Source organism: Diabrotica undecimpunctata, chromosome 9, assembly GCF_040954645.1.
Source record: "Diabrotica undecimpunctata isolate CICGRU chromosome 9, icDiaUnde3, whole genome shotgun sequence".
NCBI lineage: Eukaryota > Metazoa > Arthropoda > Insecta > Coleoptera > Chrysomelidae > Diabrotica > Diabrotica undecimpunctata.
Window position 1 is genome coordinate 44,363,733 of NC_092811.1, and position 72,089 is coordinate 44,435,821.

The window sequence follows — 72,089 nt, forward strand, 5'->3', positions numbered from 1 at the left end:
CCCAAATTAATTTTTTTTGCAACAATATTAGTTAGAAAATTATATAGTTTTGATGATAGTTTCTTGAAGAAGAAGACTTATTCTACTATTAACATTAAAAAAAAATTAAGAAAATTAATTTTAAATATTGCAAAATAATTTTGCAAAAACATGTCGCTTTTTTGCTTATAAACAATTAGAATAACTTTTTTACCATTGCCTGCAAGAATATTATTTTCTTATATTTAAGAAACCTGAACTTTTTCACAAATTTAAAAAAAAAATTGTCCTAAAATAATTTGGTACAAAGTTAGCCTCTTTTTTTATTTTATTTATAGCAGCTTTGTTTATAATAATTAATTAATCTAATTAGCGTTATTTAAAAGAAAATACTTTATAGTTTTAACGTACCAAATTCTAAAAAGATTGCCCTTCAACTAAATCGTCCACAAAGCTTCAAAATGTGGTCTTTAAAATCGACTGGCTTCGAAACTCACGGAAGCCGTAGGGAGGGGGAAGGAGCTGTTAGCTGTATCGCTGGTTCTTATTTATGGGTTTCAACGTTCCTTTTTTAATTTGTATGTGCTGTTTGCGTACATTATGAATATGCATTATTTCAATAAATTGTTAAATAAACTATCTAATTTGCTTCATTTTTTTTTTTCAATTTTTATTATAATATTTGAGATAATTTTTATTTAAAAACATAAATATTTATAATTAATTTATACCTCTTCAATAAAATTGTAAATAATTTATTTATAATAGATTTTATGAAAACAACAAATTTTCCTAATCAATTGTTTCTAAAAATAGTATTGCTTTGGAAATATTAATTAAAATAATTTTTCTAATGTCTATTCTTCATTATTTTATTATTATTCTTTTTAAGTTAGAATTAATTTCATGTTATCGAATGAACTATCCTACAATAAAGTCGTCCCAAGAATGCAACTCAGTAATATTGGCAATATAATTTTAAAGTCATCTACTTTAAAATATATTATATATATATATATATATATATATATATATATATATATATATATATATATATATATACCAAAAATAATGTTAATAACGTTAAAATATCTACCAAATTAATACTTTGATAAAAAAATAAAAATATCTAGAAAACTGATAACTTTAGGTATAGGGAGTACTTTATAAAATTTGAAGTACGATATTAGTACTTTTTGATAGTGATATAAAATACAGGGTGTTCCATTTAAAATTACCAAGAAAATAATGTACTTGCATTTTGACTTACCCTGTATTTGATATAACGAATATTATAAAAACGAATATGTTTTATATGTTTTAACAATTATTAAAAAAGTATGGTTGCAATAGATCAATGTTCCTATACTTCTTTGTAATTATACAGGGAGTTAAACTTGATACGGTCACGTGGCTCGAATGACAGATAATAGATGGACAAAGCGGATACTGGAATGGAGATCAAGAGATGATGCCTACCGAAGCAGAGGTCGTCCACCAACACGTTGGACTGACGATCTAAGACGTTGTCATAGGAATTGGATGCAAGAGGCACAAGATCGAAATAGATGGAAAATTATGAGGGAGATCTATGTCCAGCAGTGGATAATCGAAGATTGAATGATGAAACTTGATACGATTTTCAGATAATATTGGTTATAACTTTTTAAATACCTGGTATAACATAATAAAACTTTACATTGTTGTGATGTGGAAGTAAAGCAGATTTCAAATTTAAAATAAAATACAGAACACCCTGTAAGATTGTAAGTAATTTTAAAATGTGGAGTTTAAAGCTGCCTACAATTTTTGTCAACAACTTTTTATTTGTAATTCTTACTATAACAGATCTACTGTGATTTCTTAATTGTTATAAACAAAGCTGCTATAAATTAAATAAAAAAAGAGGCTAACTTTGTCCCAAATTATTTTAGGACAAATTTTTTTTCTTTTAAATTTGTAAAAAAAATTAGGCTTTTTAAATATAAAAAAATAATGTTCTTACAGGCAATGGCTAAAAAGTTATTCTAATTGTTTATAAGCAAAAAATCGACATGTTTTTGCAAAATTATTTTGCAATATTTAAAATTAATTTTTCTAATTGTTTTTAATGTTAATAATAGAACAAGTCTTCTTCTTCAAGAAACTATCATTACAATTACTAAAACTATATAATTTTCTGACTTATATTGTTGCAAAAAAAATTAATTTGTGATAAACAAATAAAATAACTCTTAAACTATTTGACCGATCACTTTGAAATTTTAACAATATTTTAAGCACTCATAGACACAGCATCCTATGAAATATAAATGGTATAAGTTTATTTTCAAAAAAGTTATTAACATTTATAAAAAACCAACATTTTTGACCTATTTTGCAATTTCCCAAGCAACAAATAAGGATAGAAACATTTAGTAAACGCCATTTTGAAGGTTTTTATATGACTTAAAAGTTTCTTTTCTTGTAAAATTTGTTTAAAATGCTTCACTTTTTGCCGATAGACGAAAAAAGCAAAATTTTTCCGTTTTTTGACCTTAATTTGTTAATAACTAATTAAGTCCAAAAAATCGACTGCAGGAAACATATAGGTTTTTGTTACAGAGGTCCATACTACTCATAACAACTGTCGTTTGCCTGGCCGGACGAGTGTCAAAAACAGGGTACTTTTTTTGCTTATTTCCCTGGCCTATATTAATTCTAACAAAAAATTATCAGGGTCTACGTCTACTTTTAATATCTTGTCAAGGCATTGCTTTAGACAATTACTTTAATTCTTCATAAAATTCATCTTCCAGTTATTCTTCTTCTTCTAGTTCATTCTAGTTGCACACATTCTGTCCGATTTTGCTACAAATCGTTTTATGTATGCCTCTACTTATATAAAACCTGTATAAACTAATCTTTTCAATTTTGTTTTCACTCAAATGTGTTTCTTGTATTGCTGTGTTGTGTATTTTATATTTTTTAAGTTCTTTTATTAGGTTAATTAATGCTCCCTCCTTGTATACTCCTCCTATATATTCTATTTCGCAATAATTAGGTACGTTTTCCTAATTTTTTTTTTTTACTTTTTATGTTTAAACTTATTTTCCTGTTCATCGCTGGCGTATGTCGGCATAATTGGTCATCTTTTTTTCATTCTTTTTCCACTACTATATGCCTATATGCCGTTTGTTGGTCCATACTTCTAGAATTTTATCGTTTGAAAGTACCATTTCCGGTCAATTCCCATTTTATGCCATCCGCAATTAGTTTTTTGTATCCTATCTTCACGATTTTACCTTGAGCTCTTAATTTCTCTTCTTCATTTAAAATTTCCTGCCTCATGTATCTTTCCTTTTCGGTTAGGTAAGCGTTGATTAAGATCTTTTCTCCAGTAAAAAATCTAATTTTGCTTTTTTCTTTCATTACCTTGCTTTTTTCGCCATAATCCTTTATTTTTATCAGACATATATTGTTTTTTAGTAGCTTCATTGCAGATTCTATTTTGACATTTTCTCCTTTTCCAAGTGCTTTTGTATAAAATCTTTTACGTTTTATTTTTTTTGAGTGTTTCATCTATTACTGCTATTGGTTGACCCGTAATTACTATGTTATTTCTTTTCATCTCTTGTACAATTCTTTCTACTTAGTTTTCAACCTGGGTAAATTTGTTTTTTTTTTGTTTCTTTTAATTCTTGCTCTATCTTGATATGTTCTTTTTTCAGCGCTGCCATCTCTCCTCTATATTTCTTATTTTATTTCATGATTTATTTCAGTTCTTCCATCCTCTTCTTGAATATATTTCAAATAATAAGTTCACAGAACAGTTGAAAATGTAATTTTAGTTAAAACCATTTATGGTTTAACCCCATATAAACACAATATTTAAATCAATTTTGGCATAAAATTAAACTAAGGTATATAAAATTATAATATTCTTTTATTTATAATAGACAATACAAAACTATTTTATGATAGTACCGTTTGTCCTACTGCGTTTATTTTCTCCCCATTTTTTGGATTTCAGACGAAAACAAAGTTCTGAAATAAAAAAATAATGTTAGTCATAAAATTAAATTTTTTTAAAATTTCTTTTACGTTATACTCGCGCGCTTACATTATGCTCTTATATCATTATCCTTTTCGTATTTAAGTCCCAATTCTTTTAACAGAATGCTAACAAATGTTTTACCAATAAGTACAACTTCTTTATTTCTTAATTCATTACTTATACTTTCAGTGATATTTTCAATGCTGCAGCTTCTCTCTTAAATAAAGAATTATTGAATGATTTTCATAAACGAACAAACATTTCAATATGTTGAACATATGAAAATGAATCGTTGTGCTTGAGAAGTCAATTGTTTACCAGACGTACTTTAAAAATAAAAACCCTTAAAAATATTTCATATTAGTCCGTTGACGTGATTTTAGCCATATTTAAATAACATAATATCAATTTAGAGGTTAAAAAATATATTATTCGTTATTATCTAATAACTGAATTCTTACCATATTAAATCAAACACGAAGGTAATGATTAGTTGTTATAACAATTGTTTGTTAAAAAATATGTATACTTAAAGTACGAAAAAGGATTAAATATTTAAATCAAACGAGAATGATTTATAAACACATTGTAAAATCTGCTAAAATAAAATTTACAATTGTTATGCCAATTATTGCCAGTTGATAAATTAATCGGATATCATCGTTCATTTTCTGTCTTTGTTCAATGCACGGTGTTGTGTATGGACAGGAAGGTAAGTTTCTTGTTTAGTTTATTTTATATCGGTAATTCCGAGTAGGAAAAAGACGTAATATAAAATAATTCGTGAATAATGTCATACTTGTACAAAGATCCAGTGGATCGACTGTACTTATACAGTGTGGAAACCACTTATGGAATAAAATTGTTTGTGTCCCTATTATAGGAAATAATAAAAAACTCTGGGACACGTTAACTTTTGAATTTAAATGTGCGGTTTCTAAACATAAATTTAAATGTACAGGGTGATCCACGCAAGTCTGGCATAGTCCGTAATCTTTATTTTTAATGAAACACCCTGTATATTTTTATCTTTTTAAAAGATTCTTAACAACCTGATTTCAAAGAACTATTTTATGTAGGGTCTATAATGAACAATACAAGGTGAAATTTTGAAATTAATAATTTATCACGTGTTATGGTATTATTTTAAATAAGATAAATACGGACCATACACTTCTACTCTAACTGTCAGTATATTGGGAAAAATTTCTGTTTAGTAACCGTGTTAATATTTTTTGCCATGAATACGTAAGAACTGTCTAGATAGTCTGCTAATTAAACTAAATCGGTAAATAATGCGGATTGTTCTCAATCAGTTGTTGGTGTGTTGATATTTTACATTAAAATAATAAATTCCTAATTAAAAACCAATTTCTTGCAGAAATAAAAATGAAATATTTAACTGAGACCCACCGACTTGAGATTTTAATGATGATCGGTTACAAAGAGAATTGTAGAAGTCAAGTGGAAGTAGCAAACTTATTTAATCAAAGATATCCTCAGTTGCCTAATATTGCACCAGATACTGTGTCTAAAATTTATGCACAATTCAGAGAACTTGGACATGTCAAACCATTAAAAAGAATACCGAACTTTATTGAAGAGGAGGTGAAAGTGGATATTTTGTTAAGTGTCGCAGAGAATCCAACGTCAAGTTTACGTCAAATTGCACGTCAAAATAATGTGGGTCACACAACTGTCCTAAGGTGTCTCCATGAAGAAAAACTTCATCCATATAAATTGACTTTTATGCAGGAGCTAATAGAAGACGATCCAGATCCTACAATGGATTTCTGCGAAAGAATGATGGATAAAATTAACACAAATGAAATAGCTCTTAACACAATCCTTTTTTCTGATGAATCAACATTTACATTGAACGGAGAGGTAAACCGACAAAACTGTAGATATTGGTCAGCGGAGAATCCTCATTGGATGCGTGAGACACACACTCAGTATCCTCAAAAGTTGAATGTTTGGGCAGGTATTATAGGAGATCATATTATAGATCATGGCCCTATATTTGTAGATGGTAATTTGACAGCGTAAAAATATTTAAGCATGCTAAGAGACGATGTTCTTCCTCAGTTGGCTAACTTATATCCCAATCCACTAGATACGACCCTACCGCATGAAACTATCTGGTTCCAGCAGGACAGTGCAACACCCCATTATGCTTTAATGGTAAGAAATTACTTGAATGAACTCTTCTTCAATAAATGGATTGGACGAAGGGGTACTATTGAGTAGCCAGCTCAGTGGGGTTATCTCAATAACAAAGTATATGCAACACAACCAACTAGCATTAAAGACCTCAAAGAAAGCATAACTACAGAAATACCGAATATTTCACCTAAAACTTCAAAAAAAGTTCGGGACGAGTTTTATAGAAGACTGTATTACTGTCAGTAAGAAGGTGGAGAACATTTTAAGCACTTATTTTAATGTAATCCAATCAATTACCTCGGGTATCCTATGAATTAATTATCTTAAAGAAAATTATACTTAATGTCAAAATTTCACATGGCATTATTCATAATAGACCCCATATCATATATTTCGTTGAGATCAGGTTGTTAAAGAGCTTTTAAAAACATAAAAACATACAGGGTGTTTCATTTAAAATATACATTATGGACTATGCTAGACTTGCGTGGATCACCTTGTACATCCAAATTTATGTTTTAAAAGTGCACATTTACATTTAAAAGTTAAGGTATCTCAACGTTTTTTTATTATTTCCTAAAATAAGGACACAAAAAAATTTGTTCCATAAGTGGTTTTCACACTGTATATTCATATAATACAGTGATGAGTGTCTTACCACCCGGCAAAATAGCGGAAAGGATAGAAGACAGATTAAGTTGTGAGATAGTACGAGATAAGGCTAGTATTAGACGTGTCTGTTTGACTTCAGTCATAATTATACGGATGACCTCGAAAATCTATTTTAATATTTTATTTTATTTTTTTAATAATTTCTGATGTTAGAATAAATGATTAAATATATTAAGATATATTATAGTAAAAACCATTATTTAGTAGCGATTTTAAATTATAAATCTTTAAGTTTATTTAATAATAAAAATAACTCAACTGAAATATTTAACTAAACTAAAGGTAGGTATGTTTTTGTCCGAAAACAATTATTGTATGTAAAATTGGAGTAATAGTTAGAGACGTTGTCTATTGACAAGAAGACTGGAGTTCAATTCACACCAAGAGTAAAATTTTTGTTTTACTCAATCAAAAATAATAGAAAATATGATACATATTAGGTAACAAGTTTTCGAAAAACTCATTATTTACAATTTATTCTTATTCCAATGTTATAAAATAGAAATACAAAATATTTCAAATTCAATTCCAGTTTTATAGTCTTCAGTTGTGAATGGAAAATAATCCATTGAAGACTGTTTAATGTCAAGTCCATCACTAAATTCTCAGTGTTAATATCAATTCCTCTGTACAGGTAATGATTTTCAAAACAATTGACGACATTGGAATGGATGCGCGCAAACAGCTACCTGCTTTATAGCTAACCAAATCATCAAGCCTTCAAGTTATCAAATAATAACACACCGAGAAGTGTTATTTACGGTAAACAGAAACTTTTTATTAAAAAAACAATTCGTGAAAAGGATTTTAACGGTCGAGGAAAAAGTGCAAATTGTTGTCTGGCATGTGAATGGATTATCAGACAACATGATTAGACAACAATTTGTAAATATGTTTCCAAATAGGCCGGCTCCATCACGATCAACAATTCAGTGTATTATACGTAATTTTTTTACTTATGGATCCGTGTTCGCTCCAAGAGGGATTCGCAGACGAAGGGAGGTAAATCCAGATTTGGAACTAAGGGACACTTTGATCTGTGCAAGTATTGAGCAAAAATCAACATCTCGTCTCGGAGAACAATATGGAATTCCAAGATTTAGAGTAGGTGAAATTTTTTAAAGATATCGATACCGTCCCTATAAACTTCATAAATCCAACGAACAATTCCCTGGGGATCAATATAGACGTTTAGAATTTTGTCAAACTGCAATGGAAATGTCACATCAAGATGAACATTTTTTAGAGAACGTTTTGTTCACCGATGAATGTACGTTTTCATTGCATGGCCGTCACAATTCAATAAATGCTAGGTATTGGTCTCGAGGAAATCCTCGACAGATTTATGTCGCTCGTACCCAGTGTCTTCGAAAAGTAAATGTTTGGGGAGGCATAATAGGAAATCATGTCATTGGTCCATTTTTTATAGACGGTATGTTGACTGGGCGGAAATACTTGGAACTTCTGCAAAATGAAATTGTCCCAGCCCTTCGTAATTTACCAATAACTGTCGATTCCATATGTTTTCAACACGATGGTTGTCCTGCACATAATTCTCGCATCGTCAGTGAATATTTCAGTGCGACTTTTCCTAATCGATTGATTAGTGGCCACGGAGATATTTTTTGGCCTGCGATCTTGCACCTTGTGATTTTTTTATTTGGGGATATATCAAGTCCAAACTATATGAGAGATATAACGATGAGAACATCGTGCCTTGAACTCTGATCCATCAGACTTTTATAATTCTTTAGTGACAGTTTGGGTTATTGTTCTGCTGCTAATTAAGGCTTATTTAAACATATTGTAAATACGTTTATTTACAATATTTTTTTATTTTTGTAGAATTTTTACTTATTTAAACATTCTTTAAAAAAGTTCTTTTAATTTTGAAGAATTTTTACTTTATTTTCGAAAGTACAACGATACTGTTTTGTCAATAAGATTTTTTGTTTTAACTTTAAACACTTCTAATCCTAGTAACGACTGACATAAATGTTTAATGATTTAAAGCAAAGCGATCTTTGCATAATTTTAAATTATTAAAAAAAAATCACATGTGGGTTTTGAACTCTAATCGTCTGCGATGTCTGTGTTGCAATGTCGAATTCTTACCACTAATCCACGAAGGATTTATAATTATTCTGTCACAAGAATGTATGAAACTCCTCAAATCATAGTAGAAATTATTCTTGGTTAATAATTTAAAACTTTAGATTAAATAATCACTATTAATTAAATTATTTTATTCACATTTTTGCTTTATTGTGGTCAATCAGTTTTTACTTTATGCGAAATTAAAAAATGGAAATACGTCACACATTCGACGTTACTCATAATAATTATGACCGAGGTGATTTAGCTCGAAACTAACGTCTAAAGGTGTGAGACTATCGCTAGTGATAATGTAATGTAATATAAATTATAGGTTTCTCCGATTATTTCTCACCTCTACGAGTTTCATCTCTTTTTATTTCACAAGGTAACTGTGTTTTCTATCTCTTACGTTAAAAAGCCGGGTGGTAAGACACTCATCACTGTATATATTATATTATACATTCATATAATGTATATTCATATAATATGTACCTATACATATAACATTTTATTATATAAAATTTTTACTGCAAGTACAATACTTACTGCTGGATCCTGTTGGTAAACACATCGGATCATATTCCAAACTTTTTGTGCGAATACTAATTTAGTGTCTACAACAAAAAATTATTAGGTATAAAAATTAGAGCATACAATTAACTCAATATATATATATATATATATATATATATATATATATATATATATATATATATATATATATATATATATCCAAAAGGTGGTTCATTGGGTTAGCGGTTGCATATTAAAGCCAAAGTGTACTCTTATTAATGATATCGTTAGATTTCTCTAACATCTTCAGACGAAAGCTACTATTATAGTGTTACAAACTGATGAAATTGTATAGTTTACAAAAAAAGATAAAAAACTTACTTGTGTAAGGTTGGAGCAAAAAGATGTGAAAAAAAAGTCTCGAGCTGTTCATTGTAGTGAATAGAAAAAATAGAAAAAAATTCTGTGTCAAACTTTTTTTAAAATCATACACCACTCAGACAATCTAAGTGTAAATATCTAATGTGGCATTTTAAAATTATTTAATTCATTGACCATGTGGCTTTAATAGTGACAACAGCATAATGTGTTTACCCTAATATGTTTATTTTAATAACTTTTTGTACATAAATGTATGTTAATTAAATTATTAATTTTAAAATGCCACATTAGAAATATACATTACACTTAGATTGTCTGGGTGGTGTATGATTTTGACGGTCCGACCTTTCAGTCATAAACGACAACAGGCCCACTAGATTTACTATACAGAACGGTGAATCTTCATGAATTGACCTTAAGATATGTGAACCAGATCTGAATCCACTGCTCACCTGGGATAGGCTTGACTTCTTATACAACAGTGATCATTATCCACTTTTTATTCATAATAATAAAACCAATGTGCACAGACATTTACTATAAAATAGAATTTAAAAAACCCTAACTGGAATCTTTTTTTAAATTTAATCAAAAGTCGTATGACCACATTTAAAAGCACCTCAAGTATAGACGAGACAGTGAAGAACATTGTTACCATTATCACAAAAGCAACAGAAAGAGCAAAAGGAAAGACTACATGCATAAAACAACGCCACCTTGTCCTATGGTGGAATCGTGAATGCAAAATAGCAGTCGAATCTAGCAAAAGAGTTTTTAACAAAAAATACAAGCGCTACAAAATTGTTAAGAATAAAACTGAATACAAAAAACAACGTGCTACAGCCAAGAAGACAACTCGAAATGTCAAATGTCAGTTATGGGCTCAATATATATGAACGTTAAATGCAAGCACTCCCATGACTGAAGTATGGAATAAAGTCTGAATATATATTTGGATTAAATAGGAATTAAAATATTAAAAGTTTTGAGATAAATAAAAAGGCAGTTAATAGTAATACTAAGATTACCAAAATCCTTGCTAACATACAAAAACCGATCCAGTAATATTAATTATAAAAAATCTTTTATTAATAATAAACAGCAAGAAGAAAATAATAAAATTAGCAATATACCGTTAAATAAACACATATAAACCGTTAAATTTACCCATTTTTTAATTAGCTTGTACAGACGCATTATCAAATCTCAAAGAAACTGGCTCTGACACAGACGATATTCCTAGTATTTTTATCAAACGCCTATTTGATCTACACTAATATCTATACAAAAACCTAATAGAATTAAAACAAGTCCCGAGTCACACCGACCGATATCTTTAACATGTGCCATGTGTAAGTTACTAACAAAAAATTTATTAATAATAGACTAAGATAGCACCTTGAAAGACAAGATTTAGTTATTTTGGATCAAAGTGGTTTTAGAGAGCAAATGTAAAACATAGATATAGAAAGTGACATTTCTAAAGCATTGGTACTAAGGAGTAAATGTCTAGCGGTTTTATTTGACATATCAATAGCTTTCGATACAGCCTGGCACAATTATATAATAAAAAAAGATTACATATATGTGAAACATCCAAGGTCACTGCCTCTTCTTTATAAAAAACTTCCTTCAGAATAGAACTTTTAGAGTTAGGACAAACAACACAACATCAGATATAATGTATCCAGAAAATGGCATTCCTCGAGGCTCAGTTATAAGTCCTACCCTCTTGATGGTGGCAATCAATGATAATATTAAAAACCTAGAATTGTCCACAAAGGTACGAGTTTAACTTTTTGTAAAGGTAAAAATATACAAAATATATTTTGTCACACACAGAACTTTATACAACACTTAGAACTCTGGTCACAAAAACAGGTTTCTGTTTTTCCACTGAAAAACCTCGTTTTATCTTGTGTTTTAAGGAAAATGTCACAAACATCCCCAACCTAAGACTACGTGATGAGAGCCTAAAACGTGTAACGTAAATGAAGTTCTTGGAGGTGACACTCGAAGAAACTCCAATCTGGAAACTTCGTATAACAAATTTGATCTTATCTTGTCACAAGCGATTAAATCTTCTAAAAACTCTGGCCAATAAAGAATGGGATGCAGATCGCTGACCACTTTGGATGTTATACAGAACATTAATCAGAATAAAATTAGATTATGGATCTACTGTGTATTATACAGCCTCTAAGACACTGCTAAAAAACTTGTCAGTAATTACAACCTTTCTTTACCTATAATATCTGAAAGCTTTCGCACAACATCAATCGAAAGTATTTATTGCAAAGTTGGTAAACCGTCCCTAAAAAATAGAAATATTTTTTTAAGTGTAGCAGACGCCTCAAAAACCAGATCTAACTTAAAAAAACCTTAATATTCAAAATGATTTTACTAAAAAGATACCAAATCTCTTCATAAATAAGCCAAAAACGGCCAAACTCTTCTACGCAAGGATTATAAGCTGCTTAAATCAATCAAACTGCACGTTCCCAGAATGTTTTTTCTCCCAAATGTCCTCAATTCCTTCATGGAAATAAAGAATCCTCAGCGCCTAACCCTAAACCCACAGTTAATTAAATCCACCTTCAATGATATGCTTTACAGCTACAAGGTTTATAAACATATATACACATATACATCTAAATTAAATGAAGATACTGGTGCTGCAGTCATAACTCCAACATCCACAAATAAATACAAATTCCTTCAGAGTATTCCATTTACTCTGCTAAACTATACGCTCTATACCAAGCCATCCTTGCTGTCATCACATCCAATAATACCAATTATATTATACTCACAGACTCTATAAGTTCCGTACAGTAATTTCAATATGTCTACTTAACTAATCCTTTGATCATTAAGGTAAAACAAGAAGTTCATACTGCTCAACAAAATGGAAAAAATATTCTATTCTTATCTGCAGCGATACTAAAAGCTACTTCAAAAAACTAAAGTTTTTTAACCGACATTTTCTGACATGACTTATATTTTAAAATTCATTAATATTTAATATTTAAAATTAATATTTTAAAAACTGATAAACTTACTTCTCCACTTTTCGTTACACTTGAGATATTCTAGGTATAGATCCTTGTTTGGTGGCATATAATAATCAAACATGATCAAATCGAAATCAAAGTTTTTATTTAGCTGAAAAATACATTATATTAGTACTTGGTTTATGAATAGCAAAAATATAATATGTACACAATCACATAATCAAGCTAAAATAATAACTAAATACATTATTTTCCTTTTGAACCTTCCAAAAAAGAATTTTGTGTAATTCGCTTTATACAGGATGAAGCACAAGTAATTCTAATTTTTTTCATTCAAAGCAAATGACGATTATGTAGATTACGTGCCCCTGATGCGTCTTTCTGTGAGATATTTCTATCTTGATATATATTTTTTTATAATTTAATGTAAGTCACAGGTAAAAAGCTCTGGATTTTTGTGAAAAGTTTTTTTTTAGATCAAATGTGCGTGAAAGACCTTCGTGCATTATGTCGCGAAATATTTTTTTGTACAATTAAAGAACTTATTGCCACATAATAGTTAGCCACAATGTTACAGAATTCTATTTCATTGCATTATGTATACAGGGATGAGTGCCTTAAGAACCGGCAAAATAACGCAAAAGTTAGAAAACATAATACATTGTGAAATAAAAAGAGATGAAAGTAGTAGAGGTGAGAAATTACCTTTAGACGTTAGCTTATGAGCTGGTTGACTTCTGTCATAGTAATACGTATCACGTAATGTAAGTAAAAACAGTTTAAGTAGGAGTATTTTTTTATCCAAAATTAAAGTATTGATAAATAATAATTTATGATTTGAGACGTCGCATACACTCTTCTCAATATAGACTTATCATAGCTTGTTATTCTGTATTCGTCAACACAGAATTAATTATCAAATTACTACAAATTAAACTGTTTACTTCTTCTTCTTCTTCTGGTTCCTATCCGTTTCGGATGTTGGAAATCATATTGGCAATCATGACCTTGCTCGCTGCGGCTCGAAACAGCTCCGTTGAGGTTTTCTTAAACCATGTTCTTAAATTCCGCAGCCATGATATTCTCCTTCTACCGGGTCCTCGCTTACCTTTGACTTTACCTTGCAACGAGTACATATTAAATATCAACGGCGATATAATACATCCCTGTATAACTCCGCGTAGTATTTTTATGTGATCTGTTTCTTCTCCGTTAATTTTCATGTATGCGGTCTGATTCCAGTATAGTTCTGAAATTATTCTGAGGTCTTTGTCATCCAGGTCTGCTTCTTTTAAAATGTTTATCATCTTTTGATGTTGAACTCTGTCAAATGCCTTTTCATAGTCGATCAAGCACGCGTATACGTCGCAGTTAACGTTCCTGCATCTTTGAATCAGTACCTGTACTCCGAAAAGTGCCTCTCTGGTACCCACTGCGTTAATGAAGCCGAACTGTCTGTCTGATATTTGTTCCTCGCACTTCTTATAAATTCTTCCATGGATGACTCTAAGAAACAGTTTCAACATGTGGCTCATTAGGCTGATTGTTCGATATTCTTCGCACTTTTTAGCCCCCTGTTTTTTAGGTATCGCTATGAATTCTGATTCTAGCCATTTATCAGGGATGATTCCTGTATTGTATATTTTATTGAAGACAGCCGTGATCCAATTTATTCCTTCATCCTCCAAGAGTTTTAAAAATTCAGCTTCGATATTATCAGGTCCTACAGCTTTTCTGCTTTTCATCCGTTTTATTGCTTCTTCTACCTCGGATTTAAGTATGTCCGGGCCCGTCATCCTCTCTGAAAATGGATGCCTATAATCCGTTCTTTGATCTTGAAAAAGTGTCTCCAAATATATTCTCCATTTGTCCTTCATCTCTTGGGTGTCAATGATTAATTTTCCATTGGTGTCTATGAGTTTCATTTGTGTTCTCTTTTTAAAAGTACCCGTTATTTCTTTTACCTTTTTGTGTACATTAAAATTGTCATGCTTGGCTTGTAGTCTTTCTATTTCTTTACATTTCTCTACAGCTTCTTTTTCTTTAGCTTCTCTTATTTTTCTTCTGATGTAAGCCTGCATTTTTTTGTATTCATATTTATTTCCTTTAATTAACCTTCTGCGTTCCATTAAGTGAAGGATTTCTGGAGTCATCCAAGATTTCTTCTTTGTTTCTTTGTTTGGTTTTAGCAGATCTTGTTTAGTTTTCTTAATTATTTCTTCGAATTGATTGATTTCTCGTTGGATGTTATTTTCTTCTTTTAGTTGCTTAACTTGATTGTTAATAGTTAATGTTTACTTACATTTGCTTTATTGCCTTCAATCAGTTTTTACTTTATGCGAAATTTAAAAAATGTAAATATTCGACGTCATACTTGTAACATTATGACTGAAGTCAACTAGCTCATAAGCTAACGTCTAAAGGTGGGAAACTATCGATAGTCCTAATGTAATTTAATGTAAATTAGAGGTTTCTATCGATAATTTCCCACCTCTACTACTTTCATCTCTTTTTATTTCACAACGTGTTATGTTTTCTATCTTTTGCGTTATTTTGCCGGTTCTTAAGGCACTCATCACTGTATAAAGAAACCTGTATTAATCTACAGAAAAATTATTGAGTCATTATTGCAGTACTTGGCGGAGTTATTGCTGAATTGGGTTATTTCAATCACCCATTTCTGTTCACTTTTTCGCGTAAAACATGGTAAGCCATATAAAAATGGCGTTCACTTCACGTACACGTGTTGAATTAAGTGCAGATTTAAGCGAAAATAGCAGTTTAAATGTAAGTTTAATTGACGATAGTGATGGCCCAGTAGCGATGATTTTTCGTCTAAATGTAGTGAGGTGGACGTTTTTTCTTATTTTTTTGCCTTGCCATGTTTTTACCCATACCTATGGTTTCCGGAGGTAACCAGGTAAATCCAGAGAAGAAAAAAACCATCCAAATGGATACAAAGAAATGAGGAAAACTAATATTAAAATGCAAGAAAATGAAAGCCGTACTTTGGGACAAGAGTATGCTTCGAAAAAAACTAAGACGATTTTTAGTTCACATGAAATCGGCGAGCCGTGTAGTTGTAAAAATAAATGTAGGGAGAAACTGCAAGCTAATCATGAACATATTGTTACGATAATTATGGCGTTTAAAACTGTAAATATATTATGACTAATTCTGTTTTGTTCTAGTCATTTCGGCGTTTGTTTACCAGAAACCTCTGGACCTGAGTTATGATGAGTCATCCACGACTCGAGGTTTCTAAGCAGTTGAAAAACTAGTTTTAGCCGTCGACCGCCTTCTAGTCTATTCGATGGGGTCCCGTTCTAGTGAAGAAGGTCATCGATCCTTCTAGATAACGGCAGTTTGTGTATATAAATGAAACATTTCATTGTAGAAACAGTCAAAAAGAAGCTCGCGCTCGCGTTTAAATTGTAACGTCCGATTATAAATTATTAGTCAAATAAATTATTGTACAGTGGTTTAATAAATTGATATAAATTATCGTGTTGTAGTAAATTAAAATAAGAACAATAAATTAGAATTAATAAAGACATAACAATATATTTAAGAAATTATGTGAGTTGGGCTCATTCGACTTTCAAAACAGTTATCTCTTTGGGAGTATCAAAGTAAAAAATAAGAATAGATCGTACAAAAAAAAAACAGAAAAGTAACATTTCTAGAAGAAAATATGCTTAGTAAAGCTACTAAGTAAATATTTGGTTAATGTAGAAGATGAGGAGATTAAAGTATGCAAGACTGAATTCCTAAGCGTCCATGGTCTTCAAAAATCTCGTGGAAGAATGGAGAATATTTTTAAAATAAAGTTAAACGGGGCTATGATTCCTATTTCTTATATGAGTGGTAAGCAGAAAAATAGCCCCAATAAACTTTCAGAGGAACAGATTCAGTCAGTAAAAGCTCATACTAAATATATTCCTAAATACCAAAATCACTACAGCAAAGCCAAAAATATGAAGAAGAAATATCTAAACTGCGATATGACAGTTACAGGACTGTATATAGATTTTTATGTGAACTGGTGTAGAGAACTGAATATTACGCCAGTTAAAAGTACATAGAGAAAAATATTTTGTACAGAATGTAACATAGGGTTTAAACTATCTCGATCTAATACTTGCAAGACTTGTGATGAGACGATCATTAAAATAAAGACAGCAAAAGACGCTTATAATACAGATCAAGAAAAAGAGTTAGCTACTTTTGTAGCATTTGAAAATTCTTTGGATATGTATTGAAATCCTCTCGTATTTGCTAAAGCAATCGAAGAATATTTTAGTGTATTTAATTTCCCATTCGTACGTATTAAAACACCGAATTCTTCCAATTCATCTTAGCGCCGCCAAATAAAATAAACCATTTTTAGAGTTGTTTATATTTCCTTGGTATTTTTCTTTGATCGAAACCGCTAAAGCCGTTTTAAATAAATGTTCCAGTTTGTATGTTTTGTTTAAGTTAAGCGAATGAATTTAAAAGATTATGAGATCACTCTCGGTAAAGCCGCCCGCTGTTAAAGGCGTGTTTAGTTTTGTTGGAGTCCGAATTTATTTTCAAACTCGTAATCTTTTCGTTTTCCTTTTTTTGCCATTGAAATGTATTATAAAGTGACAGTAGCAGTTAAAAATATAGTATTGAGCAGTCAACAGTTGCAGTTAAGTGAGGTTTGGAAGAACGGGTATTTCCATCCTCGTTTTGTTTCTCTCTGGTTGTCATCCCAGGCTTTTTGGCAGTTTGGAAATGAATTTGTTCCTGTTCAGAGATTTTTAATCCAGTTTTAACCCTCAAAAACTTTAGTGCTTTTTTTTGGTGAAATCAGGTAACTTTTTTTGTGTTAAATTTTAAAGTCAAGATAGACAATTTTTAACAAAATAATAATTGCTTTCATTATTTAAAAAGATAATTTTCATTTGCAATAATTTTTTATTTGCCACAGTTTATAGCACAGTAACATTTGTAAGTTTTTCAGCAATAGAGTTTGTAAATGAATAAGACATAATTATGTAAGTTTTTTCTTCTTTATTTATTTTGGTATGAATCTCTGTAACTAATAATATAATTTTTTGTGACATCTGTATTTTTGTAACTGTTTGTGGTGAGACACAATAAATGTTGAATTTATCTCTCTGAACCATTTTGTGTTTTTTTCTAGAAAAGTCTGCTAACCATTTTTGTATTTTTAATAATTATTTCAATAGTTACAACTAGTTGTTGTAATCGTTATAATTTGGCACCTCCAAGCGGCTTAAGTACCCTTTTGTTTCATTTTTGTAGTTGCGCCAATCCAACCCATTGACATTCAACTTATCCACGACCCAGCTCTCCAAACAAACTCTGAGTGCCGTTCGCACAGTATCGTTTATTTTGCTTGCCCTATCTCCACCCCATAGTAATACCCTATGTGGTTGGCAAAATAATTCGTTACACTTTATTGAATTTACACATACCTCGTGCTGATGCAATGCAAACTTTGCTAAAAACTGAAAAAAAAACGAATGTATTACAAACAAGTATTAAAAGTAAGTATAAATTTGGCTCTATAACTTAGGGATTTACGACTGTACCAACGACAAGTTATACATGTACTGATGGACAGAAGATCAAGCTAAGCGCGGAGCGGATGAGGTTACTTCTGTTGTGATGAAATTTTTAGAGAATAAGTCATGTTATAAAGAGCTTGTTGTTTTAGCCGATAACTGTCCAGGTCAAAAGAAAAACTGGCAATTAATCTCTTTTTGATTGCAGTTAGTCTAGAAAAAGAAATTTAAACAAATAACATATCATTTTCTGGTTAGTGGTCATTTTATTATGCCATCAGACCGGGATTTTGCTCAAATTGAGAAACGTCAGATAAACCGTGCACGAGTTATTTATTCGCCAGAAGGTTGAGCATATATGATTATAAAAGCAAATAAAAAGAATCCTCCTTTTTACGCAGATGACAAAGAATGATTTTTACAGTTTTGAACCTCTTCTAAATAAGGTTACTAAAACGCACGTTTTCCTGACAAGCAGAGCTTAGATTTTGCTGGAACATACAGCTTTCGATTCAAATTACAAAATATTGGTCATTTTTTGTCAAACATAGTGTCAATGGAGAATATCAAGAAGTTAATTTCATAGAGACGGAAAACTGATTATCACTAATTTGCATAAAATAGACAGATGGAAAGACCATATTGAGGAACTGTTTAGTGATGAAAGGCCCGAGCTTGAAATTAACGAAGTAGTTACAGGACCTGACATAACTGTGGACGAAATTGAACAAGCAATACCATTAGCAAAGACCCGAAAAGCGACGGGACCAGATGAAATACCGAGTGAAATAATAAAGCTCTTCAAAAGTTCAGGTAAAATATCTCTCCTTCATTTAATAAAATTTATGAAACTGGCTATATACCAACGGATTGGCGGCCGTCGACTTTTGTGACGATACCTAAAAAAGCAAATGCAAAAAGATGTAGTGACTACCGAACCATCAGCTTGATGAGTCATGTTTTAAACATATTTCTACGAATTTTGCACTCCAGGATGTACCAAAAAATAGAACAACAACTTGGTGACACACAGTTTGGATTCCGCAATAACCTTGGAACAAGAGAAGCACTATTTAGCATTCAGGTTATGGTACAGAGATGCAAAGATGTCGGACATTCAGTTTATATGTGTTTTATTGACTTTGAGAAGGCCTTTGATCGAGTAAAACATACTGAAATGATAGCCATTCTTTAGCAGGTAGGTATTGATGATAAAGACCTATGCATTATTTAAAATCTTTACTGGAATCAACGTTCAAACATCAGGATTGGCCAGAAAACTTCTGAAGAGCTTCAAATAGGAAGAGGAGTAAGGCAGGGCTGCATTTTGTCCCCGCTACTATTCTAAGTTCGTTTTCAATAAAGCAGTGGATAATGTTCAATGTGGTCTAAAAATGAATGGCGTCAATATTAATAATTTGAGATATGCGGATGACACAGTGTTAATTGCAAGCAATTACGAAGAACTTCAACATCTAATTAATAGGATTACCACAACGTGTGATGAATATGGCTTTAAGCTAAACACCGCAAAGGTGATGGTCGTCAGTAAAATGCCAATCCAACCATAAGTGGTAACAGCTTATGGTGAACAACTGGAGAGAACTAACAGTATCACTTACCTTGGTTGTAATCTAAATGAGAACTGGGACATGAGCAAAGAAATTAGAATACGTATAGAGAAGGCCAGAGCTGCATTCTTTAAGATGAAGAAACTGTTGGAAACAATATTACTTTAAGTCTAAAAATTAGATTAGTGGGATGTTATGTATTCTCTACTCTTTTTTATGGTGTCGAAGGTTAGACTTTGACGGATACACTTCTCAAGAAACTGGAAGCCTTTGAAATCTGGGTGTATCGGAGAATCCTACGAATAAGTTGGGTGGATAGAGTTCGTAACGAAGTTGTTTTGCATCGGATCGGAAAAGTTACGGAAGTCGTCAAAACAGTTAAAAATTGCAAACTTAAATATTTTGGCCATGTTATGCGCCACCCAGAGAGATATAATTTACTCCATTTAATAATACAAGGCAAGATAGACGGAGGAAGAGAGCCAGGTCGAAGAAGAACGTCATGGCTTAGAAACCTGAGAGATTGGTTTAACAGATCATCTGCATCTCTTTTCCGAGCTGCTGTCAACTAAATTACTATAGCCAATTTGATAGCCAACGCTCGATAATCGAGCTCGGCACATGAAGAAGAAGATAAATGTCATAAGAAAAGGCAGCCCTGTAACAATAGAGTTGTCAAACATTCAAAAAAAATACAAAAAGCCTCTAAAATGGCAAAAAATAAAAAAAATATAGATTCTGCCAGTCTACCATACTTTTTATAATCAGCTAAAAGAAGCTACCTGTGGACCTATAGAAGAATTATGAGGGTTTCCTGGGTAGATAGAGTTACGAACAATGAAGTACTGAGAAGAATAGGTAAAGAGGAGGAAGTTGAATAAACAATTAATGAAAGAAAGCTACAGTATCTCGGACATCTGATGCGGGGTGAGAAGTATGGCATCCTGCGACTCATAATGCAAGGAAAGATAGATGGCAGAAGAAGCATCGGAAGAAGACGAATTTCATGGCTTAAGAACCTGAGAGAATGGTTTGGATGCAGCTCAAAACAACTTTTTAGAGCTACTGCCTAAAAAATTAAAATAGCTGTGATGATTGCCAACCTCCGTAGCGGATATGGTACGTAAAGAAGAAGAAGAAAAGAAGCTACTGACAGTGACTATGAAGGCGTGAAAACTGTAGATATATAATTTTATTATTTTTCTCCAATACTGTTCCGATTCGATTTTAAATCGAAGTTCATGTTTTCTTCATTTTTTTATAAATTTGTGTTTTTTTCTGTAAAATAATAAATGTTTATGCGTTTTAATCACTAACACAATGAAATAACAAGAGTTAGGGTTTTTTCAAGTTAACTCAATATTTTTAGGATTTTTTTAAAACTTTAAACCTTAATATCTCAGCATTCTTATTTTGTGGCTTTATTATTTTGTTGCAATAAGGTCTTCAATTGTACAATTTGGAAAATTTATATTTTTGGGGTGAGTATAAAAACACTTTATAAATGTTGAGTCTGTTACTTTAGTGTTTCATGGACACTTATCAAAACTATTTTAGAACATAATCCTTAACTAAGTGGGTATCGAAGTTTATATGCATTCATTTGCGAATTGAAAACTTATTTATATTTTTTGTGTTTAAAGCCAGTCATATGGCAGATCATATGCCAATATGTAAAACGATAGGAAGCAGATACAGAAATTATATCAAATTTATAAAGACGTCTTCAGATGCTGACCTAGCTTTGGGTCACAACCAAGTTGTTGCTGAATTCAAAATTTTGAAACTCTAACTTCCAATCTAAAACAATCTAAACAGAGCTAAATTAGACACACCAGCGATCTATTTGCACTGAGAAACATGAACTGGCTGAACATAACAATACTTTAATTAATAATAAAGAAGGTTAGAGAAATCACTGGACGCTACACACTTAGGCACGAAAATGAACTAATTAACGGCAATGAACAGACAGAAGTAGATATCGAAACAAACAAAAACAAATACTGAAAGAATATATAGGAGCCATCATTCAAGATAAAAGACTTGATTTTCGGAAAAATTACTTCACTACCCAACAAGACTATCGAGTGATAAATGAAATATCAAAAAGTCTTAACGTAAATTACGTCACAAGCTTTTGGTAAAGTCTGACGCAGAGGCTTGCTCTACAAATTAAAAAAGTGAAACAGTAAACGGTACTGTAGACTAGCGCAGAGCTTCATATTATTTTTTCTATTTTTAAAATTCTTCTCTTATTTTTTTCTTCTTCTTTTTTTTATGTAGACATGACTCTATCTTTTCAATATGCCTCCAGTAAATTGTCGTTCTATCGTTTTCGTAGTCTTCCTACCGATCTTCTTCCTATTGGGGAACCGGGTCTTGTCGTCTTTACTACTCTATTTTTTGTTACTCGGCATATGATCGTCCTTTTAGCTCTGTCGCATAGTGTCTTACTATCAATTGTTCTAAGTGTTTTCATCTCTTCTTCTTTAGGTGCCGTCTTCTTAGCGAAGGTTGGCGATGACCTCTGCAAAGTCTTCCCTATTTTGGGCTTTCCTTATTAAACTTTGAAAGTCTAATCCTGTCCAATCTTTGATGTTGCGCAGCCAGGTCATTTGTCGTCTACCCGGGCCGCGTCTGCCTTCTATTTTCCCTTCTATAATAAGCTGAAGGAAGTTATACCTGTCGTGTCTAAATATGTGTCCAAGATAAGACGTTTTACGCTTCTTGACAATTTGTGTGAGTTCACGTTCTCTATGCATACGCCTTAAAACTTCTTCATTTCTAACGCGGTCGGTCCATCGACTCATCTCTGCAGTTTTCATCTCTGCTGTTTCTAATATCCTGTTTGTCCTCTCTGTGTCAGATCGTGTTTCTGCCGCGTATATCATTATTGGTCTGATGACTGTTTTGTAAGTTCTGTCTTTCATTTCTTTCCCGATATTTTTATTTCTTCATATTGTTTCATTTAGCCTGCCTGCTGTTCCGTTTGCTCTATTCACTTAATCTTTTACTTAAGTTTTTCGTAGCTAGATAATGTGATACCTAGATATTTAAAATCTATCACTTGTTCTATTATCTGATCTTCCAGCTCCAATTTACATATTAGTAAATTTGTATTTGCTGTTGTAACCATGAATTTTTCTTTTTTGGGGAATTTAACATTTGAAATTTTCTTCACTTTGAGAGAGTAGTATTATTGCGTTGCCTGCATAGCAGATTATTTTAAGTTGTTTTTCTCTCATTTGGTATTCTTTTTTAGTTCTTACTTGTTTTATTGTTTCATTCATAATCAGGTTGAACAATAGAGGACTTAGGGAATCTCCCTGTCTTATCCCATTGCCAGCTTTAATATAATCGGTTAGTTCTTCTTCTATTTTTACTTCTATTGTGTTGTTTTGGTAGATATTTTCGATCATTTTAAATATTCCTAGAGGTATCTCTCTCGCATACTCCACAATAAGTGGATAATGTCCTTTAATATAGATATGCCGGTTTGTTGCATTCTAGTTAGTTGTATTCTACATGATCTTCCTGGCCTAAAACCTTGTTGTTCTTCTGCTAGTGTTACAATTTTATTCAATTTATTTGTTATCACTTTGGATGTTAATTTTAGTGTTGTGTTTAATAAATTTATTCCCCTGTAATTTTCCGGGTCCGATTTGTCTCCCTTCTTAAAGAGAGGTATTAGGATACTGGATCTCCATTCTTGATGAATTCTGTTCTGTTCTATTATTTTTTTGGATTAGTTTTAATAGTTGTTTCGTCAGATCTGATCCTCCGTACTTTAGGAGTTCATTCCATATTCTGTTCTCCCTAGAGATTTTTTATTTTTTTTTAATGTAAATAATATATATAAAATTATATAAAGTAATTTTATTATTTATTTATTGTGTATGTTTTAAACAAATTCAATAAATTATTATGGTTTAGATTTTCAAAAAATTATTAATATATAATGTCAAAAAAATAATAACTTACCAATCTGCTTTGGAGATACACACAAGCGGCATAGTTCTATAAAAGAAAAAATAATTATTTCTGCTTATGCATTTGATTTAATTTAAGAAACTATAACAACTAATTTTTTAACACTAAAGATGTGACCTCAATTTTGAGAGATGAGCGCTCAATCAATAATTTTGTTGAATATATTGTCATACTTCTTCTTTCCCAACCAAAGAAAAATAAATAAAAAGATCCATCGGAATAAAATTTTAAGATATCATTATAAACAAATTGTATATAGTAATTTAAGATAAGATTAAGTGTAGATAAGAATAGAAATTTGTTTGGCAAACGACCTTTTCCGTTTCCAACAAAATTATCAAAAAACCCCTTTGTGTAGAATTAAAAGACATTTTACAAGTACATTCTACCCCTTTGTGTAGAATTAGAAGACATGAAAGTATTTCTAGTTGAAATTTAAAAGGATAGAGAAAGAAAGCAGATTGATTGAAAATTTATTTGCCGATGGTTAAAGTTTATAATATTTGCTTTTATGACATAACATTTCAAATTTCTCTAGGTACAAATTTTTGCATGATATATTTTATGATATTTGATTGATTTTTACAACTGACAACAGTTTTAAATTTTATTGCATTTATTTGAATTTATTGCATTTGGGATAAGAGGAAAAGTTTTCGTCTTTGCAACATTACTCGAACTTCATATTTGGCGGGGATAAATAATCTAACGAAAATGTCGATCACAAGAAGCAAAAGTAAAGAGAATTTAGAAACAACAGCTATGGAAACAGAACAATCTGGAACCGCCCAGCTAATACAAATGTTTCAATTACAATCACAAAAAATGGAGGAGAATCAAAGGGAAACAAAACAAATAATGGACGAAAATAACCGCAGAATGAAAGAAAACCAGAAAGAAACATCACAAAAAATGGATATAACAAAACAAACAATAGAAGAAAACAACAGAAATTTAGAACAGCGTTTGGAAAATTATGAACAGAAAATTAAAGGATGGGTAGAGGAGATAAAAAGAGAAATGATACAACAGATAGAAGAGATTAATGAAATTAAAAATAAAATAGGAGAACAAGAAAAGAAAGTAGAAAACAAGATGAAGGAAATCAAGATTGTCCAGAAAAAGGAATTAGAACAGTTAGAAGAAAAATTTGAAATGGCGCTACAAGAAGACAGGAAAGAAGTAGAAAGGAGTTTAAAGCAAAATGAAAAACAAATGGCAGAAATTGAACTATAGTTATTATCCATGGAACAAGCGAAGCGAAATTACAGTTTGGCGGGGATGTAAGAAAACTGCACCCCGTACCGTTCATGAATAATCTAAAGAAGAAGATAGAATACATGGGAAACTTTGAGACAGCTAAGGAAATGATCAGAAATCATCTCAAAGATGAGGCGAGTCTATGGTTCGACAGCAAAGAAGAGGAATTTGAAAATTGGCAAGAATTTGAAAATAAGTTTTTTCTGGGGAAAGACAGAGCAATTACAGATAAACAAGGAGTTGCAAAATGGGAAATACCATGAGAGGATGGGTATATCAGAAAAAACATACGCATTGCAAATGTACAATAACGCAAAACATCTGCAATACAATTATTCATCCGAGCAATTAGTAGAGTTGATTGCAAGACACTTTGATGACACAATTGAAGATCAAATCAATCACAAAACTACAAAGACGTCGATAGTTTATGCCAATTCCTACAAATAAGGGCATCACGGATGCAGGAAAGAAGAGCACGAAGGTCACAAGAAAATTAGAGACACCGAGAAACTCAGGAATACAAAGAGAGGCGACAAAATTTTAGGAGGGATTACACTAGACGAGAATTTATTCCCAGGAGGGAAAACGAAAATAGGGAAAACAGAAGAGGAAATGATGATTTCAGAAATCGGCCATAGAATAAGGACAGATATCGAGAAAATCAATCAACAGCAATTACAATAGACGAAATGAACAGGAATATCGTGGAAACTGGAACGGATATGACAGACCAAAAGAAAATAGAAGAGAGGTAAATCATACACAAATAGAAAAAAATGAGGATGAAACACACAACGATGAAAGAAGAAATACGGAAGAACAACAGTCAGTTTTTCACGGTATGTTTACAAGAGACCAATTTTAAACAAAATCAAAATATAAACTTAAGAAACTATTTGTGTCACAACCAAAATCTGATAGAGATAGAAAATTGTAAGAAGGAGGTAATCTTTATTTGGATCCCATGACATAATGGTATTAGAGGTAATGAAGAAGCAGATAAGTGTGCGCGTGAAGCCGTCAATTCAGCTTACTCTATTATTGTGAAATACGTGATAGCTAGTGATGTTTCAAGTGTTATCAAATCGCAGATCCTAAGTGAGTGGCAAAACCGGTGGGAAGTTTCAGTGTCCAATCATCGGAATATTAAACCGGACATTAAACCATGGAGATGTTTCCCCACTAAAAGAAGGGATCAAGTGACAATAACTCGTCTTAGATTAGGTCATACCAGTGCCACGCACAAGTTCTTAATAAATTACTAAAGAATCCGAACCAAAATGTGAGCAGTGTACCGTTAAACTCACGGTGAAACATGTTGTTGTAGACTGTTCAGTTTTCTCCACAGCAAGAATCAATTATGGTATCTCAATAAACTTAGAGAAAGCACTTGGTGCAAATTGTTCATTCACAAATATGTTAAACTACTTCAAAGCTATTAATTTTGTTAATATATAATATGTTTAATATTGTAAATCTGATTCTCTGATATAGAATAGGTAAAAATTGACGGGGTATTAGGGTATTAAATGACTTAAGTAAGAGGTGAAAAATTACCAGGGTCGTACTAAGTTCGTAAAAACCTAGCAGAACACTGCGGTATTTCACAAATAATTTTTTCAATTCCGCTTTCACAACTAGCACTAGCGAAAACTTTTCCAAATAATATTGATTTAGGGGTGAAAATCTATCAGGGTTAAAGTTTAGTAAAGTATTCTTTTCTTTTCTATTTTTCTATTGTTTTTCTAAAAAAAGTGTTCTGTTCTTTTTTATTTCAGTTATAAGTAGAGGTCAGTAAAATTGTAAAAGATATTTTCACCTTAAATTTTAACTTAACAGAATTATTGATTTTTCATGAGGGGTAGTGGACGGGTGAATAATTACTAAGGTGGTAATAAATTTGTAAAAACCTAGCAGAACTGTGGTATATCATAAATATTTTTTTTGGAATTCTGTTAGCTTGAATATTAAGTTAGCGGAATCGCACCAATTAGGGATAGGTTCGGGGGTGAAAAATTATTAGGGTGGTAATAAATTAGTAAAAAATGGGTGAAAAAATCTGCCATAGGCAAAAAGTTTTTCTTTTAATTCTGCTAGCTTTTACCTTAAGCCAACCGAATTGCTTCCTTTAAGGGTGGTTTGGTCCCAAAAATTATTAGAGTGGTAATAAATTAGTAAAAAATGAGTGAAAACATGCCAAAGGTGAAAAGTTTTTTTTTATTTTAGCTAGCTTGAACATTCAGTCAGCAAAATCGCTTCCTTTAAGGGTGGTTTAACGGTGAAAAATTATTAGGGTGGTAATAAATTAGTAAAAATAGGGCGTAGGTTAAATTGCATTCCGCTCATGTGTCCCCATCAGCCCATTAGAGTCCTGATATGATCATTCTTTGACGTAATTTTAGGTTTAAGATGATAGCAGAATGATTTCATTTTTAGAAACGTTGTGCGAGTTGCATCAATATTTTTATTTGATCTCTAAAGGGCTACTACTTGTTTAAAACTGCATAAATTGCGTAATTACCAATTTCATATTTTTTTTATTAAATGTCATTTTTATTAGTTTTTTGTCCACCTAATTAAAAAGGTACTTCACAAAAAATTACCTATGTTTATTGTCAAAAAACATTACTTTTTTATGGGCCATTTAAAGGCATTTTGACGTATGTAAGATCTTTCATTTTTAACATGAATCAAAAGTATTGAGTATTGAGTATTGAGTATTTTTTGCAAAAATAATGTAACTATAGAAGCATACCGTTGGCCACAGAAAACTACATTTTCGGACATAACAGAATAAGGCTGATTTGACAGTACTTCGTTAAGTATTTTTCATTAGCTATATTCCCTATGAATTAAAATGATTAGATGCCTGTAATATGAGGCGTTGAGCGCAAAAGTGGCTTAAGCCCAAAATATTCAATTTGGAGAAAATCGCAAAAGAAATTTTGCTCTTTTTTTTGAATGCAAATTAATGTTTCTCAAACTTAAATTATATCATTTATTTTTTTATGTTTGTATGTAAAATGATGTTAGGTATGATAATATTACTTTTTTTGCATGTAATTAAAAAAATATAGATTTGATTGTGGTTTGGGCAGCTGTTGCATTTATGGTTTTGTTATAACTTATCAAAGCAATAAGGCTTGTGAAACGAAAAAAAAAAGGAAAATACAAGTATTTAAATTTATTTAAGACAAATAAACTTTATTTACAATATTTTTCAATTGTCATCATCTGCTATTACGTTAAGGTCCTCTGCAGCACGTTCACTGTGTAAAAGTAGTTTATAAAATTCGTTATGAACGGGAGGAATATAGTCAAGTAACGCTAGGAAATCTTTGTATTTTGCTACTTGTATCGGCCTTGGTCCTGCAAATAATTGCTGATTGAAGTTAAATGTGTCGATAGCAATTAAAGTAAATTGTATACTCACGCTTAATCAAGCCATTAAGAGCGATGCTGGGAATATTTATATTCCACTAAGCATCAAAAATTTACCCATGTAAATTACTATCTTTCTTGTACTCATTGCGTCGAGTAAGGACGATAAATATGCGAAAATGGTTGCGTTTCGATTTAATTTGAGCTTCTTACCACTCCCTGACACGTGGAATGCCCGTGGAATGACACGTGACTCCCTTGATGCTTAGTGGAATATAAATATTCCCAGCATCGCTCTTAATGGCTTGATTAAGCGTGAGTATACAATTTACTTTAATTGCTATCGACACATTTAACTTCATCTTTCATCACTAGATGTCTCTAGTAGCATACTCTGGTAATTATTTTGTCTATAATTGCCGAGTAGCCGGTGCGTTTTGGTTTAGTTTGAGTTTTCTTACAAGCTCTCTCTGATGACGGGAAGACCCAGAAACACGTGTCAGGGAGTGGTAAGAAGCTCAAATTAAATCGAAACGCAACCATTTTCGCATATTTATCGTCCTTACTCGACGCAATGAGTACAAGAAAGATAGTAATTTACATGGGTAAATTGTTGATGCTTAGTGGAATATAAATATTCCCAGCATCGCTCTTAATGGCTTGATTAAGCGTGAGTATACAATTTACTTTAATTGCTATCGACACATTTAACTTCATCTTTCATCACTAGATGTCTCTAGTAGCATACTCTGGTAATTATTTTGTCTATAATTGCCGAGTAGCCGGTGCGTTTTGGTTTAGTTTGAGTTTTCTTACAAGCTCTCTCTGATGACGGAAAGACCCAGAAACACGTGTCAGGGAGTGGTAAGAAGCTCAAATTAAATCGAAACGCAACCATTTTCGCATATTTATCGTCCTTACTCGACGCAATGAGTACAAGAAAGATAGTAATTTACATGGGTAAATTGTTGATGCTTAGTGGAATATAAATATTCCCAGCATCGCTCTTAATGGCTTGATTAAGCGTGAGTATACAATTTACTTTAATTGCTATCGACACATTTAACTTCATCTTTCATCACTAGATGTCTCTAGTAGCATACTCTGGTAATTATTTTGTCTATAATTGCCGAGTAGCCGGTGCGTTTTGGTTTAGTTTGAGTTTTCTTACAAGCTCTCTCTGATGACGGGAAGACCCAGAAACACGTGTCAGGGAGTGGTAAGAAGCTCAAATTAAATCGAAACGCAACCATTTTCGCATAATTGCTGATTGAATGTGGCAAGTTCCAAAAAGTTTTTCTTGTCCCGTTTTGTCATGTTAGCTTCATAAAAAAGAAACTCTTCGTTGTTGAAATATTTCAATTGAATAAATCTACGTTTTTTCTTACTGTAGTGTAGCCACTGTATGCGCAACGACTCTACTTTTTCTCCTGTTTCAGTTGTTTACGATGCATTAACGCCTTTTTCAAACCTTGCGTGGAAAAAAAATCTGTGGATTTCATTGCGACCACATGAAGCTTATTCTTTTTTCGTGTATCAGACACTACTTGCATCCAGTCCCTAGGAACATAGATGTTTTTATAGTGCTTCTTGTTCTTCTCAATAAGTCCGAAATCTTGGTCATTCGGTAAATATGAATGCCCAGAGACTAAGAATTTATTATCTATACTTTCTACTGTAAATTCGTTGCTTGCAATAATGTAAGTACAAAGGGCAGCGATTTTAAAGTTTCTGTTCTGCCCTCCACATTGATCACTGTATATAATCAATTTGTTCGTTTCAACATAGTTCTTTATGTAATGTGCAATGCAGGATCCAATTTCTTGGGGTCCACGTGAAGCCATGCTTTCATTCCATATGTACTACATACTAAGCCCAATTCTATTTAACATCTATGGTGAATGGATAATGCGGAAAGCTACTGAGGACTGGAACGGTGGCATCACCATTGGCGGGAACCAGATTTGCAACTTGAGATATGCAGATGATACTACTATCCTCGCTAGTTCTGAAGCTGAATTGATTCACCTTGATAGAAGACGTAAGCTTAACGATGGGCCTTAAAATAAACAGAGATAAAACGAGAATCATGATAATTGACAGAGCTAACAACAATCAAAATCATCTGGTCATGATAAACAATATCGCTTTTGTAGATAAATTTGTGTATCTGGGCTCATTAATAACCAACAAAGGAGGCTGTACTGAAGAAATAAAGCGGCGGTCAGCAATCGCAAAAAGCGCTATGGCAAAATTAACAAAAATTTGGAAAAGCCATGAAATAACTACCGATACAAAAATGAGACTAGTAAGAAGTCTAGTTTTTCCAGTTTTTACTTATGCATCGGAATGCTGGACCCTTACTGGGAAAGACAAAAAGAACATAGATGTATTTGAGATGTACTGCTGGAGACGAATGCTGAGAATACCATGGGTGGCCCGAAGAACAAATGAATCCATATTGGACTAGCTAAACATAAAGAAAAGACTAAGAACACAAATATCAGAACAAATAATAAGCTATTTTGGACATGTGCTTCGAAGAAATGGTCTTGAAAAACTTACCATCCAGGGAAAAGTAGAAGGCAAAAGAAATAGAGGTAGATCTCCCACACGATACACGGACCATATTGTTGCTACCATTGGCGCTCCATTGTCAGATTGTGCTAGAATGGCAGAAGATAGAAAAACGTTGAGGAACATTGGGAAATTTAGCTAATAGCTTCATGATATCACGATACCTGCATCAGGTTAACGACTAAGAAGAAGAAGATGTGAGCAACATTTGTTTGTAAGTTATGAATTCCGAAACAAAACGTTCACAAATGCCTTTTGTAGTAGGCAATTCCCGTAGAAATAATTGGTGTTGCTAAAGTTTTCATAAGGTCAAATGAAATAACTGTCAGATCGTTGTCGAGAACAGCAGCTGCTGCGTTCTTATTCATACCTTGTCGTGCAGCTTCTGCCTTTCTTTGATGTAGTTCTTGCTCTGTTTGAATAATGTGACACTCTTCGTTATTTGCTATAGCGGCTTTAATTTTAACGTTAAGTGCATTACATTTGCGACAACTGTCTGAAATTGGAGGATGAAAGCACAAATTGAAGTCCTGATTGAAAATGCGACGGAATAAAAACATTGAAACGTTATTTGGTACCTCAGCCTTGTATAAATTGAATAATTTTGTTATGTCTAGATCAGGAGATAGGTATTTACGTCCTGGGTTTTTTGCTCTCGACTAGTGAGAGTCGTAGACAGGAAATTTATTTATAAAATTTTTAACTCCCTTAATTTTTACTTCAGAAGTCTTATTCGCTGATGATGTTTTACCGCGACCATCATTTCGAGGTGTTCCAGCGGTTTTCTTTGTTGCAAGAGCCCTTGGTATTCGACCATTAGAAACCCCTAATGGTAGTTTACAAAACTCTTTGCAGACTTGGCATTCTTTTCCACGCTCATCCGATAAAAAACAGTATCTTGAATTTTCTTTTTTTTTTAATATTCTGCGTGCTGTATGATCGTTCTTTGACCTGAACGCGCATTTGTTCATATATAAATGCAGTTTGCAAATCGTGTGACACTAATGCATAAAAGCTTTTAAATAGTGCTTCACGCCGCTCGTGCGAAAACTTCGCATGGCATTTTTTGAGCACATACAGTTTTTAGTCACAAAAGTTTTAGGCACAATATTTCCCTTTACACTGATGTATTCTTGGCCTGCAACTTGTTCCTTTTTCTAATATTTCTCTTGCATTGTAATTCATTCCGGATCCTTTTCTTTCCTTTTGATTTTGGCATACAATTTTCCTCTTCTAATAACGATGGTACGTCATTTGAAGTAGAAGCCACATTCTCCCCTGAAATAAAAAACATGATTTTTTTTCTATGCAGAACAATTTTATCACTTTTTTTATTTTCAATTGCTGAATCAACCAAGAACGCCAACTTTTCGAAACCATCAAGAAAGGAAAACGGCGTATCTAGGTCACATCATGCGAAATGAAAAATACCAGTTCCTCCAACTTAAAATCGAGGGTAAAATTGAAGGCAAGAGTGTAATGGGACGCAAGAAAATGTCCTATTTTCGAAACATAAGGCAATAGACAGGGATTAACGACATAAAATATCTGATACATATTGCAAGAAATAAAGAGTTAATGGAAAATGTGATCACTATCATCCATTAGTGGATTTGCGTTTGAAGAAGAAGAATTGCTCAGCCATTATTGACAAGAAGTACTTATTAATCCGCCCTTATATTATATATTAATACTGTGTGTGTGTGTGTGTGTAGTTTCATTTTATGACTAGAGACATAATCTATTAGCCTATTATGTTTTGAGTTATTAATTAATTTTTTTTTTAACAATTGTCATAGAGAGAACCCGTAACAACAATAAAATCTTATCTTCTATTGACTTACATATAAGTACGTACAGTGCACAGATTCTAAACATGCCGGTGGGAGATGGCTTCTATGCGTTGTTTTATAGTTGGTGTATGAGAGAAAAAGTTTTGGAAATAATGAAATAACAAATTTTATATTATTATTTGTTATTTCATTATTTTGAAAACTTTCTCTCATACATCGACTATAATACAGCGCATAGAAGCCATCTCCCACCGGCACATTTAGAATCTGTGCACTGTACCTACGTTAAATTTTTTTTTTTTTATTATCATTATATTTTATTTTTATTTTATTTTATTTATACTGTAAAATATTTATAAATAGTACGCCAAAAGTATTATTGTTGTAGATACCTCTGTCAATAGGGGATTCCCTGGACTTTATACTATATTCACTTGGTTCATACTCTGATTCTGACTCCGGAAAAGGTTCAATATCTACAGAATAAATATTTCGTTGGTTATGTTTGTAATACTCATAGGTAATAACTTTAAGGCTTATCCTCGAAAATCCTAACGGTAAAATTCAGTGCGATATCTATTTAAAAAATATCTTTCTTTACAAAAACAAAATCTATTCACGAAGAATAGTCTAAACGTCATCTTGTACTAAAGTTGGGCTTTTTACCTACTTACAACCGAACACCCACCCCCTGTAGTGAAAAGTCTTGGGTCTATACCATATAGCGAGCGGGAGGTCTTCTATTCAGTGCGGTTATGGGGTAATTAGAATAATACGAGTATACCAGAGTAATATTATTTATTAAATAATTAATTCACAACTTAGCAACGGTACATACAGGTATGTATAACAAGATATTTTGAGGTCACAGTATTGCCGAATTCGTTTTTTTATGTCTTATATTTTCTTTGGTTTTTTTTGTTACTTTTTTACTGACAAATTGGCTTTTAACGTAGAATTACAGTTTGATGATAAATATTCTGAAATGGAAAATGTTGAGATGTGGCGAATAAAAATATTCATGAAATTAAAATGAAAGGATTTACGTCTATTAATATTGCGATTTATAAAATTAGTACTTGAAGCCCAAATCGCGGGAGGAATATGTGCATCAGTTTTCAAATATTTATTATTTACTATATAATTTCTAAATTGAACCACTTTCACTTCTTTAGGTAATAATGTATCTGTATTGACAACTAAATAAGTAATTAGACAAAATAATGAGTATTATTTTAAAATTATTAATTTCAAAACAGGAGTTTAAAGAATTAGAAGGAGTTAGTCCGGGCCCAGTTGAACGGTCAAGCTTATTCCAGTGGAATAAGTAGGAAGTGCCAAAACTAAATCATCTACATATCTTTTAATAAAAGGAATGAAAAAAGTGCAACTGTTGATACAATCACTGATAACATAGATCCCATAATTTAAATAAAAGGTCAGAAATTTAAAATCTAAGCAAAATTTATAATTATATTATTTCCATGTAGTTTATATATGAAACCAGTAAACTATCACATTTTGATTTAATTTTCCATGTATTTGTTACATTTTTTCAGGCATCTATCAATGGTGAATAAATCTTATTCTTTTTTGTTCATAAACAAAAAAGAATTTTTATACAAAATTTTATTTTTGGCAATATAATTGTCAAAAATAAAAATTTTAAGTTGGTATTTATGACATTGAGGCTTAATTGTAATTGTCACTATTCAAATTTATTTATAAATTCAATTGTTTTTATGTTAAGAAACTTTTTTAAAATTATATTAAATTTTCAAAGAAGCATTTATTAGATTATAGCATTTTTGTATTAATATTTTTTGAAATATGTTAGCAGCATTTTTATATACTAAATATTTGTAATGTACATAGAAATTACATACAAATTAAAAAAAGAGTGATCCAAATCCATTGAGTAGATCCGGAGATATAGAAAATTTTATTAGTTTAAAATTGTTTGTTCGGTATTTAAACGCCATGGATTTGTGGGTTCTTCCTAGTCACTATTTGAACTACATTTTTGAAAATTCTTAGAGGGTCCTGTAAATGTACAATGTTTGTGCAAATTTTTTAACAAAAAATACAAATCCCATTCTTTAACATGGCGTCAATAAGGTTCCTTAATTATTATAATCAAATTAGCTGTGAATTAACAAAAAAATATGGCTAACTTTGGCCCAAATTAACCTAGGCCAAATTTTTTTATTTGAAAATTCGGGTGAAAATACTAGCTTTTCGAATGTAAAAAAAGATTTTTTCTAGGGACAATGTTTCTAAAGTTATTCTAAATGTTTATAAACTACATAATTTCAAAAATTTGACATCAGGATTTTTGACTATAATAAATTATTCTTTTATTTTTTTTAATGCATATTGATAGTATAAGTCTTTTGCTTTCATTTGTCACCCACAGAATTACCCTATCTTTATTATTTTCTATTTCTGTTGTTATTGTAAAAAAAAAGGTCTCTGAAATAAACAAATACAATAACTTTTAAACTAATTAATATATCCGTCCCAAATTTTGAGAGTTTGTTAAGTACCCCAATACCCAACTTTGGGTGGAACTTTAAAGTTTAAAGTTTAAGTTTACTAAAAGCTTTTAACAAATATCAATTGTCACTTATTTTGCAGTTTGCGAAGCAAAAAATTGACTTTTCAACTTTTAAAAATCGGCATTTTGAAACTTTGTCAGTATTCTAAAAAATAAAATTTTGTAATTTTATGTCAATTATTTACCTTTCTAATGGAGTGCAAAAAACAGAAAAAATCGCGTTTTTTGCATTAAATTGTTAATCATTAAAAAACGGCTCCGAACTTTAGGCAGGAAACAGATAGGTTTTCTTCTTATAGGTCTACAATAACTAAAAAAGTTGTCAGCTACCTGGATTATTGAGTGTCACGAGAAAATCCTTATTACCCTGGACTAATATGACTGGACAAGCAAGTGACGAAACAAACTTCATATATTATGTAAACTTTACTAACAAAAACGTTTAAAATAAATATTCCAATAAATATAAATAATCAAATTCCATATTCAAATACTGCAAAATATTTGGGTATTGTCCAATAAATATAAATAATCAAATTCCATATTCAAATACTGCAAAATATTTGGGTATTACTCTTTAATAAGCCCTAATAATGTTATTCAACATTATTTATGAGAGAGTGTATATTTCTTACCTACCTGTCGGCGAGAATCCAGAAGCTATCGACAAAGACAGCCTGTACTGTCCTCGACGCATCAAGGAATTTGGATATCGGTTAAAATACTTGGGAATTCCAAGGTTGGCCAAATCCAAATTTCTAATTGATTCGATGCAGGGAAATTCCTTTTCATTCTAAGTTGTTTCTTCCGTAAGTCAAGAAACACTTAGAAACATTTTCTTTGCATTGCACTTTTATACCATTTTATTTTTCTTGTTTACTAAGTTATTCCTTCCGTAAGTCAAGGAATACTTAGACTATTTTACCTGTTCTGTTTTCTATTTTTGATCTGTTATTTTGTAACTGCTCCTTGGAACTGTTACCTATAACAGATACTTGTCACGGTAACCGTTATTTTATACCAGTATAAGTATTAAACCATTTTATCAGTGACAAGCAAAGATGGTCAACACCCGATCTAATTCCGAGGACAGGAAGAAGTCCGCAGAGCCGGCGATGGGTCCTACAGGCCCAAATGCCCCCTCTCGGCAACAGTACTGACCGAGAGAGAGTAACATTTAGCAGAACTTTGAGATTTTTTAAAAAGTTTATATCAAATAGCTGCTTTGTGTTACACTTTATGTTAAAAATTGAAAACAGATTCGGAAAGTGGGTCAAATTATGTAGTGCCCTATTTCAAAAAAAAATTTTTACGTTTATTTTAACCAAAAATATTTGAAAAAAAAATATTGTTTAACCAATTTATTAATTTACAACCAAATAGTGCACTAGAACTTTTTAAGATTTATATAAAAAAATATATATTTCATATAAAAAAAGAATCATCTCAATATCTGCCATAGTTTTTGCGTTATTTGATATAAACTTTTACATTGGAATTTAGCTATGCCCAGAATCGCGAGGAACGGCCTTAAAAGACCATTACTATTCTTTTTGATTGAATATTAACCGAATACACAACATATGTATGTGAATGATACTGTTCACTGTATTTTGCACTGGAACTAATTCAATTAGCCAAAACAAATGTGTAAATGTTATTAGGAAAATGTTTATATATTAATTTTCACATATATCACGATTATCATATTTATTTATACAAAAAACAGTTTCTATATTAATTTAATTAGAAATTATTCTTCGAAAACCTAACCTTAAAATAATTTAAACAACCGTTTGCGCTGATTCTACATGACACAATATTAAAAAAATGTTTGTAGATACTCACCTGAACTTGTTTCGTCGTATTGTCTAATTGTATCACCCATAATATCGTAATAAACACAACAATTAACACTTTTTGCGGAACAAAATTCGGACTGTACCCAATCAGCTTTATGTCAAAACTGCAAATCTGCTAATGCAAAAACGGCCCATGAGGTTTGGGCCGTTTTTGCATTTAAAATGACTTGCAATATGGAGAGTGCAAAAGAAGTTTGCACTGCTATCTCTCGACGGGTAGCATGATTAGGGTTGATTCGCATTTTCATTATAAAATTTCATCACATCCCGGAGAAAAGTCACTAACTGACATTTTGTGAAAAAACTCATTAACTTCGCCGATCACATGAAATTCATCATATCTTTCTATTATAAAAGTCACTACTTGCTAAATGTGGTTCTAAATGGCTATTTTTGTGTGTTAAAAAATCACTAACCCGTTAATACAGAAAATATTAAGCAGCCAAAAATACCTAAGTGACTTAGTAACTTTTTACATACGAACAAATTGTAGAGATATGCGTTAAAACTCATTAATGGCACTTAGTGACTTTTTCCAGAATAATAAATCACTGCTGTGTTTGATTTTACACTTCTATTTCTCAGTTATTGATATGCAGTTAGTGAGTGAACACGTATTATTTCGCTAAAAAAATATTCCTTGGTGACGTTTCTTGTTAGATATTGTTATACCAACTGATTGCTGAAGTTTAATAGTTAAAAATATGAGTTCCCGATTTTTAAAACTGGTAGAGATAGTGCAAGCACTCCTGACCGGCAGTAGACGAAATTTGGTTTACAATAGAACTTTTATGCCTTTACGTGAATTTTGACCCCGCCTTCGCGCAGCTCCATGGTCAGGAGTGTTTGCACTATCTCTAGAACTTGCCTTAAATGATGTAAGTACAATATTATTTATAACCTCACTTTTGACATAACACTTGAAATTAGCCATAATAGAAAAAGATATTTATTACCTGTGTATCAATAATTTTAGAAATCAAAAAGGGACTATGAATCTCCTTGTACTAGCAAAATGGTGCAATCTGATATAGTTTTAGATGACAATACATCCATGATTTTAAATGAAACAGATGTATGCAACTTGGTAAGTTTGTTGATATTAATTTTTATGTATGTATTTACCAACTCTATGAATTTTAAGGATTTGACAAGTAATCATAATATGTTGACATTCAGCAAGATTTTGCAGACAGAGCAAGTTACGGAAAAGGAAGTCTGTATGGATTACAGTAAGACTGACTCATTTGACAGTTATGTAAGTGTATTTAAATGATTTATTATCTAGGTTGAAAGTTTGGTAAATTTGAACTTCATATTATAGCCCAGTAAATGACCGTTTTGGAGTGTAATTTTCAGCGAGGATTTGCGTGAAAATTTGAATTATGTTTTCTCTTACGCTCTATTTCATTATTGGACGTGTGCCGTTGGTTGCTTTTACTTGGAGGGTGAAAGTCACCCCTTCTCGGGGGTGAAAAATATACGTTTAAAATAGTCGTGGATAAATTGACTAATTCTACGTAACTTTTGCTCTATAGAGTTTTTTAACTGTCAATCGTTTTTCGAGTTATTTGTGAGTGAAATTGAAAAGTGAAATATTTGACTAATTCTAAGTAACTTTTGCTCTACAGAGTTTTTTAACTGTCAATCATTTTTCGAGTTATTTGTGAGTGAAAATGTTTATTTTTCAACAAAAAAAAAACTCGTTTTCAGGCGGTTTTTCGCAAGTAAATCAAAAAGTAAGCATATTATCGAAAAAAATATTCTTAGCAAAAATATAGCTTATTATTACACGGTATCGCCGTATTTCATGTTCATTTACTGGGTTATTAATGTTTTCACTGACTTGGGTGAAATCTAATATTTGGAATGTCATTTCTGCTGTTAATTTAGTTTCAAAACAATAAGTAATACATACTTATTTGTAGGATGAATCAGAAGACGACTCCGTTAAAGATAAGGACTGGGTTCAAACTGATATCTCAGAAAGTAGTAATGAGTCTATGCAGTATGAGGAATTAACTAATATAAAAGAAACAAGCAACATAAATAATTCTGTTGGGAATAATGATGAGAATACACCTCTAAAGAAAGAGTTTCTTCTCGATATAAAAAATATGATCCCTCTAAATGGTCAAAAAATATTGAGAAGAAAAATAAGTTTAACTGTTTGCCCTATAAAACAAAAAAAAAGTATAAAACCAGCAAAGATTCCGCACCCAGCAAACTGTAAATCTTGTAAATTTAAATGTGGTCAAAATTTTTTGGAAGTGGATAGGATCAGCATTTGTAAAAAGTACTGGTCTCTTTCTAATTATAAAAGACAGAAAGATTTCATTTTAAAAATGGTTCAAACAAAAGAACTGGCGAGACCTTTGGCAAATGTTTCAATTAATAAAAAGAGAAAGTGCAGCAGAGCATACTTTCTTATAAGCAATGACAAGAATTATCGAGTCTGTCAGAATTTCTTTCAAAAAACTCTTAATATTAGTAACGGTCCTATTAATAAAGTCTTTCAGGGTTCTAACGATGGTGTTTTTACGGCAGAAGATAGACGAGGTAAAAAATTTCCTCATAATAAGATTAAACCAGAAGATGTGGATTTTGTGAAACAACACATCGAGATGTTTCCTACAATAGAGTCTCATTATTGTAGAAAAAATACTTACAGATGTTACTTAGATGAAAATTTTTTGCCAGTGTTACAATTTATCATTTTTCGTGCCAAAAAAGGATCAATGCACCCTCTGTAATAAATTTAGGGATTCAAAACGAATAGATTCTGTAACACCTGAATTAGAATAAAAATACAACGCCCACTTAGAAAGGAAAAGGCAGGCCACAATTGCTAAAGAAGAAGATAAGATTAGATCTGAAAAGGACCCCACATTTATGTCTGCAACGCTTGACTTACAGAGTGTTCTTCAAATACCGTCTGGTGAAGAGTCTCTGTTATATTACTGTCGTAAACTTTGCCTTTATAATTTCACTGTTTACGAGTCACGGTTTCCAAATGAAGCATATTGCATGCTGTGGTCTGAGGTGAATGGTACAAGAGGCAGCAATGAAATTGGTACAGCTTTAATGCAGTGGATTAATGGACTTCCAAAGAATATTAAAGAAATTTCATTGTTTTCAGACACTTTCTATTTGACCCAAACTACTCCTATTAAAATCATAGAGCAGAAATACCTGGAATCCGGACATTCTTTCATGGAAGTTGACAGCATGCATAGTGCCATTGAAAGGGAAAAAAAGGCATGTGTCTATTAATTCTGTTATGGAGTGAATCTCTTTACGATATGAAAAATCAAATCCAGACATAATAAAATTTCGGTACAGTTACACAGAACCCTATATTGAACTGAACGTACGCGGAAGAGTTCGGAAAAATTCGAATGAAATAAAAAGAGCTTATAATCAACTACTGCCTATTAGTAACAAAAAAGGTGGATTTAATGAAGTTATGTAAAAAAGAAATTATACCAGAGGAACTGCATGGATGGTATGCATCTCTACCAACAGCCAATAATATACCAGATACAATAACCGAGCCAGCCGTTGAGGATGACGAAGAAGAGGAACTTTTTTAATATTCTTTTTTAGTATAACTTATTACGATGTATTATGTAATAAATATATAATAATATGTAATAATTATATTATACGTAATAAATAATTATTACTAAAACTCATTATTGTTGTTTATGCAAAAAATCACTAACTGATACTATTGCACAAAATACATAGTAAAGTATCTTCAAAGTATGAGTATCTTCAGATTAATAAATCTAAGAGCAGTAATTACACTTTAAAAAAGTTTGCTATAGAAAATTTTAAAAACCTGATTTATAGTGAAGATTTTATCTTTAACTTCAAATATCTCCATAACATCAAAATGTTGATGAGTGACTTCTCGCTGGGATATGACGATTTGTTGTACTATCAGGCCATTTCTGCATATAACTCAATTTTAAAAATTTTGTGGGTTGGGCCACTTTTGCGCTCAACGTCTCATATTTTTTCACCTATTTGTTTTTCTAGATTGAAGTCTAGATAATTGACCAAGTTATTGGCTAATATTAGATTATTACTAATTGGCTAAAGAAATATTTTAGTTACATACCTTAATGTTGCTGTCTTGGTCGAAATTACCTTGTCTCACTTGATCTATCTGGTCTTGCGTGGCACCTGTTAATACCTTGCAATTCGTTTGAAGTGACGAACGTACTTTGTTAAGATGACTGCCCAGTTTCTAAAATATGTAAATATATATTAGGTTCTTACATATCACCAACCAGATGCTAAATAGAAATCGATGGCGTCAGTATTAAACAAGTAATGGATTTAAAATATCTTGGAATTATATTGTCCAGCTATTAAGACCTGGACAAAGAAGTGAGAGATCAAGTACAAAAACCAAATATACTGGCAGGATGCCTTATTAACACTATATGGCGAAACAGACCCATTAACACTAAGATGAAGTCAAGAATTTATAAAGCCAGTATAGGACCAATAATGACATATGCCTTAGAAATAAGGCCTGACACAGCCACAACACAAATGCTACTGGAAATGGCAGAGATGAGAGTACTAAGAAGACTTACAGGTAATACGTTGAGAGATCAAAAGAGAAGTGAAGACATTAGAAGAAAATGTATCGTGTGGTGTATAAATAAATGGACTGATGATGATGAAAAAAAGATGAAACACCTAATTAAGCAGAATCGGGAAGACCCGTGTCGTCAAAATCTTCTTCTTCAAGTGCCATCTCCGCGGCGGAGGTCGGCAATCATCATAGCTATTCGGACTTTTGAGACGGCTGCTCTGAAAAGTTCATTTGATGTACATCCGTACCACTCTCTCAGGTTGCGTAGCCATGACATTCTACGCCTCCCTATGCTTCTTTTTCCTTGGATCTATCCCTGCATAATCAGTTGGAGCAAGGTGTATTTCTCTCCACGTGTGATATGTCCGAGATATTCTAATTTTCTTGTTTTTATTGAATTTAAAATTTCCATTTCTTTGTTCATCCTTCCCAGAACCTCTTTGTTTGTGACGTGTTCTGTCCATGATATTTTCAGAATTCTTCTGTACACCCACAGCTCAAATGATTCCAGTTTTTTTATTGATGTCGCATTCAAGGTCCAAGAATCCATTCCATAAAATAAAGTCGAAAAAACATAGCACCTCGCCAACCTAACTCTTAGTTCCAGTTTTAAATCCCTGGTACATAGAACTCTTCTCATTTTGTTGAAATTTGCTCTAGCCTTTTCTATTCTTATTTTTATCTCCTGATTGTAATAATTTGTGGAGTTAATCATTGTTCCCAGATATGCATATTTGTCCACTTGTTTAACGTTGGTTCCGTTTATTAGAAGATTCTCGTTATTTCTTTGAGTTTTCGATATTCTCATAAATTTCGTCTTCTTGACATTCATTGTTAGACCATACTCTTTTCCATACTCTGCTATTCTGGTTACCAGTCTCTGAAGATCTTCAATGTTTTCGGCTAAGATCACAGTGTCGTCCGCATATCTAATGTTGTTAATGGGAACTCCATTTACCGTTATTTCAGCTGTTTCACCCTCAAGAGTTTTTTTCAGGACCTCTTCGGAGTAGGCATTGAAAATAATTGGCGACAATACGCATCCCTGTCTTACTCCACATCTAATTTCAATTTCTCCTGACAGCTGTTCGTTAATACGTATTTTGCTCGCTGTTTATAGTATAAATTTGATATGATCCTGAGGTCGTTGTAGTCAATCTTCTTTGATTTCAGGACATTCATTAAATGTTTATGTCGTACTTTATCGAATGCTTTATTATAGTCAATAAAACATGCGTATATATCTTTATTGACGTCCAGGCATCTTTGTATTAGTATATTAAGTGAAAAAAGAGCTTCACGTGTTCCTAGGCCTTTGCGAAAACCAAATTGTGTATTATTAACGTCTATGTCCAGTTTGTGATATATTCGGTTATGGATGACTTTAAGTAGTAACTTTAGCGTATGAGACATTAAGCTAATGGTGCGGTAATCGCTGCATTCTCTTGTGTTTTTCTTTTTAGGGAGACAAATAAAAATAGATGTTAATCACTCTTTGGGTAATACGCTTGAACTATAAATTTGGTTTAAGAGTGTCACTAAAACATCAATGTGCTTCTCATCTAGAATTTTTAGGATTTCTATAGGAAGCATATCAGGTCCAGGGCTTTTCCCGCTCTTCATTGTTTTTAATGCGTGCAATATTTCTTCTTTTGTAATATATGGACCTATTTTTTCTGACGTCAATATAGCAAGAGGTAAATCACCAATCGGCAGAAGAAGTATCGGACGATTTTGCAAAAGATAGAGCGACAAACTTCCATAGAGGTATTCATCCGCCAATGAACAAGCAGAATTGCTTGTAAAGAGAAAGAAGAAAAACTGAAGAATTTTGGTTTAGATTTTGAATGAATTTTTATTACATATCTCGATTTAAAAGTACGTATATACATGTTTTTTATGATACTGCTAATATATTTCTGAAACAATGTTGATTTATGTATTCGTAATGGTAATGGAGTAGCAGTGGACAAAGATAAAGTTTAATAAGAGCACCGTGCCAATATTATTCCAAGGTAAACTTTTTGATAATGGAAAGAATGAAGCAAACTTAATAGACGTTCTCATAACTGATCTATCAGAAGTGGGTTTTATTGTTGACCAGACAGAATCTGATGCAGACATAGTCATCATCCGCTCTGCGCTTGCTGCATTTTAGGATTACGATTCTGTGACTGTTGTAGCAGAGGATATTAATACTTTTATCTTGCTCACGTCGTTAGGATGGGAGCAGCCCACTTTTGTGTGTCAAAAGGGTCCAATTTTTAAAAACCTTTAAAAGAGTGTAAGTCGCATCAATTATACTGTTCAAGTTTTATATACAGATTGAACCAATTTAAAACGGAACATACAATTTAATATATGTCTGTTTGAACTGCATTTGAAATAGTGGACCAATATAAAACTTGGACAAAAATAAATCCATACCCGGTGATAGACATTGTATAAAATATCGTTCAACTATCTGTCTCCTTTAAAGGAAAGAGGAGCTTGCCTAATAGTCGGAGAGATAGAGCCGAAATTTTAAACTGATCAGTAATATTTCTCTATTGGAATATATTCATTGTAACTGGGTTAAGACTTTGCCTTACAGGCGGACGCCCCTCGTGGTACAGGGGGTGGCTATACAGGGATGAAGTTGTCATTTTTTTCGGAAAAATTAACGATCGATAATATGGCTGAACATTTGCCCAGAGTAAGATCTTGGTATAACTAGACGAAATCCCAAAGGGCAGACGCGAGAGTGGATACATAAGGGGTGGCGGACAGGGATGAGGTTGCAATTTTTTGGGGAAAAATTAACGATAAGTAATATGTCCGCTATTTTCATTTCCATTCGCATTTCCACGAATTAGTTATGACGCTATCTAATGTATTGATGAAAAGAGGCCACCACCATTTTTTACCTCGTATATTTGTTCTGTAATTAGCAATGGCGTTGTCGTGAAGATCTACTCCGCCCATGTATTTATTATATTGTTTTATGAGGTCAGGTTGTGGGATTTGGATATCTTTACGTTCTTTTCGGTTGTATCTTTTAGCAGTTGTAAGTGGTTGAACAGCAAAATTATTACTAGCGACTGTAACAACTGAATTATCATTCCACCTAAGCAGAGCAACTTTGGATTTTTCACTGTAAGCATAGTCATATGCTCCTCTGTCTTTTTTTGTTAATATTTTGACCCCATCTAAAGGAGCTTTATTTGTTCGATTTTCTCGAATGGTACCCGTAGCAAAATAATTCATCTGTTGTAATTTTTCGAAAAGCTTATACGACGAAAAATAATTATCAAAAAAAACTCTGTGGTGCAATGGATTTTCAAGTGCAGATAAAAGGTCAATCACTATTTGGCCACCAAGTCCAAGTGGAGATTTTTCTTTTTCCGTGTTTGCTCCAGCGTACGGTATAAAAGTAAACAAGTGCCCATCTGATGAACACAAACACCACAACTTGAAACCAAATCTTACCGGCTTTCCTTTTATAAACATCTTACAGGAATGGCGACCAAAATAGGGTACCATTTGTTCGTCGATCGATAGATTGTGGGCGAATATTCCAAACTGTTTATTCCTAGCGTTTATGGCTTCAAAAAATGGTTGAAGTTTTGCGAATTTATCATTTTGATTGAGATTTGCATTGTTTGATAGATGGATATTTCTTTTGATATTCCTGAACATGTTTCTACTCATACATTTTCTTACAATAGGCAAACCCTTATCTTCGTCCAAACTCCAGTATAAATCTGTTTGCGGTAATATGTGGTAACCCGATAGTATCAAAATACCAAGAAATTTTTTAAGAAAATTTCCAATGGTGTTTTGCCCTCCAGTGCGTCTTTTATTTGTTGTAGACTATTATGTTCATTTGAGGTAGGTAAATGGGTATAAACAACTTCTTTTTTTTCCCACTCTATATTTTCCCTCTCTTTTTTACCAGAAAATCGTCTTTTCTTTCCTGGCACAGGTTCTTCAGGCTCATCGCAAATGTCATTATCGATATCAACCTCAATTTCCAAGGTACCAGCTATTTCTTTATCAATTGATTCGTCATTCATAAGTAAATTCTCGTCAATATCCTCTTCATCAGTCAACTCGTCTACATTAGGTGGTATATAGACAGCATCCACAAATCCTATCAAAATTTATGATGTTATTTATACACGAAAAATAAAAAATTATATCAACATACCTCGTTCTATTTCTAAATCATTAACAATTTCTTCTAACGCACTTTCTAGCTCCCTATGGGTCAAAATATGTCTTTTTGGCATAGCTAAATTCAGTAATAAACAGCACGTGTATACTTAGTTCTTGTCGATACGAAATCTACCGCATAACTAACCACTATAACTACTAAAGAATGAGCCGACAAGATCTGTCGAGTTGCTGCGTACTTATTCACAGATTCCGCCAACGGTGCGCTAACGCACCACTATATAATGACAATCTGTTTCTTAGAAAAATAAATATCTTATCACCAAAAATGACTTATACATAGATTTGTTTATCTTTTCAGAACAGTAATAAATAAAAAGCGTCCAAACAAAAATGTATCATATAGTTTATTTTTAAAGTTATGGCTAGGCATTTTTAAAATGGTAAACATGAACTATATTAAAAAATTCACAGAAAGCAAGGAAACAATAAAAATAGAAAGATAATATATTGAATTAAATGTTTAAAGGTTGTATATTAAACTACCGCAATGAGGTTTTCTGTTGAAATGCTTTAATAAAAAAAAAAAAAATCCGAAAATGGGTTAAAGAAGATGAACAACAACAAAGAATTCCATATAGGCACATAGAACATACATTCCATGACAAAAGATGAAAAATTATGCATACTAGAAGAGGAGTTGTGAACATTAATTGGGATATAATGGAACTATCAGAAGTTAAAAGAAGATGTGAAGGGAATGTGGACTTACATTCAGACAACAGTCTCTACTACATAGACAAAGAAGATTATACATACAGTGGAGACGGTAGGTGGAATAACAAGTTGAAATAATTCATAGCATCTCGGACATGGTTACATACATGATCTTAAAACCAAATTCACGAACCAGAATAAAGATTGTGCAGGTTTATGCTCCTATTGAAAAAGCAACTGATGATGAAATAAATATTTTTACGAAGATCTTAAAAAAGCTATAGACAACAACAAAGAATCTAAAATAATATTAATGGTAGATTTTAACGCCAGAATTTAAAAAAAAATGAAGACTCCGGAAACGAGATTGAAAATTTTGGATTCGGCACAAGAAAGGCAAGAAAAGAAAAACTTATGGAATTTCTGGAAGAAGAAAACATGTATACTATAAATACCTTTTACAAAAAGAAACCAACAGAACGTGGACATGAATCGTACCTAATGGAACTACCAAAAATGAAATAGACTATTTTCTCTCAAACAACAAAATAATATTTAAAGACGTCACAAAAATAAACAACATCACAACTGGTAGTGCCCATCGTATAAATAGGGCTAAAATAATTATTAATATAAAACAAGAGAGAAAAAGGATCTTAAAAAAAACAACGCGGATAGATGCCTTTAAAGTAAGAACACATGAAGAGGAATTTCGAAAGGTCTTAGAGGGTAAGTTCGAATCAGATCATTCACATAATTAAGACTAAATTGACGGCATTAACAAAAATATAAATAAAAACCTAGAATCCGGACTACAGCTCGCAAAAAAAAACAAGAAATAAAGAAGACAAAATAAGAAACTATATAACTAATGAAGGAGAGAAGACAACTACAAGAGGAAAACAAACGCCACACTCAAGCATACGTAGAACTTAATAAAACAATTAAAAAAGATTTAAAAAGTGACATAAAAAATGGAACCAAAACTTAATAGAGCAAGTCGTTGAAAACAACGGAGGCCTAAAATGTCTAAGAACAAAATTGGGTGTCCAAAAAGTCATCGCAATTGAAAACACCAATAATAAGAAAGAGAAGGACACATATAAAATAACAAAGGTGGTCAAAGACTTCTACCAAACCTGGTACAGCTCGCAAAGCCAACCTAATGAATCAACAATAGAAAAATAAAAAAAGTGGGATCAGATTTACTCCCGAATATAGAGGGATTCGAAATAGAAGGAGCTTTAAAAGAGCTAAAAATAATAAAGCTCCAGGACACGACGGTGTAATTGCCGAGCTCATAAAAACAAGCAAGACAGTAACAATCCCTATACTAACAGAGCTATTTAATAGATGTCTCTATAATAGTAGAATCCTTAAAGACTGGAACAAGAGTCTAGTAGTATTCTTACACAAAAAAAGGAGACAGATGTGAGCTAAAGAATTATAGACCTATATTGTTGCTCAGTCAAGTATACAAACTGTTTTTACAATAAAACAAATTATTAACAATCGGTTGACTTAAAAAATGGATAACTACCAACTGGTTGAACAGGCTGGCTTTCGCAAAGGATATAGTACATCAGACCATCTGCTGACAATAAGAACACTGATAGAGAAGGCAAATGAATACCAACTTCCTCCCTTTCTTGCCTTCATAGACTATGAAAAGGCATTTCATACTATCGAGATGTGGACTGTAGAACAAGGTATTATTAATTGTAGAATAGATTCGAGATGTAGGCAACTAATACATAATATATATGAAAACGCAATTACGATAGTACAACTAGACGAAAATACAAATCTCTTCCCCATTAAGAAATAAGCTAACCAAGGCAAATTGAATAAACTAGCAACAATAGAAAGGACAATGGAAAGAGCAATGTTAGGTATACGACTATCACACAAAAAGAGGACCGCCTGGGTAAGATCAAAAAAGTTGAGTATATCACAACGGCCCAACTCAAATGGAGTTTCGCAGGTCATACTTTTAGACAAAAAAACCAAAGTTGGAACGCCAAAAAACAACATAGGAGACCTTACAACGGTTGACGACCAAGAGGAAGACCACAGATAAGATGGGTGGACGACATCAAAAGAATAGCCGGAACAAATTGTAAGTATGTTGCTCAAGATAGAGATCGATGGAAGAAGTTGTGAGAGACCTATGTCAAAAAATGAACAAGAGGAGACTAGAAAGAAATATGTTCACTATTATATCGCATGGAAATTGTCAGTGACTTAAGCCTAATGGGGTTACCACTTAAAAAAACGCACCTCCAGACTCTACCTCATAGATAGTCGATATCAAACTAATGATTCCACGGTAATGTTAACAAAGTAATAAATTATATAAATAAAGAATATATATAATATAAAACTAAGCGTAGTGGTTTGTTTATATCATCTTCTTATAAGTATTTAAAAATCCGACCAACTTCGGAGTGCTGTAAAACCCACTCATTAATAAAATTCAATACATTAGTAAAAATGATTTGTTGGAAACCGTCTTTGTATTGTAAAATAATCAGTTAATTGTAAAATTGTAAAATAATAATTAAGTTTAGTTATAAAAATTGTATCAAATGTTTTTTCATTTTACGATTAAAAGTAATAAAGGCAGAGTTATGGACCATTTAATTTGCTACAAATATTGTTTTTTAAAATTTTCTGTAGTATTCCTAGTTTACGAGATACAGCGCGAAAACCCTTTGCACCCTTATTCCAAGATGGCGAGTATTTAAGAGCCCAGACAACTTGGAGCGATGTAAAATCCAGAAAAATAAATAAAATTAAACAAATTTTTAGTGACAATTACTCTATAAAAAACCCCCAATACTATTGCTTAAATCTTATTTTATTAAAAAATGACCAGAAAGAAGTTCTAAAGCCCAAAATAAAATTTACTCAAAAATTTTTAGGTATTTTTATTAATAACTTTTTTATTTTAAATTTTACGATAAAAACTAATAAAAATAAAAAATTTTCTATAGAAAAAAATTTTCTGAAAAATTTACGAGATACAGCGCGAAAACCCTTTGCCTCTCTTTTACCAAGATGACGGCCGGCGAACCAGGGTTGCGACTCCACAAACTTGAACTTAGGTTTATACTGACCGCCCCTACACATCAACAAAATAAAATTGCGTCCTCTCAAAACTGTAATACAATGTAACTTTTCAATACACTATAAATAATAATAAAAATATGTAGATTATCTTACATCTGGTGTTAATAGAGCAAATCCATATTGCACACAGCACAATACTGTAAAGCAAAGAAATATTTTATTCATTTTTTCGTCTACTTTATCAGTGTTATATGTAACAAGATTTAATGATGACTGAACTACTTAGAGAAACGAAAAAATTGCCGCTATTTCTCCAGGCAAACAGGAAATTTAAAAGTTTAAATAAAATTTATTTTAACTTGATATGATCAATCTATCGATATACGTAGTAAATTAATCTTAAAAATAATCAGCTTACATCCTTCTTATACTAATTAATTAACTGTTAACAAATATATGTGATTAGATAATAAATATTTTGTCAATATTCCAACCATATAAACTATTTATTAGTTAGTATAACAAGCTAATTTTTACAATTTTTTTTCTATTCTTTTTTATCTTAAAGATATTTTAAATTTAATTTAAAAAAATATAAGGAATAAAAAATATTTAAAAAGATTCTAATGCAATGTAACCAGCATAAGAGTTTTCAATATATCTATCACTTTGGCTATTGGTTATAAATTTGAAGTTTTTTATCAGACAATGAAACTATATTTTGGTAAAATTCACAATATTTAATACTAAAAACATGTAAACACAAACATTTAGGTCTTTAAAAAAATCATGTGTAAAAGCTGTGTCGAAAAATGGTACACACAGTCTGTGAAAGAAATAAACTCGGAATAATAATTATTATTATTCAATTTTTTGCTTGACAGTAATGAGTGTCAAAAAAGCAGTTGGTACACAAGAACTTCTCACAGCATGCTAGATAAGATGTTTTAACACGTTTTGTTAAACGTGTCACTATTAATTTTATAACATCTTGTACAACGACCTCTCTCTTCCACTTCGGAAAGTTTGTGAATTCTTTTTTGGTTAACACGACGATCATCCAAATTTTCAATCTGAAGATGTGGACTACAAAAAATTCTGAGGCGATTCCTTCTCTAAATAATGACACCTATTTTTTTTTATTGTTGTAGCCTCGTATGCAGTATGTGCATCTGTAATAAGATGTATTAAGAGCGTAGGCGCAAAATTTCGGGCCAATGCTTTCTAAATGCATTCACTTTTTTCGAATCCTGAGAAAACTTATAAATATTTTTGAAAAATTTAAAGGCAGAATGAAAGATTACATTATTACCGAGGGCCAAAAGTCCGTTAGAATAAACAAAAGGTTTCTTTTGAACGAGATATTTGAAATTAAAAATCACACTAAATTTTCTCTTCTTTTTCACCCCTATAACTTACTAAAATAAACATTATAGAAGTTTTCAGGGACTTTCGGCCCTCGGAAATAATGTAATCTTTCATTCTGCGTTTAAATTTTTCAAAAATATTTATTAGTTTTCTCAGGATTCGAAAAAAATGAATTCATTTAAAAAGCATTGGCCCGAAATTTTGCGCCTACGCTCTTAACCAAAAGTTCTATTGAGATTTTCCGATACCATTTAATACCCCTACGCACTGCTAATGAATATGATGATTTTTGATCAGATACGTCTATAAATGATTTCACATTATTATACCTCACGATTGTGGAAGGCTTTCTCACGAGACCCCTTTTAGTTGGTACATCCAATATTTCAGGCGCAGACTCCGTAGTGAGAAACATGACATCTCTTTTGTCTTTTAATTTTCCAATCATGACTTTATGTTACTCTGTCTCATAACTTATTTACCCCTTTTTAATTTGGACTCAATTACTACTTTCGGATTATGCTTCCTGTTTTTTCTTAGTATGCGTATTAAATGTATATCTTTTTTTTATTAATATTATTTTATTTATCCACATCAACCACTAGGGTTATTAGCGGCAGGTTTATGATACAAATAGAGAAAATAAGTCACATTTTAAACGTCATGACTTACAACAATATGGTATAATCTATAACAAAAATTAAATCATAATTTATTATAGAGTTTGCCGTAATTTAGAAAAGACAGAACTTCATTGAATTTTGTAACCAGTGCTTCTTTCAGGCTGTTGGGTATCTCGAATATCGCCTTGGCTGAAGTGTACTCTGGACATTCTATTATTATATGGTTTACTGTGCAAGGTGTTTGGCATCTTTTGCACACTGGTGGTGGTTCTTTGGAGATTATGTAGCCGTGATAAGCCAGAGTCTGCTGATAATTACCTGGTCTTTTCTTTTTGGTGGTATAGGAAGATTTTTTGAAGATACGTCTGGTTTGATGCTTCTAAGATTTGTGTTTGTTTGATCCCATATTTCTTGCCAGATTTTGTTTACATGAGTCTTGAATAAAGTTTTAGTATCTGCTTTGGTATACCTGTTGTAGTCGGAATGTTCACATTGTTTATTGCTTCAAACGCTGTTTTGTCTGCTAGCTCATTACCAGTCATTCCAATACGGGATGGGACCCACATAAATGATATGGTTTTCCCAGAAAATTGGACCCGTCTTTAATTAAAAATATATTAATATATATATTAATATATATTAATATATATAAAGCTCTGCGGTATAAATACTGCAGCCGTCAGTTAATCTAGTGGCACAAATTACGTTTTCTGATACAGGAGTAGCTGCTACTCCGTTGCAATCTTTAGAGGCATCAGAGAAGAACAATTTGTATGTGAAATATTTGAGTAAATTTGCATGATACTGAAGCCTAACCTCAGCAGAAATGTGTGAATGCTTATCATGATTAAGTAAGAAGAGGTCTACTATTGATAAAGAAACTGTCCGGGGAGGTATCTGGTATATTTTTATGGGTGCCAAGGCGATTTGATTGATATAATACTGTAGTCTTTTAACTTGTTCGTAAAATGGTACTGTCTTAGTGGTGTAATTTGTGTATTGTTCTTGTGATTCTTCCGATACTAAACTTGCAAAAAAGGTATAATCCTTTGCGCTTAGAATTTTTGAAGAGTAGCATAGTGATAGATATTGTCTTCTGAGGCATAGTGGCATTTCTCCTGCTAGCACTTAAAGCCTTCTTATTGAAGTAGTTCTAAAGGCTCCAAAGATTAATCGTAGATATGTGGTTTGAATAACATCCAGTTTTTTTAGTTGATTTTTGCTGTTTTATAACAGATGCATCCGTAGTCGAGTTTGATTCTTATTAATGTCTGATATAAATTTCTAATAGATAGAATACAAATTCTGATAGAACTCAATACAATCAAAACTAAATGCATGCTCATCAGCAGAACACAACAACCTCCGATGCAATTGACATTAAACAACCGAAAAATAGAACAAGTGGAGACATACACATACCTTGGAACCACAGTCAACACAAAATAGGGCCAGTCAACAGAAATAAGATCACGAATTGAAAAAGCGCGAAACGCGTTCAACAATATGAAAAAGTGATTCACAAGCAAAATTTCAATGGAACTAAAATTAAGACTGGTCAAGTGTTATGTCTTCCCGGTCTTGTTCTATGGAGCAGAGGCATGGACCACAACGGAAGCCACCCTGAAGAAACTAGAATCCTTTGAGCTGTGGATATATCGCCGTATTCTTCGGATATCCTGGACAGACCACATCACTAACGTGGAAGTAATGCAGAGAATAGGCAAAAGCAAAGAAATAATCTTCACCGTAAAGAAACGGAAGCTTGAGTACTTCGGACATTGTCATGAGGCATACTAAGTACCGGCTGCTACAGTTAATAGTCCAAGAAAGAATCGACAGTAGGAGGGGACCGGGAAGAAGACGACACTCATGGATGCATAACCTGCGACAATGGTTCGGACTAACATCGACTGAACTGTTCAGAGGTGCCGTAAACAAAGTCAAAATAGCCTTGTTAATAGCCAACGTCCGAAACGGATAGGGCAAAGGAAGAAGAAGAAGATATAAATTTAAAAGAATTTTAGTATCTGAATCCCATCTATTATTGGATAAAATTCTCTTAGTAAGTTTATCCTTTGTTGATAGGATTTGATCTAGTTGTTGATATGTGAAGTCCATATGAGTTGTGAGTCAAATAAATTTGATTTCGCGGACTTGTTTCAGAGAATGACCATTTAGGCACAAGTTTAAAATGTATTCCGCTCTTCTGTTATCAAACAATATTACTTTAGTCTTCGCAGTTGAAAAGTTAAACCAGTCCCTAAAGACCACATTTCTAAGATGTTTAATGTTCCCTGTAAAATTTGCGTAGCTAATTCTATATTTTTACTTTTAACATATATTACTAGAGCATTAGTAAAAAAATTAGCTTTTACGGGAAGCTTTATGTAGTTTGTTGTATTATTTATTGCGATTAAGAATAACAGTGGACTTCGGCTATTCTGTTCTTTGGGATCACCAACTATTTTCTCTTCTCTAAACCGTCATTATTTACCAGTACTCGTTTGAGCAAGCTATCTTTCATGATAAATGGGTCCCACTGGGCCCAATACGTCTTAACTACTGAGCATAGGTTCGATATTTTTTTGCCAATGTGGTCGACGGTTTTCCTATTTCCATTTTCAAATTTTTTGTATAACTGGATCTCTCTGGATTCCCACGAAGCAGATTCCCACAACAAGAAATAGAAATAACAGATAGGGAAATGAGAACGGCCATAAAAGCAATCAAAAATAAGAAAGCACCGGGACCTGAAGGCATCTCACCTGAGCTTATAAAATACGGATCAAAAAAATTACACCGGATGATACAATGGATATTTCAGAAAGCCATAAATGGAGAACAGCTCCCAAAGGAATGGACGGCGGCATATATGACATCTATATTTAAGAAAGGAGATAGAAAACGATGCGAAAACTACAGAGGAATAAGCGTAATATCATCAATAGGAAGATTATATGGGAAGATACTGCGAGAAAAGATAGAGCAAGCGATAAAAGGCAAAATGGGAGAGGATCAGGCAGGCTTCACGGCAGGAAGATCATGCATAGACCACATATACACACTGGAACAACTGTTGGAAAAGAAAAAAGCAAAAAATAGAGATATACACTTGGCATTTGTAGACCTGAGAAAGGCGTATGACTCTGTACCAAGGTCAGAACTATGGGAGGCAATGTACAAATTAGAAATACAGACGGAACTCATAGAAGCTACAAAAGCTCTGTATAAAGAAAATAAAGTGTCCATTAAAATGGGAACAAGAATCATAGGAGACTTCACCACAACAAAAGGGCTTCTGCAGGGTTGTTCCACATCTCCAACCCTATTCAAAATATACTTAGAGAAAGCCTTGACTACATGGAAAAGAAAATGCGAAGGCATGGGAGTACTGGTACGGAACGAATACCTATATACATTAAGTTTTGCAGACGATCAAGTAGTGATTGCACAAGACCAAGACGACCTCAGCTACATGATGAAGAAACTTCAAGAAGAATATACCAAGGCTGGCCTAGATATTAACCTCGCGAAAACAGAGTACCTATCTACAAGTGAAGAAGACATAGAAGATCTACAGATTGATGACAACGTAACAATCAAAGGAAAGAATAAATTCAAATACCTGGGGTTTATAATCACGAAAAAGGCAACAACAGAGGAAGAAATTACACAAAGATTAGGAAAAACAAGAACAGCAATCCGACAACTTAACTCAGTATGGTGGGATAGACACCTAAATATGAAGACAAAAACGCAGATTTATAAAACATTAGTGCGAAGTATTATGACATATGGGGCTGAAAATTGGATCATAAACAAGAAAAACAGCAGTAAGATAGTAGCAACAGAGATGGAATGCCTGCGAAGATGCTGCAGAGTAACAAGAATGGATAGGAGAAGTAATGACGAAATAAAGCAAAGAACATCAATAGAAACAGACATACTAACATATATAGAACAAAAAAGACTAAAGTGGTATGGACATGTAAGAAGAACTAGCGACAGCAGATGGATAAAGAGAATAACCGAATGGAGCCCCATAGAAAGGAGGAAAAGAGGACGACCCCGAAAATCCTGGAGGAACGAAGTAGACGACGCCATGAGTAAGAGAGGACTAAACGATGGAGAATGGAACAACAGAGAGAGATGGAAACGGTTGAGCGAGGACAGGCAGTGAATACTGTAGAATCCCTAAATATATATATGGATCTCCCTCTTGTTCTTTCCTTATCTTAGTAGGCGTCCAATCGTCGTTGACTATCGTTGTTCTTAGCACTGCTGCTTCCTTGGATTACGTTTTGTTGCAGTGGGAACACTCTGCTGGGTATGGCCTTCTGGAAAGAGAATCAGCGTTTCTGTGGCTAACTCCGGCCCGGTGCTCAATCTTGAAATCGTATTCTTGGAGTCGTTCGATCCATCTGGCTATCTGACCCTCTGGATTCTTAAACTGCATCAACCACTTAAGGGCGGCATGTTCGGTTCAGATTAAAAACTTTCTTCCGTAGAGGTATTGATAAAAGTGCTCTACTGATTTCACTACTGCTAGAAGTTCTCTTCTCGTGACGCAATAATTTCGCTCAGATTTTGAGAGAACTTTACTAAAATATCCAAGGACTCCAATTCCCATATTACTTACATCTGGATCTAAAATGAACTCTCCTTCTGGCAGTGGATATCCTAAAATTGGTGCTGTGATTAAATGCATTTTTAAGGTCTCAAAGAGATTTTGGCAGTCTGTATCCCAGCAGTAATATCTTGCTTCCTCTGTAAGTCGCGTTAATGGCTTAGCGATATCTGCAAACTCCTTAATAAACCTCCGGTAGTAGGTACATAGTCCAAGAAAACTTCTCGCTTGATGTTTGTCCGTTGGCTCTGGCCATTCCTTAATGGAATCGATTTTTTCCTTATCTACGGCCACTCCTTCTTTACCGACTATATGACCCAGATAAATGATAAATCTTTCACTTAAATAAAAGTACGCAGGTACTTCGCATTGATCTATAGGTAAGCAGTACTGTATTAGATGAGAATTTCTTGCTCAATGTTACTCATTCCTTTAATTCCTGCCGGAAAAGCGTGTCATCGCTAGAAACGTTGGAAAAATAGATATCTATTTACTAGGAATGGGTTGATGATGATGACTGCTGTTCTCTATAGGAAACATGTCTTCTTCTTTTTCCTTAGCTTTTCACTTTTCAGGTGTCGCTGTTCCCTACTCGTTTTCGCCACTCATTTTGGTCCTTCACCTAAAACTTCTTCTCTCAAGTCCTCTGCCACACAGTCCCTTTATCTTTTCATCGATTTTTTTCCACTTTTCTTTTCTATCAACTTCTGATAGTTGCATCCTTGGTACTACATAGCTTTTATTTAACTGCCTGATATGTCAAAACCACTGCAGTCAACAACCATTCCTGTTCCTCCTAACCACATATACTCCGTTTTCGACCTTCTAACCTTAAGTCCCCCCTCTTCAGTAGCCCGTCTCCAACCCTATAACTTCTTCTCCAACATTTCTTTGATCTCCTCTACTAACACAATATCATCAGCAAAGGGCGTTGGCCAAAGGGTCCCTTCCGTTACCTTCTCTGTCAGTACATTCATAATAAGATCAAACAGGTAGGAACTCGGTGCAGAGCCTTGTTGCAAACCAACCGTCAACCGTTACTGGAAACTTTTCGATTAGTCCGACACAAGTCGTTACTTTCGTGTACGCTCTCTCATTTATATATCTTTCAGGAGCCTTACGTACTTTTCAGGAACTCTTTTGTCTTTTCCATACATTTCCATAGATCTTGTCTAAGACCTCTGTCGTACGCCTTTTCAAGATCTATATATACTAAATATCTTCTCTTCGGGCCATATTTCTCTATTATCTCGTTGTCTTTATTCCTGGGATAAACCCAACCTTTATTTTAAAATTATTTTTTACCATATTTTTAAATAATATTAATAGAATAAATTTTCTTCCTTTAAAATCTGTGCGTATGTTTATTATACCTATTTAATTTTCTGACTTATATTATTGGAAAAATTTAATTTGGGATAAACAAATTAAATAACTTTTACAAGTCTTTGACCGATTGAATTGAAATTTTAATCTTATTGTTGTATTTTATATACTTACTTACTTAGTCCTAAGCCTTTCTACCGTTAGGTGTAAGGCTGGTGGGGTTAAGATTTGCACTGTTGTCTCCATGCTATCCGGTCTTGTGTTAGATTTCGTGCACTTTCCCATGTCAATCCTTTCTTCTCAACTTCTTTTCTGATTTCGTCTACCCACCTAACTCTTGGTCTTCCTCGTTTGTTTTTTCCTTGCATTCTCGTTTCAAACACTCGTTTTGTTAATCTTTCATTAGACATTCTACACACGTGCCCGAACCATCTTAGTTGCCCCTCTACTATTTTTACGTTTATTGGTTCTAGTTTTAGGTTTTGTCTGATTGTTTCGTTTCGTATTTTGTCTGTCCTCTTTCTGTTTGCTATTTTTCTTAGGAACCTCATTTCCATAGCATTGTCCATGACTCGCTATTATAGATGATTGTAGGTCTAACTACTGATTTAACGACTGCCGTTTTTACCTTCTCCGGTATTTCTTTTTTCCCCAAAAATGTTGTTTTCATAGTGTTAAATAAGCTTCCTGTTCGTCCGATTCTCTCATTTATTTCCATGTCTTGTTTACCGTTTGATTCAATTATTGCTCCTAGGTATTTAAAATGTTCCACTTGTTCTAGTTGTTTTCCGTTTAATTGTATTGCGTGTGTCTTTCTCTTATTTGAAATTATCATTGTTTTTGTTTTCTCTGTATTTATTTTCATATTTATGTTTGACAGTTCTTCTTCTAGGATTTCAAGGTTGTTCTGAAGGTCTTCTCTGTTTTCTGCTATCAAAACCATGTCGTCTGCAAATAGAAGCTCTGATAGTTGGGTCTGTTTCATTTGCCAGTATCTTAATGTTAGTTTTCTCATTCTTCTCTTGGCTTTCTTTATTGCTTTATCCAGTACCACTGAGAACAGCAGTGGGCTCAACACGCATCTCTGTTTGAGGCCTTGACTTGTAGTAAATTCTTCGGATTCCTCGTTGTTGGTTCTCACCGTATTTGTATTATTATTGTACATATCCTTTATTACATCAATTGTTATACTGTCAACTCCTCTTTCCTTTAATGTCCTCCATACGTCCTTTCTTTGTATTCTGTCAAACGCCTTTTCCAGATAAATAAAGCATATATGTATCTCTCTATTTTAATTGATTACTTTCTCACTTATTTGTCTTATTGTGAATATGTGGTCTTGCGTGCTTCTGTCCTTCCTGAATCCACATTGTGTATCTTCCATAGTTGGTTCTATTTGGGTTTTTATTCTTGTTTCTATTATTCTTGCGAATACCTTCCCAGGAATACTTGATATAGTAATACCTCGGTAATTATTACAGTTTCTCTTGTCGCCCTTTTTGTGTATTGGTAGTATAATGTCTTTCTTCCAGTCCTGTGGTATTTCTGCTCTTTTTATGATATCATTCATTAGTTCTTTCATGCTGTCCACTCCCTCTATTCCCACGACTTTTATCATTTCCGGGGTGATATCATCCTTGCCTGGTGCTTTGCCTAGTTTAACTCTTTCAATTGCCTTTTCTAGTTCCTCTGTTGTTATGGGTTCTACTTTTTGTTCTTCATTAATTTCTTGTATCTCCACTATGTTGTCTACGTCTGTATGAGTTAGCTTTTTGAAATGGTCTCTCCATCTTTCCATTATTTGGTTTTCTTCTGTTATGACCTTTCCATTCTTGTCTTTTATATTTGGCATCATGTGTTCTTTCTTTTGTCTGAGCTGTTTTAATGCGCCATAGAAGAGTTTTTGGTTTTCTCTATAATTATTTGTCATTTTTAGTCCAAACTTTTCCCATGACCTTTCTTTTTCTGCTTTTACAGCTATTTTAACCTCTTTTCTTTTTTCTTTATATGCCTCATAATCTTCAGGGCGCTTTGTACTTAGATATCTCTTCCATTTTTCTTTTTTGTTCTTTACCTTCCTTCGTATTTCGTCCGTCCACCATTCAGTTCTCCTCATGCTATTATTTGCTATTTTTGTCTTCCCGCAAGTTTCCTCAGCAGCTATGATTAAGCTGGTCTTGAGATTTTCCCACTTTTCCTCTATACTAGCAGTTTTTGCCCTACCTTTCAAAATATTGTCTAATTTTTCTTGGAATATCTTCTTATATCTTTCTTTTTTTAATTTGTAGCTTTTTATTTTTTCATTTACTACCTTTCTCCTCTTTTCTTCATTTTCTTTTGCTGTTCTCATTCTCATTATTACTAGATGATGATCACTGCCAATCTCTGAGCCTCTTTTGACTTTCGTGTCTTGTACTCTTTTCCATTTGTTGCTACTTACCAAAAAGTAATCTATGATTGATTTTTCATTTCTACTTTCTTGTACTCTCGTGTATTTGTGTACTTTTTTATGTTTAAATTTTGTATTTGTTATAACAAGTTTATTCTCCATACATTATTTGTACAATATAAGTAATTTATTTCACACTAATAATTATATAATTTATCTACATTTATTACAATACGTGAGTTACATTTTGAAAACTCCACGCGATGTTCAAAACTAACTGTTATTCAAAAACTGAAAACTCTCTACATAAAATGTCCCATATATACTAAATATCCGTTATCTAGAAGGATCGATGACCTTCTCCATTAGAACGGAATTCCATCGAATGTAAACAGGTTTTTTTAGCAGAGGGGACCCATCGGTTATTACCTGGGGTTTCTGCCGGCTGGTGTATGATCTAGAAAATACTTGAATAGAAAAGAATTAGAAATAATATATTTACAGTTTTGTGCGCCATAATATTCGTCGTAACATTATTATAAGCACCACAAGACTTAAAATTGTGTGTAATATCAAGGTTATAATTTTATTTTTTAAAAAGTTATTAACATTTTTAAAAAACCGAAATATTTGACTTATTTTGTAACTTTCTAAGCAACAAATATGGATAGGAATGTTTAGGAAACGTAATGTTCTTATATGACTTATAAGTTTCTTCTCTTCTTAAATTTGTTTCAGACGCTTTACTTTTTGCCGATAGACGAAAAACGCTAAAATTTGCCGATTTTTCACCTTAATTTGTTAATAATTAATTAGATCCAAAAAATTGACTGCAGGAAATATAAAGGTTCTTATTATAGAGGTCCACACTACTCAAAACAACTGTCGGTTGCCTGGCCGTACGAGTGTCACGAAAAAAGCTTATATCCCTGGGCTACATACATATAAGTACGAGATACACATAATATGACTAGCCTGGAACTAAAGTGGTTTATGTCGCATATGTATGAAAATTGAGATTTTGTTATATTTGACTTTAAAAGCTAGTAATCTATCAGTACTAAAGTGGTCTATGTCTAAATCTCAGTCAGAGTCCGTAAAATAACAATGTACCACTTTTACTTTTGGGGAAATTGAAATTTGTTAAAATTCGTAAGGGGTCAATGTAACACTATGCATCATAGATCCATTGATTTCTACCAAAGTAAAAATTCTAAATTCTAAAGTGGTCTATGAAGCACATTTATCAATAAATATTAATAGAGCGGCAACACTGTGGCGCTAATGTCATTGGTACTAACCTCAAACCGGGAGGTTGCAGTTATTTAGTTAGTAGGTTTAGAGGTTGTGTTAATGTGAAAAATGACTACGAATATTTCAATAAGGTCTCGTACACGCAGACTAGTGGAAGCTGCGAGACAATTTCATGACGAAACTGATTCAGAACCTTATCCCGGTTCAAGTGAAGATGAGTACATACCTTAAAATAATGATAGCAGCGATTCTTATGCAAGAGATAGTAACACAAATACAAGTAAATGCATGTTTAAATAAAATATTATAGTCTAGTAACCAATGAGGGAAGCAATTGATTTTAAAAAGAAAGTGATTGTAGTAACTAGTAGGAAAATGCACGTGCTTTTTCACATTAATGCACAATGTTTTCACATTAATGTGTTGATGCGCACTGTTGCCATATTTTTTATTTTGCAAAGAAATTAATATATTAAAATAAAAAAAGGTACATTTTTGTTAAATTTGTCTGCCCTCTACCCCCTAATGGATATTTTAAGAGTTTTTTTAAAACCATCATAACAGTTTAATTAAAAAAAGCTTTAACGCATCGCAACGTTACATAATGTTATTGTTTTAAGTAAACATACTGACTCTTGTTACAGATTCCGATGTTGAACATGAACCTGTGTTGTTGAATCAAAACATGAAAAATCTTGGGGAAATTCAAGAACCAAACGAAACTGAAGTAAGAGAGGGAAGAAAGAAAATGAAACAAGAGGCTTTATGGGGGAAATACGTCAGAAAGAGATGTAGAGCTTCGGGAGAGAAATACACTAGTATAAAAGGGAAAGTTATGGCCGCTAAAACGTTTTTTTACATTGAATGTAATTGTCGTCTAAAATGCAGTAATAGAGTGCCAGAGAATGTCCTGAGAGAAGTACATGACAGATTTCACAAACTACAGGATTGGAACGCTCAAACTAGCTGGTTGTGTGGTACAGTTAGAACTAAAGCACCTAAATGTCCCCGAAAAAATATACACCCAGAATCTGTGAGTCGTAAACAATATTCACGGATATTTCAATTAAATGATCAGAGCGTGTGTAAATTTTTTTTTTAAATATTATAAATAAGTAATCATCGATTGGATTATGCACTAAGAGTAAAAAAATGCCGAAAATAGTGATATCCCTTCCCCCTATCGAAGAGGAAGAAAAGTTCCTGGAAATAAAATAAACGAGTAGAAATTGAAGTGGATTCGTGATCACATTAATAGTTTTCCTAAATTTAAGAGCCACTATGGAGAAGGAACCTCAAAGCGTTAATATTTAGCACCCTCTTTAAATATTTCCAAAATGTACGAACTGTTTAAATGTAAATTAATTATTGAAGGAAAACCAGTTCTTAAAAAAAGTATCTATGAAAAAATCTTTAGAAGCGAATTAAGTATTCATTTCTATATACCTAAAAAATATACTTGCAAATTTTGCGATGCATTTCAAATAAGTTTAAATGCCGAAAGTAATAAAGAAAAATCAGAAGAAGTAAAAATAAAAAGGGACCAGCATATTGATCTGGCTCAAAAGCTAGGAAACTTCTAAAAGATTACAAAAACGAGTGTGTGAAGCCGGACAGTACAGGTGTATTAATTACATTTGATTTGGAAAGAACACTTCCCTTACCTCACATAAATACCGGTGAGGTGTATTCCTTAAGGCAGATGCATACATTAAACTTAGGAATTCATACTTATGAAAGTGGTGGAGAAAACATTTTTATGAACATGTGGTATGAGACCAAAGGGGCTAGAGGTTCTCAAGAAGTGATAAGTTGTTTATATCACTATTTTAAAAATGACATTCCACCTCATGCTACAAAACTTGTTCTCTTTAGTGACTGTTGTGGGGGACAAAATCGGAACTGGAATTTGTTACATTTTCTTATGTACATGGTTAACGTTTTACCGAACATTCAAGATATCTATGTAAATTATCTGGTTACCGGTCACACATATTTACCAAATGATGGCGATTTTTCATTTATTAGTAGGGCACAGAATTTAACCCCAGTGTACACTCCTGAAGTATGGATGGAATTAATTTCAAATTGTCGAAAGCGCCACCCATTTCGTGTAAAAAACATGGTGGATAAGTTTTTTGATAATGATAAGATTGTTGAAGATTTTTAAGTTACCTCATGCCATGCGGAGTTCTGGCGTCATGATTTCTCAAATACGCAGAATTAAGTTCTCCAAAGATACATCGGTAATGTTTTTCAATGATTACTCGGATACTTATAATGCTATAGATCTAAATAAAATGAATTCTTTTCAAGAATTTGCACAGGTATTAAAAAACTTTTCCCCGGAGGTTGCCGCAGATATTAGACCCTTATATTTTAATAAAATGAAAGATATAAAAAAAATGCTACAATTTGTACCTCCTGTGCATCATCCATTTTATCTTTCTCTACCCCATTACAGTCGCAGAGGTGATAGGGAGGATAATGAAGACATACTCCCACCATTTCGAGGTGAAGACTTGGATGAATAAGTTTACTTAACTATTTTTAATAATTCTAAAATGGTCTATGTTACATTTTTAAATAAAAAAAAAATTAACAAAATGTAGTTAAGTTATCAGTAAGGATTTTTTTTATGTTTGTAAGATTTTTGGTTACCGTAGTTAAACTTTTGTACAAAAATTTTGCTTTTAGTTCGTGTACCAACCACTTAATACATTAAAATGTATTTTTTTAATTTCTTCGAAAAAGTGGTTTTGTTACTTAGACCACTTTAGTTCCAGGCTAGCCATATATAATTTCTGTTAATTCCTTTATATACCCCACTATTGCTTACCTTATAAGTGGTATCCCATCTAAATGATCTAAATAGTCAAACATTTGTAATGACCAATCTTTAGAACTATTACACGCAAAACTATTATTCAAAATTCTTTACTGGATGTAATAATTTTACACGAATATGCATTAAACATAAAACACAGTTATTCCGGAAAGAGATACAATGCTTGAAATAGGTTAGACACTTCGTTATTGGACATTCCTGACCCTAGTCCAAACTGTAATTTATTAGAACAATTTCTATTTTGATATTAAACTTGTAACTGAAACCAAAAGTTGCTGGACGTCACAGAATGACGAAGGTTTGTTGCTCGAGCAATTAAAACAACTGAAAGTAATTGCGGCGAGGCCCTTCCCTAAACTTCAAGGATTTAATGTCGTTTGTTATGGTGATATAAAATAATTTTTGGATTTTGGACAAAACAAAAAATATTTTAGTGTTTAGTGGTATAACAATACTTGAAAAGTATTATAAAAAGAGTATTTTTTGGCATATTTAGTTCATTATGTTATTTATTATAGTTATATTTTAGTTCTATTATTAAATATTGGTCGCTAAAAGTTTGCAGATTGTTGATCTGAGTACATAACTTTTAATTTCGTTTTATTGTACAGCTGGTTCCTAAAAAAACTGATACGACTCGTAAGAGTTGGTCATTTTGAGTAGTGTGTTTGATTGGTCTGACATTATAATATATTTATTATGACAGACAAATAATAAAATAAACAAACAAACAACAAACAATTGATAACATATGTTAATTCATAAATTGTAATAATTATTAAGGTCTATTGAATTCCTCCATTTTATAAAGAGTATATAAATGATAGTTTTTACATAAAGTAGGGTTGTAGTCAGATTTAGCTATACGGCTCACACTCCCTCTAACGGAAAAATCCACTCATCCCAGATACCCACGGTATCAAAAGGATTGAGCTCTGGTGGGACTCTTTCCATGTTATCGAGTCCTAGGTGACTTGGTACGTCGGTGTATTTCCCAAAAATTTTCGCACGCATCTGGACGTCGAAAATAGCACAGCTTTCTGCATGATCTTATATAGATGTTCATTTAGACCCAGCTTTTTTATGTTTTCTAGGAGGTTGATTCGGGATGACTCCAGTGGTAGAAAGAATAATAGTTATCGTCTGGGTACTTTCCATTCTCCGTTGTTTCCTTATTTGTATTTCCAGATCTCTGTACTTAGCGATCTTTTCGTTGTACTTAACACGCAGAATATTGTTGTTAGGTATCGCCATATCGATTAGTGTTGTTTGTCTTGTTAGTTTATTACTAGCACGAGATCTGGTCTATTATATGCTACAGTTCGGTCTGTGAGCACAGTGCGATCCCAGTATAGCTTGTTGTTGTCATTCTCAAGCATACTTTCAGGAACGTATTGATAATATGAGAGGTTTGTTTGTAAAAGTCCCAGTTTAAAAGCTATCTCTTGATGAAGAATCTTTCCTACGAGTCATGCCGTTCCTTATATTCAGTTGCAGCAAATGCCTCGCAGCCCTCGGTAAGATGTTGGATAGTTTTTTGGACTTGACATCCATATTGGCATTTGTCGTTTTGGACCTGAGGGTCTTTGACGATATATTTCAGGTAATTTTTGGTGGGTATAACCTGATCCTAAATGGCGAGTAATGAACCTTCTGTTTCAGGGAACATCTTTCCTGATGTCAGCCAATAGTTCGATGCTATATTGTCGACATAGTCTTGACTGACTTCATTCGGATGTCGCCCGTGCAAGGGTTTACCCACCCAGATGCGCATTTTTTGTTCCCTTAGTTTGATCGGTGTTGTGTCGTCTACTGCACAAATCGTGCGATGAAGAGTAGATGTCTCCGCCTGCATCTGAAAAAAGGTTCGTAAATTAGTAATCTGTTTTTCTAACTGCACGCTTATATCAATATGTCCTCGTCCTTCTAAATACCGCAGTAATGTCATTCTTTCTACTGCACTTCGAGGATGGTGTTTTTGTGCCTTTGTAAGGTGTGTTCGTACTTTTCGTTGAAGAGTTTCTATATCCATTTTAGTCCACTTAATGATGCCAAGTGAGTAGCTAAGTGCGGAAAATGTGTAGGTGTTTAAAGCCTTAAGCAAATTTTTACTATTAAGATGTGAGCGGAGTAGCTGTTTTACTCTTCGTATGAATTTTGATGTTAATTCGATTTTCATTTGTTTATGGTCAATTTTCCGCGCTTGCTTTACTCCTAGATATTTATACATGTCATTTTCGTCCATAGCCTCGATGTTTTGGCCATTTTGCATATCTAATCCTTCAGGCTGAACCTTTTCCTTGACTATATTTAGGACATGACCTTTGTCTAACTCAAAGTGCATACTGATATCATTTAAAACAGTTTCTACAGTTTTTAGCATTTGATCTAAGTGATTTCGAGTGGAAGCCATTAAATTCAAATCATCCATATACAACAGATGATTAAGTTTCGCCACTACAGTATTGTTGTTTTTAATGCTAAAACCTGAGTCAGTGGAGTTCAATAGCTGGGATAGTGGATTCATCGCTAGACAGAACCACAATTAACTCAGCGAGTCTTCTTGGAATAGATATTTTCCGTTTCGATATTGCGTTCACCATGTATTTGGAGGTGAATTTTAGTCTTCCAATATGTCATTATATGTCTTAAAAAGGTCAATTTATTATCATCGACTTTATATATTCTTAATATATCTACCAGCCATTCATGCGGCACTGAGTCAAAGGCTTTTTTATAGTCAATAAAGGCAGTGAAGAGGTTCCTTTTTTTGGTGTATGCCTGGTTAGAAATGACTAAGTCGATAATAAGTTGTTCTTTGCAACCCATAGAACCCTTAGCGCATTCAATTCTGTTGAGGTTCTATGATATTGTTTAGAGCGCAGTGTTGGTAGATACGCTGGGCTACACAGGATGTGACCAATTTATACAGAGTTGGAAGACACGTAATTGGTCAGTACTTGGCTGGATCTTGGGTATTATTTTGATCCTTTGGTATTAAATAAGTTCCCTGTGTTAGGAATGATGGTATTTCCGGCAGAACTTCTTAAGCCAGAAGTTTTGAACTCCGTCTGGTCCAGGAGATTTCCAGTTATGAAGCTGTTTGATGATATTAGAGACTTCTTCTATGGTGAAGGGTTCGTAGATAGTTGTACGGTAGTGTTGACAGGTATGCGTAGTATCTTCTAGCAGCTGGTGTGGAAAGTTGATTTCCCCAAAACTGCTGAATTTCTTTTTTGCTTGGATATGATTTATTGGCACTTTCGGCAGTGGAATTGAGTTTCCGATAGAACGCCTTCTCGGCATGCTCAAAAAGTGCATTGTCACATTGTCCGGATGTTACTAACTTTGTACCTCCTTAGTAGTCCTGAATAAACGGAGAGTTTTTATTTTAATGTATCCAGGCACTGTTGGGTTGTGTTGTTTTCTGGATCATATTGCGAGTGTCTTACAGTGCTTAGCATTATTTGATCAGTTTTTTTTACATAAAGTAGGGTTGTAGTTATTATTATTGTATGTTATTATTATTAAGAAATAAAACGAACGACTTAACTCAACCATATATTAAAGATTTTATTAAGAATTGGAAACAAATTAAAAGATAACTGGGCACTATCAGAGGCAGCAAAAAATTTTAACATAAGCAGAACCACAGTTTTTCTAATAATAAAAAATAGAGGGAACAAGAAACTCTCGAAAGAAAGCGAGGGTCTGAAAGATCATAACTATACTAAATTTAGGTATGAAAAAATACAATTAATATTTTGTAATATCTCCATCAGCATTGATAACAGCTTGTAGTCTTCGGTCCGTCTGCGTGAAAAAAGCTATGAAATTGTCGATTTCAGAGAGCTCTTCCCAAACCTGTTGTATACCATGCCATAGATCTTCAGCATTTTGACGTATAAAATTACGCCGATTCAATCGTTTTATAATAACCCCCACACATTTCGATTAGGTTTAAATCTAGCTGAGCGGTGTGGCTAAGCGTGCGGCTAAGCTAAATATAGCTGAGCCGTGGTAAGGTTGTGATGTTGTTATTCTGGAGCCACTAGTTTATTATATTTGCAGTGTGAACAGGACAATTATCTTGTTGGGGATAAAATTATTTTCTGAATACAACTGTTCTACACTTTGAAACACGATGTTTTCTAGAATACTCAAGTATGTGTGCCTACAAACCTGCCATTAATACCATACCATTCCCATTCCTCTAAATCAAATCCATTACTATACATTGGCGCTAAAATGACCAGCTGCTCGATATCTATCGACATATAAAATCATTAAATCTATTATTATCTGGTCTATACACCCAAATTTTACCCTATTTAGAATATTGAAAATTTTTCTCTTCTGTAAATATCCTGTCCCAAAGATCTTGATTTTGTAGCTGATGGTTTAAAGCAAATATAATTTTTGATTGCTTCTGTTGTGGTATAAGAGCTTGTTTTTTTTTGCTGCAGTTCGGTACCTATGACGCTATGCTTTAATTATGTGCCAAGTTGTTGTGTTTCTTCCCGGAAACTTTGACATAATTCTTGCAGTTTTCGCATCTCCAAAAGGATTCTAGTCCTTTTAGATCTAGATGGACCCTGCCAATTATCACTTCAATTAAAGCATTCTCTACATTCGAGGTTTGCAGAATAATAATAAGTATCAACTTTCACAAAGCCCCAGGATACGATTTAATCGATGGGAGAATCTTAAAACATATACCCAGGAAAGCAGTTCCCATGCTTACTATTATCTATAATAGAATGCTGCAGTTAAGCAATTTTTTAATACAGTAGAAATATGCTCATATTAAAATGATTGAAAAGTCAGGTAAATTGACTACAGAACCTTCTTCTTCCTATCGTTCAATTAGCTTGTTACCCTTGATGTCCAAGATAATTTAAAGACTTCTGCTAAATAGAATAAGCGAAATAGTACCACTGGAGAACATAATTTTCAAACATCAGTTTGGTTTCCGTCAAAAATATTCAACAATCCAATAGTGTCATAGAATAGTAAAAAAAATTAAGAAAAGTTTGGAAGAGAAGACTGTGCGTGCCTCAGTATTTCTCGATATTCAGCAGGCGTTTGATTAAGTCAAGCAAAACGGTTTGCTATATAAATTAAAATATTGACTGCCTAGCGATGTGTATCTTATCTGAAGTTTTATATTAACGAACGTTCGTTCCAAGTAAAAATCAATAACGAATTTTCAACCTGTTACTCAATCCAATCCGGAGTTCCTCAGGGAAGTGTCCTCGGTCCCTTCCTGTATCTAACTTTTACTGCTGACATACCTATTACAGATGACGTCACAGTGGCGACTTTTGCCGATGATACATCCGTTTTAGTTTTAAACAAAGACCCATACATAGGATCTAAAAAGCTGCAGAATTACTTGCATACGTTAGAGAATTGATTGACAAAATGAAAAATTAAAGTATTTGTCCACAAGTTAAGTAGTCTAAACAATGCCCCCATTCCTGCTAGAAACGTTGTGAAATATATTGGGTTGCATTTGGACTGAAAGCTCACCTGGAAGCAATACATTAACGCTAAAAAAACTCACCTCAACATAAAATTAAAACAAATCAATTGGTTACTTGGCAGAAAGCCACAACTGTCTTTAGAGAACAAAATACTGTTCTACAAAGTTATACTAAACGAAATATGGACTGACGGCGTAGAACTCTGGGGCTGTAACAAGCCTTGAAACACAAAATGTTTGCAGACCTTCCAATTAAAAACACTGCGCATGATAGCTAACGCCACTTGGTATGTGAGCAATGCAACCATCCACAATGACCTAAAGGTACCAACCGTAAAGGATGTCATATTACTTCAGGCCAACAAGGCCAAAATTCTTAATTCAATGTACCACAGCCAAATTATCAGTGAATTATATTAGCCACCAATGGAGGAACGAAGACTAAAGAGGACTTGGCCAGAAAATCCGGTTACATAGGTGAAAATGAAGATGTTAAAAAAAAGAAACTACACTATTTTCAATATATTGGCGATCACACACAAGCTACATGATTTTAAAATAATTACACCGGATTGATTGAGGATGTTTCACGCAGACGACTACTTGTTCACAGATAACAAAGAATTGCGTTTTTTGTAACAGAAAAAACTTAAATAATATTTTTTCCAACTTTTACGCTAGGCACAAAAGTGTAAAAGTCAAAAGCTTCGTAAAACGCAATGAACTTGGTAGGTAACAATCCTTCATTTACAGCCTTTGGAGTACACAAAATATCTGGAGTAATACGCGATGTCGTAGAATCTTCGAAATCAGACATAATACTCGTACTTTTGGGAGATCATAAGCACAAATGTTCACAAAATTTAACGAGTAGCGCAAAATCAGTGATTTTTCTTATCTGTCAAAGTGACAATCAATAGAAATCACCATAGCAACATAAAAATTACTTGCGCCGTTAAAAAAAATAGTATGTTCTATTCGGAATAAAAATGACTTTTTGTACCTTGGCTATCGGTATCATTCCATTCTCAGTGAACTTAGGAGTACTAGCTAACTCATTCGCTGCCAAACTTTATTTTTTAAATTTTATAGCACCTACAGGTCAATTTTATGTTCTGAACTTATAGAAAAATAATTAAAAAATTCTAAAACTTTTTACAATAGCCCTGTGTCTAAAAATTTTTTTGTTCCAATTTTGGAACATGGCCATAAGTATGTAATAAATAAATAACAACGTCAATTTACACTTAAACATTTTGTTGATAAAGAATTGTTAACATTTTGAGTTGATCTATATATTTTTTTTATGAAAAGATTTGAAACAATTAATAGGATGTACATTAATTTTACAAATACTGCATCCAAAAGTTTAGTTTGTTTTACAAATTTTGCATCTGTTTTGTTTTAAGAAAATTGGGTAATTCAGAACCGACATACTTTGTAAAACAGATTCTGGAATTTTTAGAAATAATGTTCTTAACTTTGTCTAATCAGGTTTTGGTTGTCGAAGGGTTAGCAGTAGATATGGTATAACAATGTTTCTTGTAAACCCTAATAAATCCAATGAACGCATACTTTCTACAAATTCATGAGCGTAAGATTGAATTTTATTTTGGTGTTGAATTCTATATAAAAGCCTCAGCTGGGGCGTTCAGTATCTTCGATGAAAACAAATGATTCAGAATCTCCATCAGAATCTTCCGCTCGAGGATAAATGAATATGTCTGCAAAATCAAACTGCTTCTCATTTAGATCATTAATTAAATTGTTCAGACTATCAGCCGAACAACTTGTTTTCTTTCCATAAAATGTTTTCACATCAGTAATTCCAAACTAAAAAGAAAAACCTCAATTAGCAACAAATACAGACAAGTTCCATTTTTGGACAATACAAAAACTAGAGGTTACTCGGTATATTTAATTTGAGGTTTAAGCATTTATTTTAAATAAAGCATATAATATTACTTAAAGGCGGTCGCACAAAAAAAAAATCCATGGTAAGTCGCGTGGCGGCTTTTACACCGCATTAGATAGTTTCGATTTTTTAGATCTTTAAATAAGATATTTCATCGTTTTCTTCAATATTTTCAAAAAAAAATAAGTTTTTAGTTTCTAAATTTAATTTATTACCATTACAAGCAAGTTACTCATGATTACAAATAAAACTCATCGCTATTTTCCATTTAATCATTATTAT

General features: G+C 32.7%; 2 protein-coding genes across 2 annotated transcripts; both read right to left on the reverse strand.

Moving 5' to 3' along the window:
- Window positions 1-3,886: 3,886 nt before the first annotated feature.
- LOC140450028 (uncharacterized) lies at window positions 3,887-50,288 on the reverse strand. The gene is made up of 6 exons (XM_072543450.1): window positions 50,123-50,288; window positions 41,540-41,668; window positions 23,972-24,007; window positions 12,907-13,009; window positions 9,497-9,564; window positions 3,887-4,005 (listed from the first exon to the last, which is right to left on the reverse strand). The coding sequence occupies exons 1-6, from the start codon at window positions 50,192-50,194 to the stop codon at window positions 3,988-3,990; spliced, it is 426 nt and encodes a 141-aa protein (XP_072399551.1). The 5' UTR covers window positions 50,195-50,288; the 3' UTR covers window positions 3,887-3,987.
- LOC140449452 (uncharacterized) lies at window positions 44,876-46,816 on the reverse strand. Its single transcript, XM_072542628.1, has 2 exons — window positions 46,215-46,816; window positions 44,876-46,157 (listed from the first exon to the last, which is right to left on the reverse strand). The coding sequence occupies exons 1-2, from the start codon at window positions 46,294-46,296 to the stop codon at window positions 45,802-45,804; spliced, it is 438 nt and encodes a 145-aa protein (XP_072398729.1). The 5' UTR covers window positions 46,297-46,816; the 3' UTR covers window positions 44,876-45,801.
- Window positions 50,289-72,089: the final 21,801 nt, after the last annotated feature.

What these genes read in the sequence shown, in the direction of transcription:
- LOC140449452 (XM_072542628.1), bottom strand. Translation starts at nt 46,296, where the DNA reads ATGCCAAAAAGACATATTTTGACCCATAGGGAGCTAGAAAGTGCGTTA. An exon ending in TGATTTAGAAATAGAACGAG is followed by an intron (nt 46,158 to 46,214) that starts GTATGTTGATAT and finishes AAATTTTGATAG; the next exon opens with GATTTGTGGATGCTGTCTAT.
- LOC140450028 (XM_072543450.1), bottom strand. Translation starts at nt 50,194, where the DNA reads ATGAATAAAATATTTCTTTGCTTTACAGTATTGTGCTGTGTGCAATAT. An exon ending in ACCAAGACAGCAACATTAAG is followed by an intron (nt 24,008 to 41,539) that starts GTATGTAACTAA and finishes TTTCTTTTATAG; the next exon opens with AACTATGCCGCTTGTGTGTA. An exon ending in TGTATCTCCAAAGCAGATTG is followed by an intron (nt 13,010 to 23,971) that starts GTAAGTTATTAT and finishes TGTATTTTTCAG; the next exon opens with CTAAATAAAAACTTTGATTT.